Below are 72089 nucleotides of genomic sequence, written 5' to 3' on the forward strand. Positions count from 1 at the left end.
TAGAAGGACCTCTAGTTTTGCAAAATCTAGCATTGTTGGCGATTATCAACCTCTGATCAAGTTGAGGTCAGATCAACTCCGAGATTAAAGCAACAACATTCAAAGGCGGGTGGGAGAATACGATGGACCAGTTGAAGTTATCTACAAATCGGGAAGGCATCATATAGGATCCAATTGCTCCCATGGATGAAGACTAGCCCTATTGTCCACGTCAGTAACATGAAGTGTTACTCACTTGACAAGAAAGATATCAGGCACAAAGAGGCGACAAGACCTCCCGTAAAGAAGAAGAATTCCCAAGCGAAAAAAGTAGGAGAAACTCCGACAGAGAAGACGCCAAGAGTCAACAAACCAAGAAATGGTTTTCAACCGTTCCTTTCTGATTGGAAGAGACTCCTCAATACTAAGATCTGTTGGAAGCAGTCGAGAGACCTAAAGTCAGCCTCAACCTACATCACTGAGTTTGTGGAGAGTCGGTTGACAAAGACGTCAACCAATGGAGTGGGAGAGGATGTCACGATCATGCTTTTCCAAGGCGTGTTGTCTATGGCTGCATGTTGGATGTTCCGATCATGCTTGTCTAGGATGTGTTGTCTATAGTTACATGCCCATTCCAAACCCCTTTTACATGCTTTCATCTTAGATAGGTTTTTACTATTTCATATTTTGCCAATATGGGGGTGTATGACAGTTCACCAAAATGATGTCTACACCTGCCAGAGCTAAAATGCACCAAATGTACCATAGAGAGATATGACTAGTTCTCACTTATTTTTACCATAAGTTATATGTTATTTAAGCCATGTTGTTCCTTTATTTGCTTATAACCATATAACGTTGCTTTCTTGAATTTTTCAAATTGTTTTCAAATTGTTTTCAAATGTATTTCCTCGCTCATGTTTTCTAAAACATTTCTCGCAAATGTGATCTGAGTCTCGAGCATACTCCGATGTTGTCTGCAAAATCCAAATTTATCACAGTTGACTTATTTGCTAGGCTAAAAAAAGTATGCACAATCGTTGTCCCACTGTCACAAGAGTGCGATTGTGACACTGGGCGTACGTGATTTGATGTTTGTCACGACTCCATTTTTTAGGCTTCAAATTTCTAACCATGACCCAAAAGACAATGAACCAAAGAAACAAAATAAATATAAAAATAGGGTAAAATTAAAATCAAATTAATGCAAACAACCTTGAAATTAGAATACAAAATGAAATTCAATTACAAGAGGATGTTGTTTAGATTTATTACAAATGGAAAAATGGGTTTTGGATATAGTTACAAAATGAAATGTAAAAAATTCAGACTACAACGATGGATAGATTCTTCGGAACGAACCCCCTTGTGATCGCACAACTCTTGAATGCTCCCAACCTCGATCGGTAACCTATGAACACTTGAAAATAAAAAGGAGAAAGGGGTGAGTATAATAGTACTCGATGAAAAACCTATTTGTAGGCTCTCATCTCATCCAATTTCTAGTAGGTTTTTAGAGGTTTTTCTCGGTTCTCAAGGTAGCTCGGACCTAATCCTACAACTATTTGAGCTTTTTTTATAGGTCTCAAAGTTCCAAGAAAACCTTCATGAGTCACTTACCTATGTAGTCCCAAGTCCTTTCCAATCGATTTACAAAATCATCGCCTCTAACATCGATTTATGGAGTCCTAAGTCTCTTTCCAATATCGAATTACACAATTGCAACATTAACTTTGACCCATTTCTACACGAATAGAAACGTTTGCCTTAACCAGTGTAGTAAAAAATCCCTCTTCAAGACTAGTTTTTGGAATTGCGACATCAACCTTGATCCGTTACTACATCCAGAAGAGCTAGCTACCCATGTGGTCCTAAAGTCCCTCCATAGGACCAGTTTACAGAATCACATTGCCAGCCTTAATCTGTTCCCACAACACAATAGTAAATCAAATTATCTTAGAGGTTTCGGTTACACCATTTTTACTATTAATAAGTATGTTAGACCTTCTAAGTCATCCTTAGTGTAGAGGTCTACTAGGTTCTTGAGACATCTAGGCAGTTTAAGTCTCATTTCGCATTTTTAGGATTCTCGGGACCAACTCTTTTAGCTAATCTAATTCTTTAGGTACTCTCTAATGGCCTCTAGTCGTAACTCACGATCCTAGAGGGCTAGATTTCTTAGGAACGTACTATTCTCAAATCAATTTAAAAGCCACATAACTCTAGGGCTCTAAACTTAGTTAGGTTCACTCATGCTTTGGGACCAAAAAAAAAAAAAAAAAAAAACACAGTTAGAACCATAGTCGAAGCCGGCAAGAAAACGACCTCAATGGCCTCCACACGTGGTTTGTGGTGAAATATGCGCATCACCATGCACGAGTACGCCATGTGCCTAGGGAAGGATACTTGTCCTCACGGCTTGACACGTGGAGATTACATATTGGCAAAACCAGTTCGCTACTTTCTTTTTTTCGTACAGGTTGACTCATATGCCAGTATGATGCTGAAATGTGTCGCTCGTACTGCAAGACACGTTTGTCACTCTTCTGATTACCACGTGGCACCTACGTTTGAAAAATCCTCTCAAATTTCAAGATTTTATTAAAATTATTTTTATTCAATTTGGTTAATTATGGAGAGATATAATCACATTTAAAGTTTGTCCAAAACACAAAACCTACCATTCTCGACGATTGTCGTAACTCCAACTTTTAGTGTCCTTCAACTTCGGTTTCCTTTATAATACTTGTGTAAAATCCTGAACCTTGATTTTCTTTTTCTTTTTTTTTTTAATACATTTGGGTCCTATAGTCATTTTTTTGTCTGAATTTGTGGTTACGTCCGAATTTGAGTGAGATTTGTCTTTCGCCAACTGAACATCACTTGTGTAGAATCTAAACTTATTTGGTTACATACGCTACCTGCACGTGCATGTTTAATTATCTGTGACACAACCGATTTGTCTCTACACTAGTCCACGTTATTTGACTCGACCTTGCCTCTACTTTGGACCAAGGTCTCTCAATACAACGTCGCATCCGGTCATCTCATCTTGGTTCCTAATTAACATGGTCCATATGTTTTGACGGCTTCCCAAGTCACGGGGTGTCGTCGACCATCATTTCTCACTCGGTCATGCTATCAAGAACGGGCCCACATGTCATTCATAAAATTGAGACAACCCAAGCATTTATCCATCTAGGTTCTATCGAGACATTAGACCTTACTGTGTCAATGCCATTACATTTACGGACTTCGTATTAGATAGCGGGTGTATGATTCAATATCTGACACATGGGCTGGGGCGCAATATCGATACACCATACCTTCTCCTAAGGTACATTCTGAGGCATTTTTTCTATCTTCCTCGAGTAGACGTCATTTTGGCAAACGGTCATATGGTGTCATGGAGCGTCCATCCGTGCCCGATTGACACCAAATCTAGAAAGCATTCATATTTCATATGGACGGACTTGACTCCAAAACCGTATGCCTAAATTTCCTTTGAAACTCCAATTTTCGAGGATAAGGCCTTGAGCCCTACCTAGCCCCCTTTAGCAAGCCTATGTTCAGCACTCGTGGCCGTTATTTTCCTTATGCCTCGTCTTCTCTTCAATGCCCACTTTACGTGACGCGTTGGATGATGCACCGTCCTCCTCAGTCGTATCATGACACGTGATGGTCACAATCAACTCTCCTTCCTACTAAGATTATGACACCTTACCGGTAGCCAAAATTTCAATAAATTATAAAATGTCAAAATGAACCTAACTCAAATAATTGAGTTATACTAATCTATTTCTAGAGATTTGACGTTTGAAGATTCAAGTCTCCGTACTATTCGAAAACATGAAAGGTAAAAACATCTCAACCCCATGAGAATGTTTGAAAAATCATGAAGATTTTGTCAAACGGACAAAATTTGTTGGTAGTTAGTCGTTGGTAGTTTATTTTGGTTGAGCTGATTTCAGCTCTGAGAACTACCATGATTTCAATCACCTTTATTGCTCTCCACGACACAAATTTAACCACAGATTCTTGTCAGAAGGATTACTTTTGGGAATGATATTGTTCATGGTTCTTGTTTTACAATCCGTAAACACTGTAAATTTTCTCCATGGTTAATGTAGTTAAAAATATTCTTTTTTGGTTTGCATCCCATGGGGGCATGAGAATGGTTCTTGAAGGAAGTTAGGACATTTTAACTAATGATTTTTGGAATTAAAAGAGTTCTCTAACTTCCGTTTAGGCTTAGCTCTCTCTTGGAACGTAAGTTAAAGCTGTTGATGATACTTAGCCTTCCATTACAATTTACTATATGTATTATATTAGACCTTCGATCATAAGCTAATATCATTTTCGTAATCTATTTGATTCTGTAAATGATTATAAATAAAAAACTTTCACCACCATTTAGGAGTGCTGATTTTAACAAATATTCACCAGAACCCTAGAAGGAGTTGTCTCCCCGATTTGAATTCGATATCAAAACCCTGATTACTACATGCATTTAGGGAGGAATACTTTGAGATAGACAGAATATATCGTTAGTGTATAAAGAGAATCTTCTCATTCAGAAAATGTCATGTTACGGCGAGACCCATGTCGAGAATCCAAATCTCGATTCTTCATCTCGGTTTGGACGAAGCCCACTAAGAATACTTCCAAATCAAAGTGTTCGAAACAAAAAAGAAAACGATTACACGAAGGTAAAAGTAATTATTCACATAATTAATTTAAAAAAAAAAAGTTTAAAAAGTGTTGTGTTTTTTTAAAAAGTTTAAAACGTGTTGTGTTTGTTTGATAGCTTAGTTGAAAATGACTGAGCACAAACCCATACTCATGATGCCTCATCAAAAACATGCATAGGGTTGGAGTGTCTTAGAAACATGGACCATTTTCCATTCTAATTTCTTCCACATAATAACTCACTTTCTTCCTTGACGACAATAGCCTTTCTATATGTTTGCAGCCTTCACCAATGAAAAGCTATCACACAAACAAAAAATCAAACAACCAAAAGAAGAGCTAAAGAAGAGAAGAAAAGAAAAAGAGGTCCAATGGGAGGCATTGCTTGGACTGAAGAAGAAGATTACTTACTCAAGAAATGCATCGAGCAATATGGTGAAGGGAAATGGCATCGTGTTCCTCAATTGGCTGGTTAGTTTTTCTCTCTAATCCTCATGCTTTTATATTTATTTGTTCGAACTTCCTAAAACGACCATAACTTTTGCCCCCGTTGGTTCGAGTTATAAGCAATTTGTTTAGGGTTTAGGTTCCTATCGTGAGAGATCTTATGGAAATTCTTAGATCGATATGTTTAGTTCTCTAATACTCGTTTTTTGGCATTTGGGATATGGAGCCTGATGCCCATCTATGGTAGATATTTCGTGAAGATCTCGTAGAGATATATATGGTAGATATTTCGTAGAGATTTGGTAGATATATATTTCCACTTAAACCATATATATACCCATTAGGTAGTCACTGTATTCTCTCTTGTTGTACGAAGTAAGCCAATATTCTTCATTGGATTTTCTCTATCCTATTTTTTTGTTCTTTGTGTTCATCTTGATTGAGTGGGTACGTTGCGATCCTAACATTTTCCACTCTAAATCTAACAACGAATGTAGTACAAAACTAACATATTACCATTATAGGTGCCCATTGAGAAATTTACGAACACAAGTACAAAATGTGAAGGAGAATACATCATTTTATCATGTATTTGAAAGGCTATATGAGAAAATTTCAAAAACCCATCTCAGATATGAATCTCTCGAGTCAAAACTATAATCGAGTCCACCATCTGACAACTAAAGTGATCATAATTGGACAAACATGCAATCAAAATAATTGAGTTAGAAACCCTTCTCAAGTTGATGAACAATCGTATTCAAAAGTTCTGGAAAAGATATGGGTTTTGAGTTTCATAAATGGCATTGAATTAAGAAGCAAGGGAAGATAAAGAGATGGTCCTTCAAAAGACAAAAATGCAATGATGCACATGTGTGCCACATGGGTGTTGGCTTTGAATGCTGCACGTGGTGTGTGTATAAACTTGCATTGTTTATTTTAGGCATTTCATCGAACAGTTAGTGTGCTTGGGTTTGCCTGTTGTGACACTTTGGGAGGTGGTTTGAGCTCTATTTAGTTACCCCAGATGATAGTACCTAAGGGGAACGGTGTTGTTGTTTAAGTGTAGGTGGTGCCACTGTTTTCTGCTTACCCTTTTAAGGCAAGGGCTACGTAAATGAGTTACCACACTTCTAACTTGACCACGAGTTCTATTCTAAGGACCTTTGTTTCGAGGTTTTAGTCTATGAGTTATGAGTTCTAAATTCTTAGTCCGCCGGTTGCTAATCCTAATCTTATGCGGGTGTGATCCTCGTCTTAGGACAGATTTAAGGATAGTGGATCTTAATGGATTGTCCACTTCCACTCTACATTGTTCTAATTCTATATCTAAACCTTTAGTATATGAAAGATTGTAAATAACATGAACTTGTGAAATGTGTATACATGCAATTTTGGACCATGATTCAAAATCTAGATTCGGCCCAGAATGGCTCAGACATCCCCTAGATTCTCGCAACATAGACGAAGCCTACGTCTCACAAAATGAGCTTTTCCACCTAGGTTTAGGCCACAAGGCATGTCAATAGAGAGTAGTTCTTAGTTGTTTGGGTGTTGTAATAAGCTTAGAGCCTTGGTTCTCCATTTCTCAAAAAATAGCCTACTTGGCTTGGCTAAACACTAGAGCAAAGTCACGAGTCTCATATTCCGACTCTAAAGGTTTGTCATTACAAATTTGGCAAACAACCTAAGCATTAGATATTTATTTCTTACATAAAACAGTATCGTTAATATAGTAGAGGCTTTTTTTTTTGTCATTTTACCTCTTCGATGGTTTATGGCCTAAAAATGCTTCTTTAAATTACCTTCATATTTCATAATATTAGGCATTGCTTTAAAATTTCATGAGCAGTAGATGTCGCTTGGGGTCACTCTACATGGTTTTAGGTCATATTAGTGGTTTGTCGAGTAAAACGTCAAATCGAGTGCCTTATCATGTGATAATTCTTTCATTCTATCTTAATTCTATTCCAACTTAGGTTTCTAAGGCATTCCATAAAGATTCCCACGAACATAACTTAAGAAAGGATCAGAATAGCCACTTACTTGAGTGCTCGTGTTTGGGATTCAAATTTGCGACCTTAAAAACGGATAAGAAATTAAATCTCGAGATAGAGAAATATTCGATTTTAAAAAATGAATCATCTAATTGTTGACCGTTGACCCCTCCTTCCCCAACCCTACTTGTTGCCCTTTTATTTTCTTTGCATAATTCTATGGCCAATGGCATCTGAAACTCAGTTCTTAGAGCTCAATACAGTTTGCTTTAGCTCACGATTTTTTCGGCAAAGTTACTCTCTCTTATATACCATGAAGCTGCCGAATTAATTTATGGGTTGAGTGTGATGTTTTACATTGGTTGGGGAGGAGAACAAACCACCATTTATAATATAAGGGTGTGAAAACCTTCCCTTAGCAGACGCGTTGTAAAGTCTTGAGGGGAAGTCCGAAAAGAAAAGCAGGACAATATCTATTAACGATGGGTCTGGGTCGTTACATTGAGAGTCATCATATTCCTTAAAACTCAAGGTAGGTTACTCAAAACTGTCCAAAAATTTTCAATTTCTCCTTTCTTTAAATATGATTGGTTAAACCCACCCAATTTGAGTTTATTCACCATAATTTTAAAAAAATTCCTCTACTTTCATTAAAATTTAGAAAAATTACTTTTTAAAAAAAAAAAATTTAAGATTAGAAAATAGAGTGAAAATGATTATTAAATTTTAATGTAATTTAACTAAAAACAAGAAGATTAGGAGTCAATTTATGATTACTTCCATCGTGTAAATTCCACCATATACGAAATGTGAAAGACGCGGTGAGATGATAGAAGAAGTATGAATTGTGGAAAAGATTATGAGGTCTTTACACTGACGGTTTCAGTACATTGTCGCGGGAATTTAAGAATTTAAAGATCCTTGAGGAGAGGTTAATCGAGGAAATTTAAGGCTATCTATCGTTCTATAAAGAACGTAGGTTGGGAAAGAAGAAAGAAGGAAAGAGTATGGAACAAGCACTGCAAACCAACTCTTCCTTCAAACGGATGGCTTCTCAAGAGGAGGATACTATTGAGGAAGAGGTAAATGTGATGGTTGAAGGAAGAGGTGGTCGTAATAACCACTTTGAGCAATGAGGCTCGTGGTCGAGGCCACAGTCATGGACGTGGTTGACAAGGAAGGTATGAAAAATCACAAATTCAATGCTATGTTGGTAAGAAATTTAGTTATTACTACTGTAATTGTTGATATAATACATACAATGATAGAGGGGAGAAGGCTAATCTTGTTGATGATGAGAAGCCGAGTGATGGACCAATGTTGTTAACGTCATACAACGAAATTGAGCCGCCTCAATCAGTCATGTGGTTCCTAGACTCGGAGCCTCAAACCACATGAGTGTAATAAAGGAGTTCTTCACAAGGCTCGATGAAGGTCAACAAGCCAACATGACATTCAGTGATCTATCCATATGTCCAATAAAAGTGAAAAGTGACATCGAACTTCAAAATGGAAAGGAACTTTGTATTTCGAATGTCAATTATGTTCCTAATATAAAAAGCGATTTATTATGTATTGGGCAACTATTGGAAATAGGATATGGCATCAAGATGAGTGACTTGACTATCAGCTTATTGGATAAAAATAGCAGGTTGATTACTCACATGAAGAAGACGAAGAACAAGATGCTTTCGTTGAAACATTCAATTATGGAATCGAGATGAATGAAGGTAACGACTCTAGATCATAGCACTTTGTGGTATCTTCGCTATGAACCTGTCAACTTTGAGGAATTGGAAATGATGATAGGATTACCAAGTATTTAAACTCCCAACAACCTTTGTGATGTGGGAAAGTAACAAACCGAATCATTTACAAAGTATGCGAAGAGAGAATCCACACATCTAAAGTTGGTGCATTCTAACGTATGTGGACCCATCAAGCCCAAATCCGATTAGCAGTAATTAGTTCTTAATCTTCACTCATGATTTTAGTGGTAAGACTTGGGTGTACCTGCGGGAATTTTTTTTTTTCTCGAGATTTAAAGAATTTAAAAGTCTTGTTGAACAGCAACGTGGATGCCTGCTTAAATGTCTTCGAATTGATTGTGGATGTGAGTATATATCGCAGAAATTTGAGAATTTCTACACGGAGTTGGGCATGCAACATCAACTCATGATTCCGAAAGAGAAGTGCTCGGAGATGGAAGATAAAAGCCAAAGATGCATATTCTTGGCTATGGTGAGAACTACAAGGGGTACAAGTTGTAACGTTAAGAGATGTCAAGTTTAATGAATATCAGAGTTGGAACTCGGAGACAACTAGCAAAGAGATTTATATTCCTTTTGATGGTGAGGGAGAGAAGAGAGTACTATCGCCCATTACTCTTGATGATGACTTAGGCCATAATGAGCTTAGTAGTTCAGTATGCAAGACAAGGGATATCTAGGAGCTCTATGACTCCACTTAACCAGTTGGTCCAATTGATTAGAAGTATGAGATGAAGTTCAACAATTTTTGTCTCTTTGAAGGCTTTGGCCCCTGAACGTTTGAGGAGGCGAATAAGGAGCCAAAGTGAAGGAAAACTATGGAGGAGGAGATTCACTCCATAAAGAAAAATAACACGTAGGAGCTCAAATCATTTCCACAAGACTTTAAATCCATCTATGTTAAATGGGTATATAAGACGAAGACGAAGAGAGATGTAAAAGGTGTAGTAGAGTGCCATAAAAGCATGTGATAGACTATGAGGAGGTCTTTGTCCCAGTCGCAAGACTAGAAACTGTGAGATTGTTGATTTCATTTGCGACCCAACAAAAGTAGAAGACACATCAAATTGACGTTAAGTCTGCATTCTTGAATGGAAAACTTGAAGAAGAAGTTTATGTTGAACAAATGCCAAGCATTATTATTGAAGGGCAAGAATAGAAGGTGTACAAATTGAAGAAGGCTCTTGCAGGCTAAAGCAAGCCGGGCAGGGAATTCAAGAATTGATTCATATTTCATGTAAGAAGGATTTGTGAAATGCTCTTATGAGCCTTCCTTATATAGAAAGATGAACTCACATAGCCAAGTGTTTTTTTCGGTTTGTATGTCGATGACTTGATGTTTACAAGAAGCAGCAACGTTATGATTTAAGAATTCAAGCACTCAATGTAGAAGGAGTTCGAGACGAGACGACAAACTTAGGTCTGATGAAGTACTTTTTAGGAATTAAGATGCAACATGATGAAGATGAGATTTTTATTTCTCAGCCTAAGTATGCTAAGGAGATCTTAGAGGAATTTATTGTTGAAGACTGCCCGTCGATAGACACACATATTGGGTGTGGTCTTAAATTAAAAGTTTAATGGCTGCCTAAGGTACTTGGCTTGCACCTGACATTTTATTTGGAGTAGGACTCGTAAGCAGGTATATGAAAATACCAAGAACCTCACATTTAAAGGCAGAAAAGAGGATTCTCAATTACATAAAGGGGACGGCGGATCATGGATTGTTCTACTTGCAAAATTGCAACATAAAGTTGGTTGGTTTCAACGATAGTGATTGGGTCGAAAGACATGAATATCTAAAGAGTACAACTAGGATCGCATTTTATTTTGGCGACACTGCATGTACTTGATTATCGAACAAGCAATCTATAGTATCTCTGTCAACTTGTGAGGGTGAATATATAGCAGTATGTGCTCGTGTTTGTCATGTTGTATGGTTAAGGAGATTATTGGAGAAAATGAAGCTAAAACAAGAAGAAACAACTAAGATCTTTATCGATAACAAGTTGACAATAGTTCTAGCCAAGAACCCGATTCATCATGAGAGGTCGAAACATATTGACACTCGATTTCACTCCATAAGAGAATATGTGAAGACAAAAGAAGTGGAATTGCACCATGTAAGTTCGAGGGATCAAATTGCCGATATATTTACAAAATCATTAAAGTCAGATGTTTTTCCATCTGAAAAAGAAGTTTGATGTCCAAGTTCGTGGAGAAATAAGTTTAAGGAAGGAGATTATTAGATATTAAACTTGTTTTATGCATTTGTCAGTATGTCCGTCGTCAACCAGTCGATGGTCGATTCTTTCTAGCAATATTGTAACGACCTTACTTCTTCCTTTAGAAATAAGATCTTTATTGCACGTAGGTCATGGTGTATTTGTGCAAAAATAATTTTAAAATTTGTCATGAACTTAAATATTTATAAACTTGTAATTATATTAAATCAATAATCCCACTATTGGAATCGGGAAGTGCATTACATACAATATGTAACATGCTGGTGGGATCTAATTTTTTTTCTATGACTATTTCTTGTAGCATAATTTCTCTTATGGGTAGAGTTGAATGCATAGTACTTCTATAAAAACGGTTCACGCTCCTACAAAAGAATCCACTTGGCGGGCTCATAACATCCGTTGTAGGCTTTGACTATAGGCTAGCGCACGCTCACGGTGCCAAAACCCAACAAAAGAGAAAGGAACTTGAATAATATCGTGGTGTACGTGTCTGTACATAACATGCTAGACAAGTAAACTGTGATCCTATGATATATAACATGCATGAAGTCTTATATTAAAAATCATGGTTCAACGAGATGATGTACATCATACTTCCATGCTTATCAAAACGTAAATGACTTAAGAGACGTACCTACATATTCATAGTCTTTCATTCATATTTATCATACATGAAACAATATGAGGTATTACAAGGCATAAGCAGAATCATATCAACGTATCAGTCATAATCAAACATAAAACATAAACAATAATAACATAAACATATCAACGTATCGGTCATAATCAAACATAAAACATAAACAATAATAACATAAACAATAACATATATATATATATATATATTAAAGTTTAGGTTGAGTTGAATTATTAATTTGACTTGTATTGGACAAGTGAGAATTCTTTATATATTTTTAAAAAGAAGTCGACAACCCAATTCAACCCAACCTAAAAATGGAGGATTACCTTACGTTGGTTGTGAACTTTATTTGGGTTGTTCCCGTCATTATGAAGTTAATTTCTCCTAAAAATATTTTTTTTAAAAAAAAAATAGAGGTAGAAAGTGGATAGCATAACAAAGAAATTTATAGAAAGCAGTGTTCATATACTTAATTTCAAAAATTTAGAATTTAAAAATTAAATAGTTAATAAACGAGATCTAAGTTGTTTAATAGAATCATGTATGAAGTTAAAGTTTAAGTTGTTTTCGTGATTTGAAAAAGGTCTGAACAGATGTCGAAAGAGTTGCCGACTGAGATGGCTGAATTATCTTCGTCCAAATATCAAACGAGGAAGCTTTACATCCGAAGAAGTCGAAATCATTCTCAACCTCCACAATATCCTTGGCAACAGGCAAGCTCTTGTTTTATCTTTGTTTTTCAATTATCATCTCTTTTATCTTCTTTCCTTTTGTAAAAATTGGTTTAAAAATTTGGACAAATTAAGAATATTAAAGAAAAAAACTTTTTGAATTAATAATCTTGTCGAATTAATCTATTCTCTACATTTTATTTTCGTTCTCATCGATTTTATTAAACGTAAAATATTTATGAAGATATGAAAACCATAGTTAAATGGAATCAAGAATCCTCGTAAATCCTCGTGGTATGCAAACCCCTAGATCATAAGTGCTAAAACCTCTAAATCAAGACGATTTCATCCTAAACGATTGTAACTCTTAGGAATTCGATTTAACAACCGTATTCAAGAATCAAATCTTTATATTTAAATACCCAGAAACTCTAAAACGATAAGGAATCACCCAAAGGAAGAGTAAGATCGATATGCTTAGTTGATTAAATATCTCACGGAAAGAAAACTTGTTTGAGATTCAAATCACTCCACAAGTAAGATCGATTATGTAAAATTTGAATGATTTTAAACATGCAACCTAAACTACAAAGATTCCCTTTTTACTATCAGAATGATAAAATACATAGCATTATATAACCTCAAAATAAATCTCGTGATCTTGTATGATTCATTTCAAGAATTGTAACCTAAATGTAAATAAAATATCTTAAAACTTAAAAATACATCAATAAAAACAAATAAAGCCCCACTTAAAGTATCTTGAAGTTCAACTTCATCTTGAATTTAGCTTTATTAAAACTTAACTTAATTTTATCTTACGGTAATTTGAACAACGTTCTTTGCAACTTTCTTAAAGTTCATGTTATAAAATTGAAATGCCTAGATGGATAACACGGAGACAGGAGAATATTTTTTATTTTTGGTGTTTTAGGTGGTCGATCATAGCAGGGAAATTACCGGGAAGAACAGCAAACGACATCAAGAACTATTGGAATTGCCATTTGAGCAAGAAGGTGAATGGTCATCAAGGAGGTGATCAGAAGCCAAATTCCACAAAGTGGAAGCCTATTCAAGAAGAAAGCAGCAAATCAAAAGAAAAAGAATATGTTGAGGATCAAAGTGGAGAAAAGCAAGGAATATTGATACAAAATCAGAACCAAAACGTACCAATTGTTGAACAAAGTGGTAGCATCCGCATGGAGAATATCCAAATGGACTACCAATTTGATCAAGAACTGGTAGCAATGGCAGATGGAGATGGGTGCAACAAGAGGGAGCTTTGGGATGATTGGGTATCAGAAATGGATCTTTGGATTGATTCTTTGTGAGAAGGAACAACCAAAACTCATATTTGTAGCTAATAGCTCTTGCATGCACCAACTCAAGAATTTGGATATTAAAAGTCTTGCCTTTGTGGTATCATATGGTAGCATCCATCAACACTTGGATACTCTAATTTAGTAGAAGTATTATTGATCATCATTCCCAAAAATAAAACTTGTTTGTGGTTATTTCAAGTTCAAATTTCTTTTATGTATTTGTAATGGTGAGCTGATATTGTCTTCTTTCAACTTTTCTTCAAGATTTTTAAAACGCGTCTGTTAGTGATAGGTTTCCATATCTTTATAAAAAAAATATTTCGTTCTCCTCTCCAATTGATTGATGTGGGATCTTACCGTGTCTAAATATGAATTGCATTTAAGTATTTCTTTAAGAAATTAAGTTTCGAATCAAATTCTTTGAAAGTCATATTCTCTTCATATACCTTATAGCTTTGAATAAATCCTTTTCCTATAGTTTCGTGGAAGTAATGAGATTGATGCTCGTGAAGGAATCGAAGGTTGAATACGTCTCAAGAAAGCAAATGAATTCAAGTTGAGGTATATTTGATTTAGCCTGAAAATAACGATATTAATGTCCTAAATTCTTCTTCGATTCTAGATGAAAATATATAATTTTTTTTTTATCAAATGTTCGTAATAAGGAGATTTAGAAGTTCAATGAAGAAACCAACTCGACCACAAAAGTTCAAAACCAGACCATCGAAGGAGAAGACCATGCTCGTGCCCTATTGTCTAGAAGATAAAGAAGGATGATATCTGCGGTTAAAGTGAACCAACTCTCGACGACATAACTAAACTAAGTTTGTGCCCTGACACTATTTTGAGCCATTTTTTAAAACATTTTTAAGTTCGATTTTCGATTAGTTTTAATAGTTTTGAAGATTTCATAGTGTAGAAACTAGAATAACGATTTCAACGCTTTTCAATCACTTAAATTGAACTAAAAAAAAGTTATCTTCAAGAAAATATTAAATAGAAAAATACCTAAGGTAATGGCACGACAGGGCCTACGTAATATTGGGCTCGTTTGGCTTTAGTTTTGTCTCAGCTTCTTCTTTCTTTTTGGAACGGTCGTATGAATCCAATTTTACCTATAATGTATGTTTTAACTGTTGGAATATGGAGCTTGATATCTAGATCGATACATTTGGATGATATTTCGTAAAAATCTGAGATATATATGGCAGATATTTGGTAAAGATTTGATATAGATATATTTGTTAGATTATATTGGTTTAAATCTTTGGAAGTTATATTTAGTAAATTGAAACTATATATATACTCATTTTTTTTTGTTGTGGTACATAACTAAGTCATCACTAATAAATCATTTAGCAAATATTCCTCCTTGTATTTTTTCTCTCCTGTTCTTTGTGTAAACCTTGGGATCAGAGCTAACAACTGGTATCAGAGGGAGGCGAAATTCACCCCGATCTGTGAAAATGGAAATTTCAAAGATTGGAATTGAAAAGTTTGATGGATCCGATTAGTTTCTGGAAGATGCAAATTGAAGATTGTCTGTACCAAAAAGATCTTCAAGAACCCGATTGACCATGGAGCAGTGAAAGCTCAAGGATCGTCAGACCTTAGGGTTGATCCGATTGACGCTGTCTAGAAACGTGGCGTTCAACATCATCAAGGAGAAGACAACGTCAAATCTGTTGAAGGCGTTGTTGAATATGTATGAGAAACTGTCAGCTATGAACAAGGTGTATTTGATGCGGAGACTGTTTAATCTACAAATGTCTAAAGGTGGATCTGTTGTTGGTCATATAAATGAATTCAATATGATTGTAAGTCAACTGAGTTCAGTAGATATTAATTTCGAAGATGAAATTAAGGCATTGATTTTGATGTCATCTTTACCTGAGTCGTGGGATACTGTTGTTGCCGCGATCAGCAGTTCACGAGGATCTAATAAGCTGAAGTTCGATGAAATTCGAGATGTAGTTCTTAGCGAAAGTATTCGCAAACAGAAAATCGGAGATTGAGTAGGCAATGCTCTCAGTGTTGATCGAAGGGGAAGGAGTAAATCAAAGGACCCAAACAATGGGCGATCAAAATCAAGAAACTAAGAAAAATCTCCAAACAAACCAAATGTAAAGTGTTGGAATTGTGGAGAAAAAGATCACTTTCAAATAGATTGTAAACGATAAAAAAGGAAGCAGTATCACAATCAGAGAATGATGATGATTCTGTTAGGTTATGGAGCCTGCTTATTTATAGCTTGGTCAACGGTTATATCCGGTAAAGCTATATTTGTGTAAAGCTATATCCGGTAAAGCTATATATGGTAAATAATATATAGTAGATGGTTAAATCGGGTAAAGTTATATATAGTAAATAACTATATATAGTAGATGGTTAAATTTGGTAAAGCTATATATAGTAAACTGAACTATATATATATCCCGTTCCGATAGAGCTTTGAAAAAGTAACTTCCTATTCTCTGTAATTCTCTGTAATTCTCTCTTACTGTACATACTTGAAGAAGTCATCAATACAAATCCTTTTAGCCAGAGTTCTTCTTGCACTTTTCTCTATCCTGTTCTTTGTGTTCATCTAGATCGAGCGTGTGCGTTGTTGTGCGATCCTAACAACTGGTATCAGAGCTAGGCAAAATTCACCACGATCTGTGAAGATGGAAAGTTCAAAGATTGGAATTGAGAAGTTCGATGGATCCGATTTCGGTTCTAGAAGATGCAGATTGAAGATTATCTGTACCAGAAAGATCTTCACGAACCTCTGTTGGGGGTGAAGCCGGATACCATGACCACAAAATAGTGGAAGCTCAAGGATCGACAAGCCTTGGGACTAATCCGGTATGAAGGAGAAGACAACGTCAGATCTATTGAAGGTGCTATCAAATATGTATGAAAAACCGTCGGCTATGAACAAGGTGTATTTGATGCGAAGATTGTTCAATCTATAGATGTCTGAAGGTGGACCTGTTGCTGATCATATAAATGACTTCAATATGATCATAAGTCAACTGAGTTCGGTGGAAATTAATTTCGAAGATGAAATTAAAGCGTTAATTTTGATGTCATCCTTACCCGAGTCATGGGATACTGTTGTTGCCGCAATCAGCAGTTCCCGAGGATCTGATAAACTGAAGTTTGGTGAAATTCGAGATGTAGTTCTCAGCGAAAGTATTCGCAAACGGGAAACTGGAGATTCATCAGGCAATGCTCTCAGTGTTGATCGAAGGGGAAGAAGTAAACCGAAGGGCCCAAACAAAGGGCGATCAAAATCAAAGAACCGAGAAAAATCTCCAAATAGACCAAACGTAACGTGTTGGAATTGTGGAGAAAAATGTCACTTTCGGACAGGTTGTACAAGACCAAAGAGGAAGCAGAATCATAAATCTGGAGATGATGATGATTCTATAAATTCAGCAGAAGACATTGGGGATGCTCTAGTCCTCAGCGTGGACAATTCGATTGAATCCTGGATTTTGGATTCAGGTGCATCTTTTCGTTCGTCTCCAAATAAAGAGTTGTTTCGGAATTTCAAGTCTGGAAATTTCGAGAAGGTGTATCTTGCCGACAACAAAGATTTGGAGATTAAAAGAAAATGAGATGTCTACATAAAAACTCCGGCAGGAAATCAGTGGACATTAAAGGATGTCAGAAAAATTCCTAGTCTCAAGAAGAATCTGATCTCTATTGGTCAGTTGGACAGCACAGGTTATGCAACAAAGTTAGGGAAGGGTTCGTGGAAGATTATGAAGGGTGCTACGGTGGTAGCACGTGGCTCAAAATCTGGAACCTTATACACCATTGCAGGGTGTATGAACATAGCTGCTGTTGCTGAGAGTGCTTCAAATTCAAGTCTACGGCACAATAGACTTGAACATATGAGCGCGAAAGGAGTTTTAGAAGGTCTGAAATCTGTTGATGTGGGTCGTTGTGAGAACTACGTTATGAGCAAGCAAAAACGAGTTAGCTTCACAAGGACCGCCAGAGAATTGAAGAAAGTGCGGTTGGAAATGGAACCATATGTGGAGCAAGGTTCGACGAAGCAAGTGGGAGTTGAGCTTGAGTTGCAGAAAAACTCACTTAGTGATGTTGTAGCAGATACTCATGAAACTCCTGAGACTACTGGTGAGGAACCAGATGTGGAGCAAGGTTCCAAGACCACGAAGCAAGTGGGAGTTGAGCTTGAGTTGCAGGAAAACTCACTTAGTGATGTTGTAGCAGGTACTCATGAAACTCCTGAGACTACTGATGAGGAACCAGATGTGGAGCAAGGTTCCAAGACAACAAAGCAAGTGGGAGTTGAGGTTGAGTTGCGGAGAAAATCACCATGTGATCTTGTAGCAGATACTCAACAAACTTCTGAGGTTGTTGCGGAGGAATCAGCAGTGGAGCAAGTGACACCTGAACTAGTGTTGAGAAGATCATCCTGTACTATCAAAGTACTAGATATGTATGTACCTTCATTACACTATCTGTTGCTGATGAAAGGGAACCACAACCCTTTGATGAGGCCCTATAGTTGGAGGATACAACCAAGTAGGAGCAAGCCATGGATGATGGGACGTCTAGGCTTCAAAAATGCGTTGTACTGAGATTGAGTACGTGGCAATAGTTGAAGCTGGAAAAAAGACGATATGGATGACTGACTATCTGGAAGAATGGGCAAGAAGCAGGACGAAGGTATTCTTTACAGAAATAGTCAGAGTGTCATACAGTTGGCGAAGGAACCCGGTCTATTATTTAAAGAGACAACACAGAAGACGATACCATTTCACTTGCAGGTTAGTGAAAGATGGTGATGTGTTTGGAGAAGATAGAGGGTGCAAAGAATCCAGCAAACATGTTGACAAAATGTGTTGATGTTGGAATATTGAGGTTGTGCAAAGCCTCAATTGATATGGTGCCATGAAGACCATGAAGATGCTCATGGTCGTTTGAGAATGAAATTCTTGGTTGACTAGATCAGTCTCCAAGTGGGAGAATTGTTAGGTTATGGAGCCTGCTGCTTATTTATAGCTTGGTCAACGGTTATATCCGGTAAAGCTATATATAGTAAATAGCTATATATAGTAAACTGAACTATATATATATCCCGTCCGGTAGAGCTTTGAAAAAGTAACTTTCTATTCTCTGTAATTCTCTCTTACTGTACATACTTGAAGAAGTCATCAATACAAATCCTTTTAGCCAGAGTTTTCCTTGCACTTTTCTCTATCTTGTTCTTTGTGTTCATCTAGATCGAGTGTGTGCGTTGTTGTGCGATCCTAACAGATTCGGTAAATTCAGCAGAAGACATTGAGGATGCTCTAATCCTTAGTGTGGACAGTCCGATTGAATCCTTGATTTTGGATTCAGGTGCATCTTTTCATTCGTTTCCAAATAAAGAGCTATTTCAAAATTTCAAGTCTGGAAATTTCGAGAAGGTGTATCTTGTCGACAACAAAGATTTGAAGATTGAAGGAAAATGGGATGTCTGCATAAAAAACTCCAACGGGAAATCAGTGGACATTAAAAGATGTCAAATATATTCCTAGTCTCAAGAAGAACCTGATCTCTATTGGTCAGTTGGATAGCACAGGTTATGCAACAAAGTTTGGTAAGAGTTCGTGGAAGATTGTGAAGGGTGCTATGGTGGTAGCAAGTGGCACAAAATCTGGAACTTTATACACCGCTGGAGGGTGTATGAACAGAGCTGTTGTTGCTGAGAGTGCTTGAAATTCAAGTATATGGCACAATAGACTTGGACATATGAGCGTTAAAGGAATGAAGATGCCGGTTGTGGAAGGAGTTTTGGAAGGTCTGAAATCTGTTGATATGAGTACTTGTGAGAACTGCGTTATGAGCAAACAAAAGCGAGTTAGCTTCACAAATACTACCAGAGAATTGAAGAAAGATACCAGGACAACGAAGCAAGTGGGAGTTGAGGTTGAGTTGCAGAACAATTCACAGAGTGATGTTGTAGCGGATACTCAAGAAACTCCTAAGACTGTTGCTGAGAAACCAGAGGTGAAGCAAGTGGGAGTTGAGGTTGAGTTGCTGAAAGATTCACATAGTGATGTTGTAACGGATACTCAAGAAACTTCTGAGACTCTTGCTGAGGAACCAGAGGTGAAGCAAGTTGGAGTTGAGGTTGAGGTTGAGTTGCTAAAAGATTCACCTAGTGATGTTCTTGCCTAATTCTTGAGTATCATTCAGAGCCTTCTTGACACTATCGGTTGGTGACTGATGAAGGGGAACGAAAGCCCCTTGATGAGGACCTATAGTTGGAGGATACAACTAAGTGGAAGCAAGCCATGGATGATGGGATGTTTAGGCTTCAGAAATGTGTTGCTCTTTCATCTACTGAGGCTGAGTACGTGGCAATAGCTAAAGCTGGAAAGGAGATGATATGCATGACAGACTATCTAGAAGAATTAGACAAGAAGCAGCGCGAAAAGATTCTTCAGATAGATAGTTAGAGTGTCATGCAGTTGGCGAGGAACCTGGTTTATCATTGAAATTCAAAACACAGAAGGCGATAACATTTCACCCAGAGGTTTGTGGAAGATGGTGATGTGTTTGGAGAAGATAGAGGGGACTAGAGATCCATTTCACCCAGAGGTTTGTGGAAGATGGTAATGTGTTTAGAGAAGATAGAGGGGCAAGAGATCCAGCAAACATTTTGTGTTGATGTTGGAACATTGAAGTTGCGCAAAGCCTCAAGTGGTATGGTACCTATTGAGAATGAAATTCTTGGTTGACTGGATTAGTCTCAAGTGGAAGATTGTTGGGGTTGACTGGACCCGTCTCTAATTGGGAGATTGTTGGGGTTGATTGGATCAGTCTCAAAGTGTGAGATTGTTGGGATATGGAGTCTGATGCCTAGATATATTTGAAACATATTTAGTAAAGATACGGTAGATATTTGGTAAAGATTTGATAGAGATATATTTGTTCGGGATAGATTTAAATCTTGGAAGCTATATTTAGTAAATTGAAATCATATATATTAACAATGCTCTCAAAATGTACTTTTCTTCGTTCATATTCTATCTTGTTCTATGTACCTGAAGTCATCAATAATAAAACCTTTAGCCAATATTTTATATTGTATTTTCTCTCCTATTCTTTGTGTTCATCTTGATTGAGTGTGTTCGTTGTTGAGCAATCCTAAGATCCTAACATTAACCACGAAAATTTTCATTTATTTTTTTATATTTTTCTTTAAAACAAGAGCATAAACAATGGATATCATATAAATCATTTTAACAATATCTTTTTTTCTACTTTACTAATTAGATTTTAAAATATAGTGCAACCTACAAATTGTACTTCAAATTCAATCTAATAATCCTAAATAATAACAATGTCACGTGTAACTTTAATTTCACACCTACTTTAATTTAATTTCTCCTAATCCATCTTGATCAATGTATGCTATGTCAATAATTTTTGGCACTGTATTTAACAAAAGTTTGAAAATATAGAAAAAATTAATGTGATCTAAAATATTGGCCTACCCATACGAAAATTAATGTGATCTAAATATTAATGTCGTTTGACTTATTGCAACGAAGAGATTTTGATAACTAAGCCATAGAAGAATCACATGATGGTTGACCCGTGAGGAAAATCTTTTGGACCAACTTGAATAAGAGTACAGTAGGGTTTGGTTGGGTTGCAACCCTATTCTTGAGTTGGTTGGTTGACTCGACCAAGAAAATATCAACTCATGAATTGATCCCAATTTTTGGTTTTTCAAAAATTCAAACTAAAAAAAAAAAAAAAATAATAATAATAATAGTATGTGTAACGACCCATGTCCAAGAGTCGGATCAGGATTTATACATAATTCAAATTTAAAATCTGATGGCCCTAACATTCTCCTGTATCTTGTACGACATGGTCATGTTACCTATTTCTCACTTCTGAAGACTAAACACTATCCCGATAGATTTGTCATCACTCATCTGCATCCTAGGAAAATTCATGGGGATCATCCAACATAACCCAACATAGTATTGCTCCAAGTAAAACATACTTAACCTGGAGTGATAGAGCAACCGAAAAGGTATAAGTAGTAACTTTTATTTCCTTCATGCATTTCTTAGTCGTCCTATAATCAAGATCGGTCTCATTTAGATGTGGTCTTAGTTCATTCATGTACCCTTTTTTAGTCGGGTGTCACATGCCCACTAACTTCCACCTTGATTTTTTCCCAAACTACATCTTTTTGCAAGAGGTATTGAGAATCCTGGGCATGAGTCCGTACAAACGGTATTGGAATTCTAAGCTTATAGATTAGGTAAACTAGCCTATGATGTAGGCTCAAGGTGTTCCCATGACTTTGCAACGAATGTCTCGTCACCCTCAAGTATTTCTTACCAAAGATAATAAATGAAAAATATTGAATGTTGCCTATGATTAATCCTTATCTTTTTGTGCAATGTGATGCAATATTATGTGGGAATGATTTATATTTTAAGATTTACATGAATATCACCTGGATGTCTTGATGATTCACAACATGTTTATAGTTAACAAGGTTTATACAGTGGTCGTGAAGATATAGTTTCATGAAATGATGTTCGTAATCTACTAAACACTAGTATATGCATAAAAATGATTTTACCGAGAAAAGTTAAATGTTTCAATAGAAAAGAAAAGACGCGTGATTTGAGTTACCAAATGGAAAACTTATGAGCTACATGAAAGTTCGAAAACTATATACTCAAACATATTTGTAAATGCCACTTATACTCCTCATTTCCCAATCTTGCAAACTCCATTAAGGATATAATCTCGTGGACAACTATGATCACTTGTTTATTTTCATACTAGCAACTCGAGTCGGTAAGTGGCTCTACTTTTACTATGATTGAATGCATTGAATGATGTATGAACGACACATGCTATGTGACCTCTTCATGTATCATATTTTATAACTGATATGACATGAATTATGTGATGATGTATTATGATTTATGTCATATTTTAAGATTGTGAAATGTTTATATACTAATATTGTATTCATGAAAATGCTTATAAAAGAACGAATGTACCATCAACATATTACGTTGTATTCTTGTCCCTATCCCATCCCGCTTTTCTACCTCTAACATATATGTATATATATATATATACTTCTACTATAAATTATAATAATTTTTTTAAATGATACGTAATATTAATTTATTTATTTTTTAAAATGATGTGGATAGAAAATTATATTATATAAATAGAGAAGGAAGGAATACTAAAATATATATTTTAGTTAGAATATAATTATTCATATATTTTAAAATTTGATAGTTATTATTTTTTATTATTTATTCTCCCAGCATTATTAAAAAAAAAAAAAAAAAAAAAAAAAAAAAAAATTGAAATTGAGTGGTAAATAGGAAATTAAAATGTAGGAAAATAAATGGGATTATATGAAAGCATATTTTAGAGGTTTTAGCGTGATTCTCGGTAAAAGCGGAGTTCGTAGTTGACCGCATACACATACACACTTAATACACTATAAACCCACGCCTCGCCCTTTCTGCTTCGCCTTCTTCATCTTCATCTTCATCTTCATCTTCTTCCACTTCCTTTCTTTCTCCGCCATTCTTTCTTCCCATTTCTCTCCAAGCAATCCTCTCTCATCACCATTCTTTCTTCATCGTAATGGCTCTCCAGCTGAATCCCGCAGTGAAGTTCCCATCTCACACCCTCCCTTCCAGACACCACCGCCGTCGCAGATCTCCCACTCTTCTCATGGCCTCCACTCTCCACTCTCTCTCCAAGTCAGTATCAAACATTTCCCCCTATTCGTCTCTTTATCAATCTCTGTTGCTTACTGTCTCTCGCTCGATTTTGATCAATTCTGTTTTGCTATTGCCTACTGATTCGAGTTCGGTTTTTTCTTTCCTTTTCCATGAATTGTGGTCTGTGTTAATGTTTTATGTGTCTGAATGGTTAGGGATTCTAATCTGAAATGACTTATTTCTGTTGATATTGCGATCTTAGGAATCTCCGCCTGTCCCTGAATTGGGAAATCAAGTAACTTAGAGGGAAGATTTGGGGTTTTTCTGTTGCTTTAGGGAGTTTTTGTGCTTCTCAACTATCAACGTCATGGAATCCACTCTTTTTCTTGATGTGATGCAATTTTGGTTTGAATAAGAGGCATTTTTCATCGATTGTTCTCGACTCCTTGTAACTGTTTCTGTTCTAATAATTGCATGTGTGAATTTTCATTTCCGTTCATACTTGCTAAAAAAATTTGAGAAGGATCGATTCTTTCCCTTGATTTTTGTTTTTTTTTTTTTTTTTTTTTTTTTGTTTTTTTGGGTCAGGTCATCTTGATAGAAGAAGACATATTTGTTACATTTATACACATATGTATTATTGGTGGTCCAAGTTGTATTTATATAAACCTAATTATACTTTCAATTATGTTTGCATTTGTCAATATTTTCTCAAGACTTTTAAATTTTCAATTCCATTCTAAACTTTGTCCCTTCAAAAAAGAAAATTGAAAATTACATTTTGCTCATTCATAACGATGTGGAATTGTGGAGAGATGTGGTCTTCAATAATTTCCTTTAGAAGAATTTTGATTTATTGTTTGCTTAAATGTATGTTCTATTTGAAAATCACACAGACGCATATAATGGTGCTAGTGTAATATTTGGATTTCGAAAATTGCTCTTATTCTTGCCTTGTTGTTACCAAAATTAAATTAAGCTGTATTAGGCATTCTTGCAGGGTTTTTTTATTATTAATTCCTTCATTTTATCTAGTTTTTTGGAATGTTTTAAAAATTAGGCTTGTCCCTTAAATTTTCTAGCCATATTTTAGAAATAATTTCTAAAATTACTTTTTGAAGTTCTTAAAAATTGGCTAGTACTTTTTAAACCGTTTCTAAAATAAAGAAACTAAGAAATTAAGAGAATACAAATTGAGTACCGTTTGCATGAGCTTAATTATTCAGCGTATTCAGCGTGTGGCTTGCTTTACTTTTGAATATGTTCATACGTAAGCAAACATAAGCTTGTAGTCTTAAAATTTGGTATCTGAATCTTGGAGTTTTAAAACATTGATGTTGTTGTCAGTTTAGTTGATCTGCCAGTGCCCCTATACCCGTTTGCCACTTGTAGATAATAGAAGTAACCCCTCTCCCTCTCTTTCTCTATGCAACACACCACGGGTTTTCCTTATCTAAAGAAAAAATATGGAAAGCTGATTGTTATGGTGCATTTAGTGTACTATTCTCCATAGATAGAAATGGGTATTTGGGGCTCTTTTAGAACATTATGCAAAATAGTTGGATATATCACAACCATTTATGGATTCATTCTTTGTGACCTGGGTCGACCCCAAAGTCATAATGTCTCAAAACGAGGAGGTCATAGAGAAACTCAATTTTATTCCTTTCTTTTGAACTTCGTGAAGAATCCCATTCGAGATCTCCCTCGCTATGAACAAAAAAGTGGGGCTGCGCCCCTGTTGTGCACTCCCTCGTTCTACGTAGCCTTGTTGATTCTGAACTTCGTTTGTGGAGGAACCGGATTTTTTACGGGGCAGCTCTTTTTTATGTGCTGCTTTACCCTGAAAGGAAAATGAGCTTCGCTCCTCTAGGCTCCCGACGCTCCCCTGGTTCGCAAGAAGGAAAAAAGACTCATCGGACGAATCGCAGCAATTTCCCAATCCTAACGAAGTAGTACCTCCGGAATCCAATGAACAACAACGATTACTTAGGATCAGTTTGCGAATTTGTGACACCGTAGTCGAATCATTACCAATGGCGCACTATGCGCATAAGTGCAAAAAGACAGTGCAAGCTTTGTTATGCCGAAACCTAAATGTTAAGTCAGCAACACTTCCAAATGCGAGGGACTTTTCTATGATTCTATTATGTTTGTATCTATGGATTAAGGCATGTCCTATGGTTGCTCTCGACTAACTGTTGGCTTCTTCACACTACATTTCCATTCAATTTGGTATCTTAGCAGTCTGCAGTAGCTCATTCCGGATTAGCTTGTATTTTCTTGAGTGGAGTTGCTTGTAAAACTGCACTCAGAGAATCTCATAAGAGACCGAGTTAGGAGTCTCTCGTTGTTCTTGTAGAGAAAATTTCTGCATTATATAGAACTGCGACTGACTTAGCACCCTCGTTTATTTTATTTTACAGATCGACAGAGGGAACAAAAAAGCCATATTTCCCTCCCCGGGAAGTGCATGTCCAAGTGACTCATTCCATGCCACCTCAAAAGATGGAGATCTTTAAATCATTAGAAGATTGGGCAGAACAGAACATATTGGTTCACCTAAAGCCTGTGGAAAGTTGTTGGCAGCCTCAAGATTATCTCCCAGACCCGGAATCTGATGGTTTTTATGATCAAGTCAAGGAAATAAGGGAGAGATCGAAGGATATTCCTGATGACTATTTTGTGACGTTGGTTGGGGACATGATCACTGAAGAAGCACTTCCAACTTACCAGACAATGCTGAACACCCTTGATGGTGTTCGTGATGAGACCGGTGCAAGCCTCACCTCGTGGGCAATATGGACAAGGGCCTGGACTGCCGAAGAGAATAGACATGGTGACCTTCTGAATAAGTACCTTTACCTGTCCGGACGAGTCGATATGAAGCAAATTGAAAAGACCATCCAGTATCTCATTGGATCAGGAATGGTTAGTTTGCTTGTTCTCAAAAATAGTTTTGTTTTTGTTTTTGTTTCTAGGAACAATTCCTTTTCCCTTGAATAGTAAAGATTTTTGTGCGCTTGAAGTCACAATTCAAAGTACTGTGGTCATCCCTAAAAATTTACTAGGAAACATCTAGGACAAAACAAATTTTATTACGTCAACTGAACATGTTTTCATTGAAGGAGGCAACAATTTTCCAAAACATTCTCAAGTAGCACCCAAGTTCTTAGAAACTTGTGGTCCCTTAGAATTCTGAGTTTAAACAATCTGTAAGTATTTTTGGTTATAAAATTGTGTACTTGGATCTCTTTTGAAGTTTGTACAGTATCAGATTTGATCGAACATTGGATGCTGGGTCACTGTGAGTAGATGCAACTTGCTGCTTCTACATAATGACCTTCGCTGCCATCATGAATGCTAGAAATAGTTCATTGTCATATTTTTGTATACATTTTGTTTGAAACAGTTGATTTATCTGGATCATAGTTTAATTATAAGATGCTTTGCTGTTATTTGTCTTTGTGCCTTTTAGGATCCCAAGACAGAAAACAATCCATACCTTGGTTTCATCTACACCTCATTTCAAGAGAGGGCAACTTTCATCTCCCATGGGAACACTGCGAGGCTAGCCAAGGAGCATGGTGATTTTAAGCTGGCACAGGTATGTGGTATAATTGCATCTGATGAAAAACGCCACGAGACTGCATACACCAAGATCGTTGAGAAGCTTTTTGAGGTCGACCCTGATGGCACAGTTATGGCCTTAGCTGACATGATGAAGAAAAAAATCTCAATGCCAGCCCATTTGATGTATGATGGCCGAGACGACAACCTTTTTGAGCACTTCTCATCTGTTGCTCAGCGGCTTGGAATTTACACTGCTAAAGACTATGCTGACATTCTTGAGTTCCTCGTCAGCAGATGGAAAATAGAGGATTTGACAGGTCTTTCAGGCGAGGGACGCAAAGCACAAGACTTCGTGTGCGGGTTGCCTCCAAGAATTAGAAGGCTGGAAGAGAGGGCTCAAAGTAGAGTCAAGCAAGCACAAAGAGTTCCATTTAGCTGGATCTTCGGCCGAGAAATACAAGTGTAAGAGCAACAGAACTACATGGCTGGACTCGACTGAGGCCTTTCTGACAACATATGAGGTACAAGTCTGATGCGTTTTCGACTTAGATATCACTTTCTAATCGTAATTGCTGAAGAAAAGTATGGATTAGACTGTCTTGTTGCTGCTGCTGGTAGATGCAACAGCTATGTCACCATCCAGTTCCTTATTGCTTTAGAAGAAAAGGATCAGTATTGACTTGGTTTTAAATTTTGTGGTACACAAAATAGAATGCCTAGTACTCCTCATCTCTTGTAATAACCAAACCAACTTTAAATTATGGCGCAAAATCTTGAATGTTGCTTTGTCTTTTATCCACCACCAGCACTCGTTCCTACTTTGATGTTGTTTGTTTTGGTTTAGAGGTAATGGTTTTGTTTATCAGTTTACGTAGAAGTTTTGTTAAGATATGAAAGAAACAAATATTGAAAAATGGAAAGATAAAAACAGAAGTAGGGCTTTACAAGTTATAAATTTAGGATTGATTGCTCTTTAGTGAATGGTTGGGTTCATCAAACAGACTCATTCAAAGGTCGCTTTTCAAAGTATAGTTAAAGGGCTGAGGAGGCTATGGCTGGCATTGACTGGACTTTGGTGTCGTAATTTTGACATTCTTATGACAAACTTTATTGGAAATCTAGACCCCATTTTTATCTAGTTTTGTGGCTTCGTCGGACTTCAGGAGATTCTCCTTCGTCGACCGAACATAACTCATATGAAAACTAAGCTTGTTCGACTATACACATTGTTCGTGCATGCATGTTTGCTTGTTGCAACACTAGCCGACTTGCCTTTATTGTAGGTCAAGTCATACAACTCAACCTTGTCTCTACTTTAAGTTAAAGTTCGATGTTGCATTTTATCTCATCATTGTGATTTTGCAACATGGCCAACGATTCCTGAGCTATCCAAGCCCTGAGACATCGTCAATCTTTGCTACTTGCTCGGACATGCTTATTGAGAATCAACCCATGAGTCATCTTCATCATCAGAACACCTCGAATTTTTATCCATCTGAATAGTATCGAGACATTAACTATCCTTATCCAGGCCGAGTCATTTATGGATAGAGAGCGGCCCCATATACCTATCTGAGTGTGTTGCCTCCAATCTTTGCTTATGCCTCAGCTTGAATTTAACACACTTTTCTGTGTGTGTTGGATGATGCACCGTTCTCCTCGATCACATCATAACACCTGTCTGTCTTCCTCTGTGTGTGGCCAATGGACGTCACTTAAAGATCACCATCTTGTCGATCTCCACGTGGGGGTCATAACCTATTGTTTTCATAGTATGATTGTGACACTATGCCCCAGCTTCATGGCGCTATCTTGAAGTGGTGATTTATGTTCATATCACTATAATGCTAATGTAATTTTCTATTTGTAAATTCTTGTTGCTAGATGTTTTTCTACAATGATATAGACCCATTTGAGAATTATTTTCAACATAGATTATTAACCTAAATAGAGTGGTATGGCACTTAGAAGTCAAGGTTGCCATTGTTGTGGCATCTTGAGTGCCCATTGTATGTAATCTTCACAACATAATAAAACTAGGAAGGTCTCAAGAAATTAATAAATAAGTAGCCGTTAACCCCATTTTATTCCAATTGGAGTAACGTCCCTCAAAATTTAAACATAAAGAGACAAAAAAACATTTCAATTATGAGCCAAAAAAGAAAATGACCGTTGCCCCCAAAAGCTTTGAAAAGCCCTATAAACTTCCCCCTTCTTCTTCACCAACCTCATCTCACAGTCTTCAATCTCCAAAATTTTCTCCATTAATCGCACAAATCCGAAGCTTTCAATCACACTTCTCTCCACCAATGGGCCTTTCAACTTCTTCTTCAACCTCAATTTCTAGGGCTCACTACAACATCCACAATCTCTTCCTCCTCTGCAACTACGTCCTCCTCGGCGCCGCCACCAGCTGCATTTTCCTAACCCTATCCCTCCGCCTCCTCCCTTCCGTTTGCGGTTTCTTCATCATCTTCCTCCACGCATTCACCATCGCCGGCGCTATCTCCGGCTGCGCCATGGCCTCTGCCGCCACCGGCCGCTGGTACGGCGTCCACATGGTCTTCACCGTCCTCACCGCCATCTTCCAAGGCTCCCTCACGGTCCTGGTCTACACCAGAACAGCCAACTTCCTTGGCGAACTGAAATCGTACGTCCGGGAGGAAAGCGGAACTGTGATTCTGAAATTGAGCGGCGGATTGAGCGGCTTGATCTTCTGTCTGGAGTGGATCGTCCTGGTTCTTGCGTTTTGGTTGAAATACTATTTGTATGTTGAAGGAAATGGAAGTAGAGAGGATCTGAAGATTCCAAATGGGAAGGTTCAGCAGTTTGAAGATTCCAAATGGGCGCCGCCTTTCCCTGTTTAGGAATACTTCCTTGTATTCCGTTGCATGCTTTTCATTTCTTGTTCATTCAATTTCTGATTCATATTCATTCCTATGTGTTCTTTCCTAGTTCGCTCTATCATTTATGAGGGAGTAATCATATAATATACCATTCCTTACCTTTTTCAAACATTTTTCCAACTACTATGCTTAGTTTCGAAGTCTTAACATCACACAACAACACACACACTCGATCTAGATGAACAACACAAAGGATAGAAGAGAGAAAACGCAAAGAAAAATATTGGCTAAAGGTTTATATTGATGACTTCAAGTATGGATACGAGAATATAGAGAATGCAAAAAGAGTATATCTTTAAATTTTTGTCGCTCGACGGATATATATGTTGAGGATTATTGGGAGTGAGTCTCACCTTGGTTAATTTAGTGGAAGATCATGGGTTTATAAATGAGGAATACTATCTCTATTGGTATGAGGCATTTTGGGGAAGTCAAAGCAAAGCCATGAGAGCTTATACTTAAAGACAATATCATATCACTCTGAAGAGGACCTAAAAATAAAGTCGTGATTCCTAACAATAATATATATATACCCATTTGAGCTAAAAACATTTTTCTCTAGTTTCCATGAGCTTCTGCATCTTTTGCAAAGTTTTTATGTCCTTTCTCTTTTCAAACACTTCAGAGTTCAATCAGCAACAGGATTTACAGATATAAGGAAGGGGACAGACAATGGATCATAGAACACAAAAGCTGGTAAAAAGTGATCTTGGACGGCTGAACAGGTACCTTTTTCAATACTTTTTCTTCTTCTGGGGTAATATCCTCTTAATCTGCATATATGTAAGATCGTGCATACTGTTAAGTAAGATCGAACACCAGAATCAAAATGAACAAACTGAAATAATCACTGAGAATCTCAAACATAATCAAAATTTTGTTCTGAATCAGAGACAAACAACTATAGAGTGACCAACTATTAAAAGCATCTATGTATCAGAATTTTGAAATCTATGAGTCAAATTTAGAACCAATTCACCAACCTGCCGTCGGTTTAAACAAAATCTGATATTTGGTATATTGGGGAACAAATTTAGATACCCTGTGAGCAGGACTGAATAGCTGATACCTGTTAAATGAGACATTGTCATTGTCAAGGATCAAATATTAACAAGTACAAGAGAAGCATGTAAACTATAAAGATTCAAGACATCGTAATACGCAGACTTAAGAAACATGCATTCCTCAGCAACATCACATCAAGTTCAATAAAATAGTTCATATGAAAGAAAACTTGCATACTTCAGAAGAAATAGAATAAGGTTGAGTATAAATATGTTAAAACACATTCATCACTCCTTAAGTATTTCAGCCATTGGCTTCTGACGAATGCCCCAATGGCTTTTTCCTCTTGAACGAATTGAATGATCTATGGAGCGCCAAGAAGACAAATGCCGCCTGAAAGTAGAATATTTCTTAAATGTATGACCGTATAAAGAAAATGAATACATGCGGATATCAGCAAGAATCATCTCATCACTTGAGGAAAGTATGCAGTCCATTAACTGCGTGCAAGCCTCCAGCAATGGAACTGATGTAGTCAATTCAGTTGTTGATTGATTATTTTGGCGACGGACTTGATGAATTTCCTCTAAGGAAACGATTCATGAAGGAAGCTTGGTTCAGTAAAGAAATATGATGTTTATGTTCAGCTTCTTCCTTCTCTTTGCGACGTTGTTCTTTTTCAGCGTCAATCTCTTTTTTTTTTTGACGTTTTTCTTCCCTTTCTTTCACTTTTAACTCCCTTTCCTGATTTTAAATGAATTGTGCAGGAAAGTCACTTGAAAAGCCCAAGAGCAGAAAGACAATCAAATTTTGAATCACATAAGTTCTTCTTACCCTTTGCAACCTTTCCTTTTTTTGTTCCTTCTCTGTTCTCTGTTTCTCCTTTTCAGCCTCCCGCTGATTTCTCTTTATTTGTTTGACCATTAGCTTCTCTTCTCGTTCTACTTCCTTCTCAGTCCTAAAATAAGAAGTTAACATTAAACAAGCAATATATAGGAATAAGATGATAAAAGCTCATACATTTCAGTAGTAATCTTCTGCGACAACCCATCCATTAATAAACGGATATTGGCTTCATCAAACACTTTAACAAGTTCTTCTGATGCCTTAGTAAGCTCTCGAATGCCAGTCTGATCAGTCTCTAACCTACGAAGTGCTGACTGCATTGCTGAAATAAGACATACATCAGAGATTAACAACGGAGGAAAAATAGACTAAACACTCCAGAATCAAACCATTAAAATAAGCCCAGAAAAGAAAATGATTTTAGGAAGAATTCTACTTCTTTTCCAGGATTTTAGGATGAATTCGACTGATTGAACTATTTTACGGTCTCTTTTCTTATTCGTTGGTCTCTTTTCTTATTCGTTATTCTTTCAGAGGTAAATTCAGTTATCGTGTCTTTTGGTTCTTCTTTCTCCTTCAATACTGCAAAGTAAAGACTCAGAAAGAGAAAGATTAATGATAGTTTACGAACTTCACTCATTCATAACTTGATTGAACCTATTTATTCTTTCATTATAAACTCGGTCTCACTCCTATTTGACTCGACTGTAAAGGCTTAGCATATGGATTTCATTTAGTAGCTGCAAGCCTATACAAAGGCATAAGTATTCCTATACAAGGCATACAAGGGCATAATTATTCCTATACAAGGGATATGGATTTCATCAGAGATTAACAACGGAGGAAAAATAGACCAAAAACTCCAGAATCAAACCATTAAAATAACCAACCCCAGAAAAGAAAAAGATTTTAAAATCAAGGAGAAACGAAATTATAAGAAATAGTGTATTTATTTTATACAAGCAACAAGTTTATAGTGCATAGGCACTCCTTTCTTTTTTATAGATTGCACTCTTAAAACTTCTGTTCTTGATGATTTCTTGATTTTGTAAAACTATTTGGTGAGAGAAAGCCCTTGTCTGTTCTAATTCCAATACACATTTCCTTTTCAATAGCCATCTCCTTTCAACATTCCCTAAAACATCCTTTACATGAAACTGGGTAAAGATCCTTTACAAGTTACAGCACCCCAACACCATAAAGTAATCAAACTTAACACAGCTAAAAGAGTTCCAGGACTAATAGGCAGTGAAAAGAAACATTGCTTATGCTTGAAAACAGCAATTAAAGACACTAAATTAGGCATATTTCCCAGATCACATATTGACCCCAAAACCAAAAGAAGATAGAAAACAAAATAGAAGTGCCTACCCAAAAGTGCAGTGATCCTCTCGTGAATCTTTCTCCGACATGTACGACGATTGCTCAAGATTCCACGGATGTACTTTGGCATCAACGTTAGGTCAGGGATCTTTAAAATTAATGAGGAAGATCATCATGAAGCACAAAACTATCAGATATAAATAAATAGTGTTGGGAAGATGAGAGATGGGTATAATAAACGTACCTCCCAACACCATAGACACTCTTCAGAGATGTCTTCCATAACATCTTTATCGCCGTTGGGCAAGCCATAGTTGACCCTCCGACCAAAAGTACGAATAGAAACTTTCACGAAATCGCCATCGTGTATATTCTTCATCTTCTCGTAAATCTCATCAAGAAGCATCGACAAAGGTAGTTCACTCTCTTCCATAAGAGCGAAAACAATCGAAATGGAAGAGCTACATTGGTCTAAATCAATATCCACTTTCTGACTCTTAACTTCGTCGTAATACTTAAACAAGCTGTCCATCTCCTTCTGAAGAACCTCGATCCTCGCCTCTCTCTCTGCCTTTTCCAAACTGTCCATTTCCGTGCGGTTCCTCTCCCGCTTCTGGACCATCCGTGGCCGATTTTGGCCATCCGTACTCGAATTTTCCGAATTCTCATCCACGTCCATCACCACTACCGTAGTATTAGTATCCTATAATAATAAACTAGACTCCAAAAATTTGAAACCCTGAGGGTTGAGACAGAGCAAGAACAAAAGATTGAAATGTGAAAGAGGGAAAACAAAATTCGAAAAGTTCTTGGTCCAGAAATTTGAAGGATGAGTATACTTGGCAATTACCTTGAAGAAATTTGAAGGATGATGATCGAGTTCTTGGTCCAGAAATGCTGCAGGATCGATTGTTCTTGAGAAAACTGATTTTTCCCGCCAAACGAAATTGGCGTTGCTTGGCACGATGGGGTTCTATATGGCGGACCTCTACACCAAACCAAATTCTGTTTCCAATTTATACGTTATTTTTAAATTTAAAAGTAATTATTGGTGGTAAAGCCTCAAATTTATTTAATAAAAAATATACATAAATTTGAAATTACTCCCTACCAGATTGATCCTCATGATCAACTCCCTATCCGATCATAGCACGACTTGACAGATATCACAGGGATCCTAGACGTGGTCAACAACTAGGCCGATATGAGATTAGGGAGGATGAGAGGTCTCGATGCAATGGTCTGCATGAGAGCATGTTATCAGTGTGGACAAGAAGGCCATGTAGCCATGAATTACAAAGTATAATATTATGACGCATGTAAGGGTCACGGGGCATGCGTCATCATACATTATACCATTCTTGTAATTCCAACAGTAAGTTCGCTTACTTGTTTGACCTCGGCTAAGATCCCTAACTATTTTATAGTTGTTCCGAGATTGTCATTCGATGTTCAACTCAACCTATACATACTCATATCACATTTTTAGACATAATATTAAACTTAGTTTAGCTAAGCATAGTGATTACCCCCAATATTTATCTTAAGACTATACATAATTGAGTAAACAAGAGTCTTACTGACCTCAAATGTCCTCAATAAGGTCAAAACAGGTTCGAGAGGGTAAAAAACGTAGGAAACAGTTAAACAAGTTATTAGAGGGTATTTTTGAGATGTTTGCAAAAATTTAATGGAAATTTTTGAAAAATAAAAATATATTTTTTTTAGATAATAGAAAAAGTCACCGGTAATTTTGATAATCTAGACTAGATTTTATTTAATAAGGTTATAAGTTAATCAATCAAATTTTATTCATGAACTATATGTTTTTTTGGGACTGGATCAAACAAAGAGTTTAAAACATAATCTTATGTAATGAAATTCGGTCCTCCCACGTAAAGTAAACAAATGGGTATTGCCCTCTCATTGGCTCGAGAGGGACAAAGTTTATTGCTAGATTATAAATAAATTGTTCATTAAAAAAACAATGGTACTTTAGGTATAAGACGTAATTGTACTAGAAAAGCAATTGACTTTGCAACTTTAGGTCTATAATAGAGTAACTTATAGCTAATGAATGAAAATTGATTAACTAGAGAGTTTAATTAATTAACTTTGCATCATTAGAACTTATAATTTATAAGTTCGTGAGGTCTCATTGCTAAATAATAGTACCAAAGACGGAGTAACTCGTATAACTTTCTTCATATTGTTTACATCAAAAGTATGATTGTATGATTGCTTAACAGTTGATTTTTTTTGTTTAATTCTAAATGAATCAAAGTTGGACCAAATGCATTGTAGATTTAAAATGTTAACTACCCGATTAACGATAGATATATGTGCTTTGATTATTTGGATACTTAAAGTTAATAGGTGTTGAACTTGACTCTCGATTTAAGGGTATTGATTATGGAATGTTGCAAGCACAGTTTAATCAACTCTATTGAAATCATATAGAACTCAAAAGAGTAAAATATAGGTTAAAACGGGCAGTCATCGCTAAATACATTTCACCTAGTCGAGCAATTGTGAGATCTCACATCGGTTGAGAAGAAAAACGAAACATTAAGAGTGTGAAAACCTCTCCTTAGCAAACACGTTTTTAAAATCGTGAGGAAAAGTCCAAAAGGAAAAGCATAAATACGACAATATCTACTAGCAGTGAATTTGGATTTGATTGACACATTTTCTAGGTTGAAACACTTTTGGATCTACTTTATCTTGTAAGTGTTTACGTTTGTATTTACTTTTTTTTAAAAACTTATCAAGTATTATAGAAGATCGATAATATCGAACCTTTTCCTATCCGATAAGGCTCGACTAAAAACTAATGAAGGAGAGGACATGGGTTGAGCCAAAACATTCTCCTTATCAGAAACAACTAAAAAGGAAATGAACTCCTAATGAAACTACCATAACCATTTTTCCAAAAGAGCCTTGTTGCATGCTATCATATATTCCCAATTCCTAAACTCCCATGCTCTTTAGCTTGATGGTCTAATTCTCTTGGCCATCTAACATGGCCCCCCAAGAATGGTCTTCTACCATCACAACCCCACACGACTCTTATACCATTTTGTAAGGGGTTGTTGTTTATTTCCTCTCAAAAACCAAATGCAATGAAAAGGCATTGTCCTAAACTTGTGTATACTATACACATCTTCCCCTTTTCTTAATCAATATGAGAATTTGAAGTGTTGTGCAGCTAATAATGAATGTTCAGTATGCTACAAGAACTTACCAATGAGTATATATTCATAACATTCTTATGCCCTCATACTACTAAACTAAAGTTGTAAGAAACACTTCATATCTACGCAATTGGAATATATTCAAATGGCTAATGTTTTCTAAACATGATGACTTATTATTTTCAGAACAATTGAAATTGTCTCTATCTAAGATCTCAACATTGTGGATAGTAGATTATATACAATGATTTCAAGTACGCAATAATCTCTGCCATCATAACAGAACTTCCAAATGAACCTATAGTTTTCAATAATTCAGAGGACGAGAGATATGTTTATGGAGCAGACTATATAAAAAGAGACATACAGCAAAATCTTACAGAGGGTAGTCTTTGCTTTCGGCCTGTGTTCTGCAACATAATGGGCATATCATTGGACTTCAAGCAAGAATTATGTTCTTTTTAAATTGCTGTTCCCCATCATGTCAGAAAAGGCACATTTGTTAGTATCTGATCTTGCTTCTCGTGCAGAAAATACTTCAAGCCGACTAAAAGTTGAGAGTAAGAAGTGCGGCCAATGCTCAGTGGATGCCTCTGGTATGGTAAGCAACATAACCCAACAACAATGGTGTTACGAAGCAGTACATAGGACAGTGGAGAAATGGATTCATCTCATAAGCCTTCATTACAGCCCTGCAATTCTGTGATAAAAACACCAAGAATTGGTAAACAGTATTATAAGTCCAGAATCTAATGGCCTTAAAAGGTGGTAATGGAAACAAAAGTATAGGCTTAAAATGACTTGGAATATCTATCAATAACCTTTCTACAATTTTCATTTTATGGCGTTAATCAAAAGTAGTTTATTGCCTTGTATTCCTACCACACAGAAGAAAGCATCAAAGATGGTGATCCACCAAGAAAGCACATTGACTCGATCACACACCTTTTTTTGAGTACCTTTCTCCGATTTGCACAATAAGGAATTTGTCCAGGGCCGTTGGTTTCAAGCTCAGGGAACAAAGAGAAAGAAAACTCAGTCCTTGCTCTTGCTGCAGGTGAGGATGAGGACTTTTTCATTCTCAAGGTAGAAGCAAAAAGAATAACCAAAAGACATCACTGTTCGTTTCTTGACCATGAAAAATCTGGAATTTGGACCAAAGGATTTTCACCTGAGCTTTAAAATGAGGGTCTTTGATAAGTTGAAGGAGGTCATCCGTGGTTTTGTTAGGCCAACACCACAGAATATTGAACAAACTAAACAGCCTAACCCAACAACTAGGAGTGAACGAGCACAAGAAAAAGATATGCATCAATGATTCCCCATTGTTTTTACAAAAAAAAAAAAAAAAAAAAAAAAAAAAAAAAAAAAAAAAAGAAGAAGAAGAAAAGAAAAGAAAACACCAGTAAAGAGAAGGTGGAATTTCGAGAATTCTTTGGATTGTATGGCACGTATTCAACCTCTCAAAAGAGAAGATCCACAAGAAAACCTTGACCATTTTGGGGAATGTGGCTTGCTATATAATGTTCGATTTCTGGTTATCCAAAGCCGCCTGCTTCACAATAAGCCAAGGAGCGAAAGATTTGACCGAGAAAGAGCCATCGATTTTCCAGAAGCCATACCTTCAAAATTTCGCTACTATTCGATCTGAAGTTGTGTAGTTTGTTCAAGAGAGCAGCCCACTCACAACCTCCAAATTGGTGACATTCCTTAAATTTAGATTCTACACAAGCTAACAGTGGAATCTTTGTCAAACACAGTTCTAAACAGTCTACAGGACCCCACAAAAAGGGGTTACCCATCATTTATTTGTCCTTCAAAATCGGGTTCTATCTCCTCGACTGATTCTAATTTTGTACCATCTAATGTTATTAAGTCTTTTTATATGATACACCGAACCTTCATGGATAAAAAAAATGAAAGAATAAAAGACCATATAAAAAGGAAACCCACAAAAAATGGGAGCCAAACAATAAATTACAAAAAGGGGCTCTAATGGTACAAAAAGACTTGGTCACCAAAATCCGAAAAGAAACATAGAATTTAGCGAGGGACCAAACATCGTGTAGGAACTAATGTTATTAAGTCATATCATCCAACTAAAAGTGGGTCCACTAGCTAACGAACGGACTTGTATTCTAAGCACCCTCGTTATTATCCTTCTCTAGTATACTTGGATAACCATTGGCCTTAAATTCTCAAGCTTGTTATCAAGTTTCAACCTTCAATATCTGCTCAAATACTGACCTTTCGACTGCATGATAATTTTGAAGAGCGTCTTACTAACTTTCCGTCACTTCTCATTCATGACATTTCTCTGAGCTAGCCTCATCTCACTGTCAACCTCAGGTTCTTCAAAGTTTCCTCAACATTACTATAAAACTTTAATGATTTAAGCAATAACTTCACAGAAACTGCAGTAATCATAATTTCTGCCTTGAAACATGAGTGAACTAAACTAGATTGTTTGAATTTTACCTATCTCTTAAACCAATCTGTTGGTAGTAAAGTGGATAACTAATATAAACACTATTTTATAACAAGGAGCCATGCCAGAAAAATCCTATGTAATGGTGATATGCACCAAACAAGAACAAATACTTGAGAGAACTCACAATTTCCATTTTGTTTCACTTTTTTAGCTTGCAACTATTTTTAGATCCAGAGAGAATTTCGAAAGAGACATGCTAGAAATAAATATCCGACTCTTAAGCCATACCATGATTATATCGGATTAATTTTGGTGCAAGTAATTGACATTCAGAAAACTAGATAATAATTCTAATAGATAGCATCTCATAAAGCATTTATTTTTTATTTCAAGAAAAGCTAAAATTTTTGCAGAAGTATAATAACGATTAAGGAAAAGATTATTTGATAACGACTTACCAAAAAATGCTTCCAACACAATACTGCACAAATGATCAGAAGAACTTTCCGAATCCACCTCCATTTAAACCAAACACTAAGCCTCACATTGCTTGTCAAGTCAAATGATTCACGCCTCTTATTATTGTAGTCATAATCATCTTCTTTCTTTGCTAAAAGAGAGATGAAATGGTACCCATAGACTCCTCTTTCAACAGCAAAAGCAACCATGATGAAAATAGCAGGGTAAACCACAAACAGAAGATGGGAAAGAACCACAACCAGGATATCTGGAGAACCAATATATCTATGTTTGTTCGTTTCATTTGAAGTTTTGACTACCCATCCCATACAGGTCATGTATCCCCAGTCCTTTCCATCTGTGAAGACTTTCCCAATAAACCATGGAAATGCCATAAGGTAGATTAAGTAACCTACTATGCAGAGCCATAACATGGGAACCTTGCTAATCTCCTGTATAACCCATGCCATGCCATTTAGGAAGCTTTTATTCACCTTGAAATTGTTGTAAGTGTATTGCTTCTTTGGTAAAATAAGAATCACTTTTGGAAGAATAAGCATTGAGAGCATGATAAACAGAGCTGACCAGAGTACAGGGAAATATAGGGCTGCCCATTGAACTCCCATAACCCTGAACTCATTCCATGTCCAAGACACTTTTGCAGTGAGACCATTGACAGAAAATGGCCTCAATTCAGATAAAGTTGACCTTCCTGCAATGTCAGTTGCTTCTATTTGCAGATAATATCTATCAGGAGATGGGTCTTCAAAGGCTTTGTAATTCCATGGAGCGGTGTAAAGATCTCCTCTTGAGATGTTATCTACACGTGTTCTACTCATAGGTGCTTGTAGGATCAAACTGAGAGTTCCAGGATTAGAGTCATATATTCTAGCCTCCACAGATACAATAGGAGAAATAGAAAAAACAAGTGCTCTTATCATCTCATAAGCTGAAGTGGCCATCTCATGGCATTTATATTCATAAGCTAACGAAGATCTTGACATGAAGCGTGAATCTAATGGAAATGTAGGCAACAAAATAGTTTTATTACTTTCAGTCTTGAAGTCAATGTCAACATATGACACGTGACCACGATCAATGGCCAAAATTCGCATGGCCCTACTCTTTCTCCAGTCACCCATCTCCCACTCCCAGAATTCTTGAACTGGTGGAACTTTAACCGAACAGTTGGTAATATTTCCAGAAGATATTTGGTGCACATTAAACTGGAAAAACTTCTGTGACAAAAAACTAGAATTTGAATGATGATGCCTCTTCAAATTTTTGCCAAACCTTGTATGGAGATGCCCGCATAAGTAAGCTGATAAAGAATGTTTCAAAAATATATCTCTCAGACTCTTTCCTGAGAGGGAGGAAGCTGAGAATGAGAGAGGAAAATGCCCAAAAGAAACCTTAGTTACTGGATCAGTTGTCAATGAATCCCATTGAGAGAGTTCCAAATCTAAGTCAGTTAATAGCTGATCAGTTGGATGCCCAAAGACATTTGATGGGCCTCTCAAACCAACGGACATGGTGCTGTCAAATCCAACAAAAAGGTACTTATGTTGACCAGCCTGAATGATGAAACAAAATAATCTATTAATGAGCTGCTCTTTAGTCAAGTAGTCAAGTAGCCAATGGCAGGTATTTGCCCTTGCAAAATTTCACATGAACCTCTGCATAAATGTGTGTGTGTGTGTGTGTGTGTGTGTTATATACTAAAGACCCAACGCAATGGAAGAATAAATGGGAACAAATAAATAAATAAGAACCCAAGAAGAGCCATGTTGCATGAACGACTCCATATTGCATTTGTACCAAGTTAGGTTCATTAATTTCCAGTTCAAATGATGAGGATAATCAAATCCCGATTAACCCAAAAGAAAGAAAAAAAGTAAACCTTTTACTTCTCGAACGTGATTGTCCAAATTTCATGGACAGTTCAACTGCTCATCCCCAAAAAATTCAACTTAAAAGGACAACGAAAAAAGTAGCATATTTCTATACCAAAATATTCCATAAATAGACATGGTAGTTTGCTTGAAAAACATTAATTTGTTATTTTGGGATTTTTTTTTTTTTGGAAGAGAGATTACCACAGGATTATCTAACATGCCATAGTAAAATTTAAACATTCTTCTGAAATAGGTTTATAGGATACTAGGGGATGTTGGAAGGTCAAATATTTCATGTGCTTGGAAAAGAGAGTTCAATCATTCGATGGGGCTTTCCGATCTAAATAGTTTTTCCATAACTAAGACCTGAGAGGACGTATTCTCCTCAGGCTATAAAAGGAGGACGATATTAGAACCATGATATTACAAGTACATGTACTCACCACATACCTCATCAAAAGATAATAACTAACCTGAGCAGTGACACTAAACACATTTGCATTTCTGCCCAGCTGTCCACTGATGCTATAGTTTGAAAAGTAATCAAATGAACCACCAACGGATGGAACACCAAATTTATCATGATTTCCTCTAAGGTCAAAGAAGATGCTTTTGTCTAGTCCACTTCTTGTTATAACCTCTTCCATTACATTTTGATATTCCATCCATTCCTCCTCAATTTGTATCATGGTTAACAAGTCCTTGCTTTTTCCATCTGATAAATACAAGAACAGCCTCAAGGGTTATAATTTTTTCGTTTGGACATCGTTTATGACTTCTACACTAAGTATTAGAAAGATCAAGGTTCTAGACTTGGAAGGGTTGGCAATGTTAATAGCATAGCTAGAGTCCATATTCATTAGCCCTAATTTTTGCCACAAATAACAACAACAACAACAACAACAACAATTATAACAAAAGAATTGTAAGAAGCTCATGTATCCACATTAAGGGCTATAATTTTTTCAGATAAGTTTTAACTTTTTTTTATTACTTTTGAGCCCTTGTACAATTCACCACCTCTAATTGCCAAAAATGATTCAAATGAAAAGGCATTCTGCTGCAACTCACAGAACATTCAACGTATGTTGCTTTTGCTCTAGAGCAAAACAAGTTATCACAAGGACCCAGAACGCTTGTTATGTTTAGCCATCATCAAAAGACAGAAATCAACCAGAAGAAAGGGCAAGAAAATTTCCAATGAAAGCAATTGAAAATTATGATTTTCCACAATCTGATGTCCAGGCACCACGTATGGCCTCTAGAGGTATAATACTATGAATAATTTACAAAAATCAAACAAATAGCAGAACGTTTTAAGACAAAAACATCTGATTATATGCACATCATGCAGTTAAAAGAACAAGAATGAGCTAATTCGACATAAAATCAAAAAAAAGAGAGAGAGCGGAACCTGTAAGATCACCCGTGATAAGAACCAGAGAAGGATTGATCATGGCAAGAGCAGGCCCCACGAAATCCCTGAATTGGAGAGCTCTATACGGATGGTGAACACTGAAATGGAGATCAGAGAGCTGAACCACCCAAATTACAGATTCAGGTGCTCCCTTCGCCTCCACGATTTTCCTGTTGTTCCAATAATTGGGTTTCGAATGAGAGAATCCGCCCGTTTCTTCATCTCTTGCTTGGAGAGAGGGAACGGCGAAGCAAAGTAATATCAAAACAAAGATGTTCATACTTCCTCCTCTCTTCGGCATAATTTCGCTCCTTCAGTCTTCAAAACTCATAATTCCGGCAAGGAGATCTTATTTGGAGGCTTAGTAAAGCTAGGAGGGAAACTAGACTTCGACCCACCCACCCCTCTCTTTTTAAATATTATAAAACTAGACCATATTTTTTCTTCTTCCACCGTCTAAACTTTAAAAAATATCGAGACACTAAAATAATGTAGCTCGTAAGCCCGAGTCTATAAGATATTTTTTCCTCTTTCCAGTTTAGGTAGGGTTGGATGTTGGTACTTCCCCACACACGGCCCACGCATGCACACATGGAACTAGTAGGCGCGCTCGTATACGTACCCCTAGGTCTGGCTTTATCGAGCTAAACACGCTAATGTGTCGCTAGACACCATAGAGTAAAAGGCTCACATGATATCATGATGAACAAGAATATCGAAGGTACGCATCTGTACTAACATAACATAACGAGGAAATATCCTAATGCACATGACATTGATAAATGCATGAGGTCCCCATAGCTTAAAATCATAGCATTTAATAAGAATCATTTCGTTTTTCATTTCATTCATGTCATAGTACACATATGAATCATGTATGAATAGTACTTATCATGACTTACATTGTAAGGACCGGTTGACGCGATGGGTCTAAAAGACGAGTAAATTTTTTCCTTCTTGATAAAACCATTAAAATTCAAAGCATAATTTACATTATACCAAAATAGTGTGTGCACATTAGTAATTTAAAATACAACATAATAATTAAAAGACAGTATAAGGAACCGACGCAAACATTTTAAAACAAAAGAGTTGAGGATGACGGGTGAGGTTAGTCTATGGCACCTGCTCCAGAGTCCGCTCCCGACCTCGACCAGCTCCTTATCACCTGGAAAAAAATGGAGAATAAGAAATGAGTACAAGACTCAGTAAGTAGCCTACTTATAGGCTCTTAATCGTGTCCTTGATATGCTAGGGTACCACATTCTTTATTCTTGCTTGTTCTTGTTGTAAGTACTTAGGCCTCTCTAATTCTTGTTCTTGACTTTGGGTTCTTATCTTGATCTTTCTTGAGGACCTTGGTCCTTGAATCCTAAAACCTTGGTTTTTCTTTAAGGGCCTTAGTACTATGGTTTTTGGTTCTTGGTCCTTTGTTCCTAGTTCTGGTTGATCCTTGTTCTATTCCTTGATCTTTCTCTTGTTCTTGGTACTTTCTTGGTTCTTGTTCTGGTCTTATTCGTTCTCCAAGACACTCCCCCTAGGATTTACGGCACTAGACATGCACCTGACAATCCTGTGTCCAAGGCTTCATGCGTTCCAAGCGACACAACCTTAACCTACGTCCAAGGCTTCATGCGTTCCAAGGGACGTAGTCTTACTACATCTTAGGGCTTGCCATCCGATACGGTCTGCTTAATCCTATGCCCAAGGCTTCATGCGTTCCAAGCGGCATAGTCTGAAAACCTACATCCAAGGCTTCTTACATTCCAAGCTATGTAATCTTAATCCTGCATCAAGGGCTTGCCCTATAATACAGTCTGCTTAACCTATGCCCAAGGCTTCATGCGTTCCAAGCGGCATAGTCTGAAAACCTACATTCAAGGCTTCTTACGTTCCAAGCGATGTAGTCTTAATACTGCATCAAGGGCTTGCCCTATAATACAGTCTACTTACCTACGCTCAAGGCTTCATGCGTTTCAAGTAGCATAGTCTAAGTCATGAGCATGTTGTACCGTGGGAGGTCTTAGGAGGTTCTTGATTCGTGGCTAAGGTAACTTACTCTCTTCTTGCTCCTCCGTGACCTTAGACTACTCCCCTTAATAGACCATAAAGGTCACTTGCTCGGTGCATACTTAAACTGTTGGCTTTTTGGCCTTGATCTCACTTTAATTAATTTCAATCAATTAATTGATGTTTTGATGATAACAAACCTACTTTTTAATTATTAATTATTTTCAGTATTTTGAACTGTCCACAGTATAAGGTCGGGAATAACAATTTCAACGACTTTTCAATTACTCAAATCAGAGCTAAAACGAAGAAATTACAGTCGAGACAACATACCCGACGTGATGATGTGCAGCAAAATCAAAATGATGGACAAATCAAAATATATCAAAGTATGACATTTATGATTTTGGGAGAGTAACAAATGGTGGAGTTTTTCTTATTACTATATTTTTAAATAAAGTTATTTTTACAAAATATAAATTTGAATCTAACCGTTACTCACATCGATTTTTATTATTACAATATTATATTATTATATTATTATATTTTAAAATTTTGGTGGTTACTCACATAGTTTTTATTATTATTATATTATTATATTTATAATAAATTTTGAATTTCATTTGACCGTTACTCACATAACTTTTTATTATTATTATATTATATTACTATTATATTAAAATTTTGAAATAAATGAATTTAGAAAAATTTCTTATTTATTTACTTTTAATCTCCACCTTCCATTATTCCTAACACAATCCAATCGTCAATATTCAATCCTACATTTTGCCACTTTTCTCCTCTATATAAACTCATCTTCCCCACATTTTAAAACACACAACTTACATACATTCTCCAATCCTCATTTGTTCAAAGTCTCCATTGTTTGTTGCTCTCTCCAAGCTTACAAGTTTATTTCTTTTCATCTTATTCTTGAGAGGGATTATTTTTGTATTGTGAGGAAATAGTTGTGAGTATCCCAAATTGTAAATCTACTCTTTGAGAGAGTTGTGGTGTGTTATTATCAAACTCAAATACTTGTATCGGTTTGATCCTGCGCCGTGGAAAGGATTGAGTTTGCTCTTGAACTCGTAAAAAGAGCGGTGTAGCGGTTTGGCTCAGATCCGTGGAAAGAGTCGAGAAAGTTCTTTATTCAAATTCCCAAGAGGCGCTTGGGGAGTGGAGTAGGTCGAGTTTGACCGAACCACTATAAAACCACGGTGTCATTTTCTCTGACTCTTTTCTATTTAATTTCAAAATTATTATTGTGATTTATTGCATGTTCTACTTGATTATTGTTTTGACCTGGATTACTTTGTTATAGTAATTATCATCTTTTACTTATTTGTAAAAAGTTTCATCATTAGAAAAATTAATCACGTTTAAACACTTTTATCGTTAAAACCCTATTCACCCCCTCTCTAGGGTTGCCATACCGATCCAACAATTGGTATCAGAGCAGGTTGCTCCCATAGATTTTTTATCTAAACTTTATTGTTCGAGCTTATGGCAAACCTACGTGTTAAAAATGGTTTTAGTGAAGGGCAATCAACTTCTAGGCCACCTTATTTTGATGGAACAAATTATACATGTTGGAAAGCTAGAATGAAAATTTATTTGCAATCAGTTGATTATCAATTGTGGTTAAATGTTAGTAATGGTCCTTACATTCCAATAAAAATTGTTAATAATATTGAGGTGCCTAAATTAGAAAATGAATTTGATGAGCATGATATGAAAAAATGTTCTTTAAATGCTAGTGCTATCAATTGTCTGTATTGTGCCTTAAGTAATGATGAATTTAATAGAGTATGTATGTGTTCTTCGGCATATGAAATTTGGAAAACTCTTGAAGTAACTCATGAGGGAACCAATCAAGTTAAAGAAACAAAAATTAGCATGTTAGTTCATAATTATGAACTATTTAAAATGGAGGAAAATGAACCTATTGGTGATATGTTTACTAGATTTACTAATATTTTAAATGCTTTGAAAAATCTTGGAAAAGTATATTCTACTTCCGAAAATGTAAGAAAAATTCTTAGGTCTCTACCTAAAAGTTGGGAGGCAAAAGTGACGGCGATTCAAGAAGCAAAGGATCTCACAAAGCTTCCTTTGGATGAACTCGTTGGTTCTCTCATGACACATGAGATTACCATGAACGGCCACATGGAAGAAGAATCCAAAAAGAAGAAAAGTATAGCCCTAAAGTCCATCAAAGTTGACTCTGAAGATGAGGACGTCCTTGATGAAGATGATGTCGCCTACTTCACACGTAAGTATAAAAATTTTATTAAAAGGAAGAAACAATTCAAGAAACATTTCACAAATCAAAAAGAGTCAAAAGGTGAAAAGAGCAAAAACGATGAGGTAATATGTTATGAATGTAAAAAGCCGGGTCATATAAGAACGGATTGTCCTCTCCTCAAATCATCTAAGAAATCCAAGAAGAAAGCAATGAAGGCTACTTGGGATGATAGTGATGAAAGTGCAAGTGGAAGTGATGAAGAAGTAGCAAATTTTTGCTTCATGGCTCATAGTGACAAAGATGATGAACAAGAAGATGAACAAGAAGATGAGGTTTGTTTGAAAGCCTCCAAGAAAAATAAGTGGTACTTGGATAGTGGTTGCTCAAGACACATGACGGGTAATCCATCCAAGTTTGTGAATTTTTCCAAGAAGGATGGTGGCTTAGTAACTTTTGGTGATAACAAGAAGGGTAAAATAATTGGTAAGGGTACTATAGGTAATGACTCTTGTACTCTCATTGAAAATGTATTATTAGTTGATGGTTTAAAGCATGACTTACTTAGCATTAGTCAATTATGTGATAAAGGTTTTAGAGTTGTATTTGATAAGAATAATTGCATAATTGAAAATGCTAGTGATAGAAAAGTTTTGTTTGTAGGAAATAGAGATGATAACGTGTATACTATTGATTTGAATGATTGTCCTACAAATGATAAATGTCTTTCGGTTTTGCTTGATAACTCTTGGCTATGGCATAGAAGACTAGGACATGCTAGTATGTACTTGATTTCAAATATTTCAAAAATTCATTAGTTAGAGGTTTTCCTCAACTTAAATTTGAAAAAGATAAAATTTGTGACGCTTGTCAAATGGGTAAGCAAACTAAGTCTTCTTTCAAATCTAAAAATATGATTTCTACTGTTAGACCTCTTCAACTACTCCATATGGACTTATTTGGCCCTTCTAAAATAGCTACTTATGGAGGAAATTATTATGCTTTTGTTATAGTGGATGATTTTTCAAGATTTACTTGGGTTTTGATGATAAAACATAAGAATGATGTTTTGAAAAGATTTGCTAGTTTTGTAAAAAGAGTTCAAAATGAAAAAGGATTTTTAATTACTAAAATTAGGAGTGACTATGGAGGAGAATTTGATAGTGTTGCCTTTGAAAAATTTTGTGAAGATAATGGTCTTTCTCATGACTTCTCTTCTCCGAGGACTCCTCAACAAAACGGTGTGGTTGAAAGAAAAAATCGTACTTTACAAGAATTTGCTAGATCAATGTTAAATGAGTATGATTTACCTAAATATTTTTGGGCGGAAGCCGTTAATACCGCTTGTTATATTTTAAATAGAGTTTTAATTAGACCTTCATTAAATAAAACTCCTTATGAACTTTGGCATAACAAAATTCCGAATGTTGGGTATTTCAAAGTTTTTGGTTGTAAATGTTTTATTTTGAACAACAAAGAAAAGCTTGGAAAGTTTGATTCAAAAACGGATATTGGTATTTTTCTTGGCTATTCATCTACTAGTAAAGCTTATAGAATTTTCAATAAGAGAACTCTAGTTATTGAAGAATCTATGCATGTGGTATTTGATGAATCTTGCAATAATATTTCTAATGAGTCTATTTGTAGTGATGATTTAGAAAGAAATTTTGGAGATTTACTCGTTAGTGACAACGGCAAAGAAATGGTTACGAGTAAAGAAGAGGTGAGCTTAAAGGAAGAAGGTTCTTCATCAATGCCAAAAGAATGGAGGTATGCCTTGTCTCATCCCAAAGACTTGATTCTTGGTGATCTCGAACAAGGTGTGAAAACTCGCTCTTCTATTAATTTATTTAATAATCTTGCTTTTGTTTCTCAAATTGAACCAAAAAGTCTTAAGGATGCCGAAAATGATGAGTTTTGGATTTTAGCCATGCAAGAAGAGCTAAATCAATTTGAAAGGAACAAAGTTTGGGAATTATTGCCGAGGCCATCTAATACTTCTATTATTGGAACCAAATGGGTTTTTAGAAATAAAATGGATGAAAATGGGAATATCATTAGAAATAAAGCTAGGCTTGTAGCTCAAGGTTATTGTCAAGAGGAAGGCATAGATTATGAAGAAACTTTTGCACCCGTTGCTAGATTAGAAGCTATTAGAATGTTACTTGCTTTTGCTTCTTACAAAAATTTTGTATTATATCAAATGGATGTGAAAAGTGCATTTTTGAATGGTTATATTATGGAGGAAGTTTATGTAGAACAACCTCCCGTATTTGAAAATGTAGAATTTCCTCATCATGTCTATAAGTTGAAAAAGGCTCTTTATGGCTTAAAACAAGCTCCAAGAGCTTGGTATGATAGACTTAGTAATTTTCTTATCGAGAATGATTTTAAAATGGGCAAACTCGACACTACACTCTTTATTAAGATTAAAGAAAATGATATGCTATTAGTGCAAATATATGTGGATGATATCATATTTGGTTCTACTAATCCTTCTTTATGTGAAGAATTTGCTAAATGTATGCATAATGAGTTTGAGATGAGTATGATGGGAGAACTTAGTTTCTTTCTTGGACTTCAAATCAAACAACTCAAGGATGGTATCTTCATCAATCAAGAGAAATACACTAAAGATTTGCTCAAAAGATTCAAGTTCAATGGAGGTAAGATTGCAAGAACTCCCATGAGCACATCCACTAAGCTTGACAAGGATGAAAAAGGTAAAAGTGTGGATATTAAAACTTATCGAGGTATGATTGGATCTTTACTTTACTTGACCGCTAGTAGACCCGATATTATGTTTAGTGTGTGTCTTTGTGCTAGATTTCAATCTTCTCCTAAGGAATCTCATTTACATGCGGTTAAGAGAATATTTAAATATTTGCTTGGAACTATTGATTTAGGATTGTGGTATCCTAGAAATGTTGAATTTAAATTGGTAGGATATTCTGATGCGGATTTTGCCGGAAGCTTACTTGATTGTAAAAGTACCAGTGGAACTTGTCAATTTCTTGGTAGTTCCTTAGTATCTTGGTTTAGTAAAAAGCAAAATTCGGTTGCCTTATCTACTACCGAAGCGGAATATATTGCGGTTGCTAGTTGTTGTGCTCAAATTCTTTGGATGAAACAAACTCTTTGTGATTTTGGATTAAAATTTCATAGTGTGCCTATATTTTGTGATAATACAAGTGCTATTAATTTAACTAAAAATCCTATTCATCATTCTAGAACTAAACATATTGACATTAGACATCATTTTATTAGAGAGCATGTGCAAAATGGACATATTATTCTTGATTTTGTAAACTCTAATAATCAACTAGCCGATATTTTTACCAAGCCATTAAATGAAGAAAATTTTTGCAAAAATAGGCTTGAGCTTGGTATTATTCGTTGTGATATATCTTGAATTTTATAAATTTTTAATGCATGTTTTTAGGGGGAGCCATTACGTCTTTCTTAAATGTATTCTCTTTCAATTGTTGTTTTTGATGATTACAAAGGGGGAGAAAATTAAGAAAAATATGTTCTAAGTTTGTTGTTTTATTATTTATGAATCATTTACTTGTTTGATGTTTCATAATTTCTTGAGGTTGAGGCATTAATATAGGGGGAGAATATGCTTGAGTAAAATTTATGATAATATATTAGCATGTATTAGTATTATTACATGGATGGTGTATTACCTTGGTTTTTATGAATTTTTCTTGAAATGGTTTGTCATCATAAAAAAGGGGAGATTGTTGGCTTTTTGGCCTTGATCTCACTTTAATTAATTTCAATCAATTAATTGATGTTTTGATGATAACAAACCTACTTTTTAATTATTAATTATTTTCAGTATTTTGAACTGTCCACAGTATAAGGTCGGGAATAACAATTTCAACGACTTTTCAATTACTCAAATCAGAGCTAAAACGAAGAAATTACAGTCGAGACAACATACCCGACGTGATGATGTGGCAGCAAAATCAAAATGATGGACAAATCAAAATATATCAAAGTATGACATTTATGATTTTGGGAGAGTAACAAATGGTGGAGTTTTTCTTATTACTATATTTTTAAATAAAGTTATTTTTACAAAATATAAATTTGAATCTAACCGTTACTCACATCGATTTTTATTATTACAATATTATATTATTATATTATTATATTTTAAAATTTTGGTGGTTACTCACATAGTTTTTATTATTATTATATTATTATATTTATAATAAATTTTGAATTTCATTTGACCGTTACTCACATAACTTTTTATTATTATTATATTATATTACTATTATATTAAAATTTTGAAATAAATGAATTTAGAAAAATTTCTTATTTATTTACTTTTAATCTCCACCTTCCATTATTCCTAACACAATCCAATGGTCAATATTCAATCCTACATTTTGCCACTTTTCTCCTCTATATAAACTCATCTTCCCCACATTTTAAAACACACAACTTACATACATTCTCCAATCCTCATTTGTTCAAAGTCTCCATTGTTTGTTGCTCTCTCCAAGCTTAAAAGTTTATTTCTTTTCATCTTATTCTTGAGAGGGATTATTTTTGTATTGTGAGGAAATAGTTGTGAGTATCCCAAATTGTAAATCTACTCTTTGAGAGAGTTGTGGTGTGTTATTATCAAACTCAAATACTTGTATCGGTTTGATCCTGCGCCGTGGAAAGGATTGAGTTTGCTCTTGAACTCGTAAAAAGAGCGGTGTAGCGGTTTGGCTCAGATCCGTGGAAAGAGTCGAGAAAGTTCTTTATTCAAATTCCCAAGAGGCGCTTGGGGAGTGGAGTAGGTCGAGTTTGACCGAACCACTATAAAACCACGGTGTCATTTTCTCTGACTCTTTTCTATTTAATTTCAAAATTATTATTGTGATTTATTGCATGTTCTACTTGATTATTGTTTTGACCTGGATTACTTTGTTATAGTAATTATCATCTTTTACTTATTTGTAAAAAGTTTCATCATTAGAAAAATTAATCACGTTTAAACACTTTTATCGTTAAAACCCTATTCACCCCCCCTCTAGGGTTGCCATACCGATCCAACATAAACATGGCATCCTGCAAGTTTGCAGGGCATCTCTTCTAGATGAGGGAAACTTGGGGCCTGTAAAGGAAACATGGTGCAGGGCATCCCAGCTAGAAGAGGAATTCTTGGGCACCACTTGGTGGGAGGTCATGGGTCACTTTGGACATGACTAAAGTATTACCTAGCATTCTTGAGTTCCTTGTGTTTGGGGACCTTGGTCCCTCGTCCTTGAGTGGTACCTAGCATTCTTCTTACTTGGGTAGATGTAAAGCTTGTGTGTTGTTGTTCTTGGTTCTTAATCTTGTAAGTTTCTAAGGTCCTTAATTTCTTGAGGCATAAGTTGTAACTTGTATTTGTAACCATATGAACCCATCTTAGTGTAAGTTGTTCTAGAAGGTCATAGATTCCTAGGGAGTTCTTTAGAGGGTTCTAGAACAGTCTAAAGTCTTGTTGTCTTTCCTTTAGGTGTTTCTTGGATCCTAACTTGGTTTAGGTTCCAAACTTACTCCAATCAACTTGAAACCTCAAACTTATCTTCATGTCCTTCATAATCGACCTTATAAGAAGTAGCAAATCATTCGGAGCACGTATAGACCTTGCAATCTCTGAAGTAGTCCTAGGGGCATTTTGGTCATTTTACACCTAATTCTTAGTTTTGCTACTTAACGTGTTCCAATGGCTTTCAAACTTCACCAAATCATCAAAGATCATAAAATAAGATCTACTGTAATACCCGAAGAAAGAGAAATAGAAATAGAAAAAGAAAAAAAATAGGAAAAGTCGAGAGAGGGGCAAATAGGTAATTTTGCCCCTCCAACCATCTAAGGGGTCCAAATGAAACCCCATCCAGAGTCTTGCAAAAGAAAAATAGTGAGAGAAAGGGGTAGAGAGAACCTAGAGAGAGGAGAAAAAATAGTGAGAGAAAGGGGTAGAGAGAACCTAGAGAGAGGAGAAAGGATTAACCGCCGGAAGACTCACCGAAAATTACCGTCGGAGTCTATTCCGGTGAAGATCATGATGCAAGGAGGTGAAGATCATGATGCAGGGAGACTTTCTTGGAAGGGAAAAGAGAATGTGGGTGGCCGGAGTCCCATTTTTCATCAAGAAATCGGAAAACCCGCAAGGTAAGGATCTTGAACGTTTTCTCAGATCTACGGTTTTTCTTTGTGAATCAAGATCTGAAACCTTGATATATTCATCTAGGAACAACTCTACGCGTGATCTGTGAAGAAGTTTGGCCGAGACCTCAACCCGAAGGTAGAGATCCGAGAGTCGTCCTAGAACAGTGGGCGAACTTCCAACGTTCTTAACTCATCCGGTAGTCAAGCAAAAATTACAAAAAAAATACTAGGACGTAGCCCGTAACACGATCTAAAACTTTTCCGAAGGAATCATGTTGATCTGATCTACGGATCGCAAGATATGAAAATTGGAAAAGAGAATTGTGTTTCGGTTTTCAGAGGCAGAGAAGAAAGAAGAAAGAAAGAAAGAAAGAAAAAAAAAAAACCGTAGACAGATCGAGCGGCGGAGGGCGGCGACAGGCACCGGACACGCATCGACCATCCACTGGAGCAACGCAGCTCCAGCGAGGCGTCGACACGTGTCGCCTGCAAGCCGGGCCGAACCGCAACGCGAGCCGAGCCGACCGGACCGGCCAACCCACGACTACGCGGAAGCGGGCGCGCGTGCAGCCTGCGACTGGAGCCTTCCCGCGCGCGTGACCACGCACTCCCAGCGCGCGTGGGACGGCCAATTTGGCCCGGTTGCTTTCTGTTTGCCTGATTTTTGTCCCGGTTCCAGTTTTAATACTGTTTTTACGTGAATAGGAACCTAATTTAAAGAAATCAATATTTTTGGACACCTCACGGGCAAAGAAACACTAGCAAAAAGAGCACGCGTCAACCAGGTAAGCCACCACCCGGTATTTAGGAAGAAGTACTTGTAGGATTCGCTTGGATTGCATGCATGCTAGTAGTTTTACTTCAGATTAACTCTCCATGTAAATTATTTGTCGTCAGAGTAGTTGATATGATTGTATTGGGTGATTTACATGAGTGTTGCAGTATGCTTTATGCTTCCGCTGATGTATGCATGCATTTAATTGATGTTGAAATTGTGTATTCCGTGTTCCGGGTGCTTGATGGACGAATTCGCCACATTGAGCTCGAACTTCGTGCTCTGGGTGCTTGATGGAGGTCATCGCCCCGTTGAGCCGGTATGCCTAGTTTGCATAAATTATATAGTACGATGTTAGAAGACGATTGCATGCACACTCTGTTAATTGCTAGGGCCCATTTCTATGATAAGCTTAGAAAATTATTGTTAGGAGCGATATGTCGCTCCAGCCAGATTTAATTTTCCCCTAGGAACTTAGCAGTTTACCACAGCAAGAGGGTACCTTGGAGTGTTCATAGATTGCTAGCGTGAGAACGGTATCTATAGGTTCGTGGGAGGACCAAGGGTCCCTGACCAGTCCTTACTACTCTTAGCCATTTCGCATGGGAAATGTGTCCCCACGTCGTACAACCCATTAGCTGCATGGGAACGGGTTGGGTCGCGCCCCCCATAGGGGGACTATATGGGTGTAGGGGTATTCAGCACACCCCTAGGCTAGATACCATGTAGTCCCAGATAGCCATGTAGAGGTAGCACCTTATAGAGAGATACCGACCATATTAGCTAGGCGTAAGGAACCTCTAGGCCTTTAATGAAAGGACGACGAACCGGTGAAACCCAAGAGGCAAGCCCCAAGGGACTAAGATTAGAACCAGATGTCCTAGAATCGAAGGGAATTCTGTTAAACTAAGATGCGAAGAGAGCCTACAAGTAGGTGGCTTACTTTGTATAATTTTTATACTCATTCCTTTCTACTTTTTTTTTTTTTTTGTCAGGTGCCGGTCAAGGTGGAGGAGCGTTCGAGAGCTATGCGGTCACAGAGGGGGTCGTTCCGGAGCGTCAATCCTTTTTCGGTCTTTTGGAGTCTTTTGCGAATTCCTTTTATATTTGTATTTTATTTCTTTTTTGCAAACTTAAATCCTCTTTTGAAATATTTTAATTTTATTTGATTTTCATCTTTTTTAGTTCACTCTTCTTTTTATTTTCTTTTCTTTTTGTTTGTTTTCGATTTCATCTTTTTAGTCACGATTCGATTTTTCAAACTCTCGAAAATCGGGTCGTGACATCTACTTCAGGGTTTTGTAGCATTTGGAGGTCATCTAGGTCAGGAACCGTAGGTAGATATCCTCAGGTAGCTACTTACCTCGTTGTCGACATTCGGGACCTTCGTTCTTGAGCTTCTGGTACCCGAATTACCTCAACTTTCCTTTCACAGACTCCCTATTTTGTCTACTTTCTGGAACCATAAAGGTTTTCATGAGAACCAGTCTGGAAGGAGGTTAAAATTGAGAAAAACTGAGGAAAGGTCGAGTTTTGGGTTGACATGGCCGGTTCGACTGAACCGGCCACGTCATCGATGTGCGCGACCGTTCGCGCCGCCGTCTGAAACTCGCCCTCCCCAGCTCCTATCACGCCGTTTCTTCCCTTGATTCCTTCATGAAACTTAAAGAGGGTGTTACAAGGAAGAGCTAGGGATTAATTTCGTACCTTCTCATCGATCGTAGCCTAAGATATTTGCTTCCAACGTTCGTCCAAAATATGATTTCTCGCCGGAGTGAAAACAAAAGATTTCTTATTGAGTAGCCGATTATAGGGGTTTTCGAGGTTCGATTTCTTCACGAAACCTCTTTCTTATTGTTCCCTCAAGCTAAAGGAATTGGTTTGGAGGAACGACTTTGAGTGTGGCACCTTAATTTTGAGAAATCACTCTCGGTCTGCAGGTTACCCGACACCTCCAATTTTCGATCTCTTGGTTATCTTGTTCTACGACGTTTTAGCTCTTGATTCCTTCATCAAAGTTACTCATATTCTTTCAATGAAGCTAAAGGAATCCTTAATTTGAAGGAAAAAGAGGTCGTAGGTAGGAATTCAACACTTACCCCCAATTTGAACCTGAAACGAATTTTCTTCAATTGGGAACTGTTAAGAATAGTTACCGTTCATTATAAGGCAAGTATCTAGATATTTGCCTTACATTACGGCTTACCATATTTGCATTTTTATTAAAGGCAAATATATTGTATTCCTTTATTATTCTTTCATTTTATTGTTATTTCCATATTATTTGTAATTTACCATATTCTGTATTCTATAAATGATTATAAATAAGAGAACTCTCACCCCCATTTAGGTGTGGTGGATTCAGCAAACATTTACATGGTATCAGAGCCCTTTCGGTTTAACAACCCTGATTCTTTCTTCTCTATGGCTTCCGAATCTTCTTATCATCTTCTTCCTTTCAATACTCTAATCCATATGATCACCATCAAACTTTCTTCCTCCAATTACCTTCTTTGGAAAAGCCAACTTCTCCCTCTCCTTGAGAGTCAAGACATGCTGGGTTATGTTGATGGAACTATGGTTCCACCACCTCGCTTTGAACCAGAAACCTCCTCAACACTCAACCCCAAATATTTGGCATGGAGAGCAGCCGATCAACGACTTCTCTGTCTCCTGCTCTCCTCTCTCACTGAGGAAGCCATTGCTGTTGTCGTTGGTCTCTCTACTACACGTGATGTTTGGCTTGCGTTGGAAACTACGTTCAACCATCAGTTGAAAGCTTGTGAACTGAGACTCAAGACTGACTTGCAGTTGACGAAACGTGGCACCCAACCTGTTGCTGAGTATGCCCATGCCTTCAAAAAAAATTGTGACCAACTTCATGTCATTGGCAAACCCGTCGAGGACATTGATAAAGTGCACTGGTTCCTTCGTGGACTTGGCACCGAATTTTCAGCTTTTTCTACTACTCAGATGGTTCTCACCCCTATCCCTTGTTTTGCAGATTTAGTCTCTAAAGCTGAAAGTTCCAGCGTTCCCTTGAGTCCTCTGACTCACTCCTATAGCATTCACAGCCACTAATCGTGGTCGCACCCATGGGAGCCACCCTACTTCCTTTAGTAACTAGCGAGGTCGTTCTTATTTTCACAAAAACAACTCTTCTAATCGAGGACGAACCCACTCAGGTCAGGGTCGTCGACCACCTCACTGCCAAATATGCCGCAAAGAGGGCCATTATGCTGACCGCTGCAACCAACGGTATGTTCGACCTGATTCTTCTCATGCTCACCTTGCTGAAGCCTTTAACACGTCATGTTCTATTGTTGGACCCGATGCTGTTGATTGGTTTCTGGACACTGGGGCTTCGGCCCATATGATTGCCGACCCATCTATTCTAGATCAGTCTAAAAATTACACGGGTAAGGACTCTGTGAGTAGGAAATAGTGCATCCCTACCCATTACCCACACTGGTACTCTTTCTCCTGTACCAAATATTCACTTATTAGATGTCTTGGTTGTCCCTCACATCACTAAAAATCTTCTTTCCATAAGTAAATTAACATCTGATTTTCCTCTCTCCGTTACATTTATTAATAATCTTATTACTATCCAGAATCGTCAAACAGGAAGGGTGGTGGCAACCGGTAAAAGAGATGGAGGGCTATATGTGCTGGAGCGCGGCAATTCTGCTTTTATTTCATCCCTTAGAAACAAATCCTTACGTGCTTCATATGATTTATGGCATGCTCGTCTGGGTCATGTGAATCATTCTGTTATTTCTTTTTTAAATAGAAAAGGTCATCTTTCTCTTACGTCTTTATTGCCTTCTCCATCATTATGTAATACTTGCCAGCTTGCGAAAAGTCATCGATTGCCTTATTCCCGCAATGAACGTGGGTCGTCTCATGTGTTAGATCTTATTCATTGTGATCTTTGGGGTCCTTCTCCCATCAAATCAAATTCGGGTTTTTTTTTATTATGTTATTTTTATTGATGAGTATTCTCGATTCACTTGGCTTTACCCTTTAAAATTTAAATCTGATTTTTTTGATATTTTTCCTCAATTTCAAAAATTTGTGGAAAATCAATATTCTTCTCGTATCAAGATATTTCAAAGCAATGGTGGTACCGAATTACTAGTACTTGTTTCAAAACTCATTTACGTAATTCTGGCATCCACCATCAACTCTCTTGTCCATATACACCTGCTCAAAATGGTCGTGCTGAGAGAAAACATCGTCATGTGATTGAGACTGGCTTGGCCCTTCTCTTTGACTCTCATCTTTCTCCTTGTTTTTGGGTTGACGCCTTCAGCACTGCAGCTTATATTATCAACCGGTTGCCTACTCCACTTCTTGGAGGTAAGTCACCCTTTGAACTCCTTTATGGCTACACTCCACATTATGACAATTTTCATCCATTTGGTTGTCGTGTTTATCCTTATTTGCGTGATTATATGTCTAACAAGCTTTCTCCCCGCAGCATTCCTTGTATTTTTTTGGGTTATAGTCCTGCTCATAAAGGGTTCCGCTGTCTTGATCCCGCCACCACTAAGCTATATATCACCCGCCATGTCAATTTGATAAAACTCACTTTCCTGCTATCCCTAGCTCCCAGGCCCAACCTCTTTCCCCTATTCTTATTTCAAATTTCTTGGAACCACATCTTTATCATATTGATTCATCCCCCCCTACCACTTCATTACCGCACATTCCTTGATCCAGTTCATCCCCGTGTGATATTTGTTATGACCTTGTGGATGAGTCTGTGCAAGTTGATACTTCTCTTGCAGGTTCCACTTTGCCACCCTCGACTTCTAATTCGACCTCTATTGAACCTACTGTTGATTCCTCTTCTTTGGGCACTCATCCTATGATCACATGAGCCAAAGCTGGTATATTCAAAACTCGTCATCCAGCAAATCTTGGTATTTTGGGCTCATTTGGACTTCTTTATGCTCTTCTTGCATCCACTGAGCCAAAAGGATTCAAATCTGCGGCTAAGAATCCTGCTTGGGTGGCTGCCATGGATGAAGAAATTCGAGCGTTACAACAAAATGATACTTGGACTTTGGTTCCTCGCTCTGCCAACACCAACATCGTGGGCTCTAAATGGGTGTTTCGTATTAAATATTTGCCTGATGGATCCGTCGAGCGTTTCAAGGCTCGTCTTGTTGCCAAAGGTTATACTCAGGTTCCTGGTCTTGACTACACTGACACTTTTAGTCCGGTTGTCAAAGCTACCACTGTCCGTGTTGTGCTTTCCATTGCAGTCACAAATAAATGGCCTCTTCGACAACTTGATGTCAAGAATGCTTTTCTCAATGGAACTCTTATTGAACGTGTTCATATAGAACAACCTCCTGGGTATATTTATCCTCGATTTTCCGCTCATGTTTGTCTATTAAAAAAAGCCCTCTATGGCTTAAAACAAGCTCCTCGTGCCTGGTTTCAGCGTTTTAGCTCATTTCTTCTCACACTTGGGTTTTCTTGCAGTCGCGCTGACACGTCCCTTTTTGTCTTTCATCAACAATCTAACCTTATCTATTTGCTTCTTTATGTTGATGACATTATTGTTACCGGCCACAACTCATCTCTTATTGACAGCTTTACTCGCAAGCTTCATTCTGAGTTTGCTACCAAAGATTTGGGTTCTCTTAGTTACTTTCTTGGTCTTGAAGCTTCACCCACTCCTGATGGTCTCTTTATTAGTCAGTTAAAATATGCTCGAGATATTCTTATTCATGCTCAGTTGCTCGATAGCAAACCAGTCCACACTCCCATGGTTGTTTCTCAACACTTGACTTCTGATGGTTCTCCTTTCTCTAATCCTACTCTCTATAGATCTCTTGTTGGCGCCCTTCAGTACTTGACTATTACGCGTCCAGATATTGCCTATGCTGTCAATTATGTGAGTCAATTCTTGCATGCCCCTACTGCAGATCATTTTCTTGCTGTCAAACGTATTCTTCGCTATGTCAAAGGAACACTCCACTTTGGTCTTACCTTTCGTCCATCCACTGTTCCTAGTACGCTAGTCGCTTATTCGGATGCTGACTGGGCTGGTTGTCCCGATACTCGTCGTTCTACATCCGATTATTCTATTTATCTTGGTAACAATCTGGTTTCTTGGAGTGCCAAAAAGCAACCTACTGTCTCACGCTCCAACTGTGAATCTGAGTATCGTGCTCTTGCCACAACTGCTGCTGAACTTCTTTGGGTTACGCATCTTTTGCATGACCTCAAGATCCCTATTTCACATCAGCCCTTACTCTTATGTGATAACAAAAGTGCTATTTTTTTGAGCTCTAACCCCGTTTCTCACAAGCGGGCCAAACATGTTGAACTAGATTATCATTTCCTTCGAGAACTTGTTATCGCTGGCAAACTTCGCACACAATATGTACCCTCTCATCTCCAAGTTGCTGACATCTTCACAAAAAGTATTTCTCGACCTCTCTTTGAATTTTTCAGATCAAGCTTCACGTTCGTTCAAATCTGACGCTCAGCTTGCGCGCGCGGGGGGGGGGGGGGGGTGTTAAGGATAGTTACCGTTCACTATAAGGCAAATATCTAGATATTTGCCTTACATTACGGCTTACCATATTTGCCCTTTTATTAAAAGCAAATATATTGTATTCCTTTATTATTCTTTCCTTTTATTGTTATTTCCCTGTTATTTGTAATTTACCATATTCTGTATTTTGTAAATGATTATAAATAAGATAACTCTCACCATCATTTAGGTGTGGTGGATTCAGCTAACATTTACAGGAACATTCCTGAGGTTATTTCTCTTCGTGATCTTCTATGGGAACATTCCTTGGAGGTGTAGAAACCTATTGGAGTCGTCCTTGCTCGAAGAATACTTGTATATCCTCAAATTGGAATTTTGAGTTTTCCTTGAAGCTCTCTAATGGCGGATGGGATTGGGGAAATGGTTTCTAGGCACTTTCATTACTCTATTCCTTCATAGAACTGGTGGGTAATCTTGTTTAGAAGCTATAGGAACAAGTTTGAAAGGAAATGGTGGAGAATTGCTCTCGAATTTGGAAGAAACTCGAGAGTAGGAGACCCAAAATCTAAACACTTATTGCCAACTACTAGGAGCTCGACCTTTCTCGATTCTTGTTCCAAATGATTGCCCCAACTTTAGAATTTATAGGGAAAACTTAAACCGACATTGGGAGCTCCAGAATCATCGTGCATTTTCGGTTGGATTTTATGGAAAATTCGTCGAAAATATCTACTCCGATCAGAGCCTCACCGACTTTAGTTTTGAATCCTAGTCGTTGGATGTGATGATCCGTGAGTGTTCTAGAATATATCTAAGTTTGAAGGAGAACCAACGGCTGAGAGTCGAGATTCGAACGATTTTGTGCAGAAGGTACTATGAAGGTTCTGATTCTTGAGCAGAATGGCAACTCTGTAATTATCCTTAACTTCAAGGGTATGTTGGTAATTTGCCACTTTTCGAATATTTTATTATTATTTTCTCGAAAAGTTCATAATTTTCCTAAAAATTCTTCCTCCCTTGTTGGTAATTTTTTCCCTTCTTGAGCATCTTGAAATTCCTTCTGAATTAAAAATCTAGAAAGATCCTTTAATTGAAAAAATTACCTTTTCGTCCTTTTCGCTTACGCTTTCATTCCCAATTCTTCTCCAGATGTTTAAGTCCTTAAGATTACTTCTTACGGTTTAGAAATGACTTACTAAGGCCCCTTTCCTTACTTAATCCAAAGAATTTCTTTCCTTGTATCTTTGGGTCTTGCATAGGTGGCTTTCCTTCATTTTTTGGGTGTTACATACATCACACACATTCATAACATGGCATTATAGGTCATAACATAACATACTTAAAATAGCATAACATTCCTAATTCAGTGCATGTAGGGGCCACAGGCATACGTCATCATACAATCCTTCTAACCAACAAAGGTAGAGTCACTTACTTGTTTAGTCTTAGATTCGGTAACTATTCTATAGGTGCTCTTAGAACATATTATTAAATTTAGTTTAGCTAAACATATTGATTACTCCTAGTTTTAGCTAAAAAAATATTAAATTTGAGCAAATAGGAGTCTTATGACTTAAAATGCCCTCAATAAGGTCAAAAACAACTTTAGAAGGGTCGAAAATGTTGGAAATGGTAACAAAATTGGGGTTTCGATTTTAAACACTTTTTTACTATTTTATACACTTCTTTTCTTCGACATTCTATTCTAAATCATCAGGGTTGATCATTCCCCAAGAGAATTTCAAAAAATTTAATTCGAAACTTTTGAAGCACGTGCTAAAAATACTGAGTAACGGTTGATGTTTTTTCGAAATTTTCTTGATGAATGATCAACCTTGATGATATAGAATAGAATGTCGAAAATTAGGGTTTCGATTTTAAACACTTTTTTTACTATTTTATACACTCTTTTTTTTTCGACATTCCATTCTAAATCATCAACCTTGATCATTCCCCAGGAAAATTACGAAAAACATCGACCGTTACTTAGTTTTTTTAGCACGTGCTCGAAACGTTCCAGATTAGGGTTTCGATTTTAAGCACTTTTTTACTCTTTTATACACTTCTCTTCTTCGACATTCTGTTCTAAATCATCATGCTTGATCATTTCTATGGAATATTTCGAAAAACATCGATCATTAGTTTTTTTAGCATGTGGTTCAAACGTCCTGGATTAAGGTTTCGATTTTAAGCACTTTTTTTTTTTTTTTTACTGTTTTATACCCTGCTTTTCTTCGACATTCTATTCTAAATCATCAATCATGATCATTCCCCACGAAAATTTCGAAGAACGTTACTCATTTTTTCTAGCAAGTGCTTCAAACGTCCCAGATTAGGATTTCGACCTTAAGCACTTTTTTACTGTATCATCCACTCCTTTTCTTTGACATTTTATTCTAAATCATCGAGCTTTTTCATTCATTCTACCTTTTTTATATCCAATACCAATTGAATAATATAAAATGGACTTGATTTCATGACAACAAGCATAGAATACAACTAGAGCAATAATTATGAACATCACACATCGATACATAATTCTTTGCACTCTTAAGGGTCTCTATTAAATCGTCCAACTCCAAACCTAAAGCATGGAATCATAGAAGAAGAACCAACATTTTGACTAGAGAGAGTAGGGGCCTCTCATTGTCGAGGCTTCTCGAGTCGATCTTCATCCTCATCGACTCATCAAAGCTTTTCTACTAATAAGCTAACATTTTCAACATATCAGTGATCAATGGAGGCTGAATCAGAACCAAAGTACTTCTCCCTTTCTCCTCCGAGGAAAATTTTGTACTACTCCCTTTCTGACCCAACAAAATTTTGATATGTTTACAAATAATTCCTCCCCTTTTTCAATCATATTTCAACTCTTTCTAGAATTATTTTATATATACCTCTATATATACCTTATTTGCATTGTAAAATCCTGTATTTCTATGGATACCATTTCTATTCCAAAATTGACTCCGAACTCTTTGTGACCTCTAGGGAAACAAGTAAATCTAAATGATTGTTGATTCTATTTTCATTCATTTTTGATGTATTGCAATGGATTTCTTCTTATAAGGATAGCCTTTTCCTTGATATCTTTGATTAATTTGGTACTTATTCTTATGAACTAATGAAATACTTATAATTTTATTTTCCTTTATTACTCTTGTTCTCCGAATATGATCTTTCTAGAATTGTGTTTTTTAAGTTAATTCCAATGATAATTTATTTTGAATTAAATTATAAATAGAGACTTCCTCCCTAAGATTTTGAAATTTTAATGGAGTATTCCACCGATCTATAATGTGATGTCATTATGTGTAGCGATCATGATCTTCTCCTCCTTCACAAGCAATGTAAGTCTCTGTTGCACTTAATCAATCCTCTCCCAACTCTTGAGACAAGTAATCTTGAGTAATTTTTCTGACATAATTATTCAATTAAGTTTTAAACAATGATGTCATTATGTGGAGCGACTTTATTATAGTAGAAAAATAGAATCGTTAAGTATTGTTTCTCCTAAATATAAAAAATACAATTATTGAAAACAAGCCCAACATCGTGGCATGTTGTAAACCAAATTTTGAAAGCTAAAATAAAAATGATAGGAAGAATGACTTGAAACATTTGTCGGCGCTAAAAGATTATTCAATCAGTTGACGGAGTGGTCTCAGGTGGCGCTGGTTTAGCACAGATGGGAGGGTTTTGCTTTCCAGAAACGGTCGGTTTCACATTTGCACACTCAGACACAATTGGCCCTTCTTTACCACTATAAGTGAGGTCAATATCAGCAATTTCCACATCCTCACATGGATGACTTTTACTGCAAACAAGTTTGACTGCAACGGGAGTAGAAGATGTGCCCCTGATATTCTTGAAACTAACTTTGCTAATCTTAATCGTTGATGGAACCTGGATGTTCAAAACAAACATTAATTAATACTTGTTCAAAAGATAATAAGTTGGAAACCGACGATTTTAATACATACCTTTCGGTTGCATTGATTCCATGGACAATATTCTTGATCTATGATGATAGGGTTAGCAACATTATCCATTTCAATATCTTCAAAATGCATGTCAGAGGCTGGGTATGAGACGGCAGAATCTGGCCATGATTTGATCCTGACACCATTTGTAGTACCGATTAATTTGCATTTCTTCACTGTAACTCCTACCACTTCTTTTTCAGTTTTATACTTGCCCAAGCTGCCTATGCTAATGCCATGTCCCGGTCCGCAAGTAACATCACTAATGGTTATTTTTCTGTTAGTGTATCCTACAGATATACAATCATCTCCCGTTGCGATTGCGGTATTGAGAATGTAAACGTCTTCTGAATCACCCATGTGAATTCCATCGGTGTTGGGACTATGCTCTGGTGCAGTAATTTTCAGGTGATCGAAGGTAAGATTCTTGCCGGCCAAAACATTGATATGAAAATTCTTGCTATCCAATGAAGTTATGTCCTTCACTATCGAATTTGTGATGAAATTGAACTTCAAATTCTGCTCATTTTAAACAAACAAAGAAAAAACACTCCCGTGTTAAAACATATAATGCTAACCCAAATTATGGGTTCTTTTTATAATTAAAGTAGTACGAGCATTTACCATGGGAAGCTTTTTGCATTCTTTCTTCAGGTGGCAATCATTCTTTTCCCAACCAGCTTTTCCTTGGCCATCGAAAACTCCAGTACCAGCCAATGTCAAATGATCGACGTATTCCATAACAAGCAACCCATCTCCTTCCGTGTCGGTAGGAGAAGCTTGTAATGTTCCTTCAACTAGAAGCTCAATAGGACTTTTACATGGACCTTTGAGCCTGGATTCTCCTAATTGATAAGTTCCTTTTGGAACTAATACTTTACTTGGAGTAGCCGACGCACATGCTTCCTTCCATGCATCTGCTAAAGCCTGTGAATTCAACCATTTCATTTGAGAGAAATATTTTGTCCAAAATGAAATTTTGGTTTATCAACTAAAACAAAGGTTTATCAACTTAAACAAATGTACACGTACTTGAGTAACATCAGCATTAGGTTTGGCACCAAATTTTGTAATATCAAAAACACCGCTAGTAGCATCAGCGGTAGCATTAGACACCAACAATAGCAGTAGTGGTATTAATGCCATAAACTTTGATATCAATCCCATCCTTTCTAGTTCACTTGTCTCTTCTACTTTTGCCTTATTTTCTTTTGGTTCAACTTTCCAAACTTGTTAGAATTAAGAATTGATTTGAATGCATTCACCAACTCAAACTCTCTTTATATACAAACACAAAAATAACCAATTCAAACTACCTAAATTTGTTAAAAAATAAGTATGTGGTTTAAAGGCAAGCCCTATAATTAGTGTTTTACCTTAAATGATGGAGGATTGGTCTCGTAGGAGCGTAATTCCTTTATTAAATTTCTATACTAAATAAATGTACATACCACAATTTTCAACAAATGAACAAAAAAAAAAAAAAAAATTATACCAAAGACTTCATCAAAAAATTCTTTAAAAAAAAAATATTAGTTTTCAAACTATTACTCCATACTTTTCTTACTTTTATTCCTATCTCACAAGTTTTCCTCTTTTTATGCGGAAAAATATATTGATGAGAATAAATATTTTTGATTTTATTGTTATTAGCATGTATCAAAAATATATTCAAACAATGTGATGGAAAAAAATTTCTTTAGCCATTTTTCAGCAATATTGGTCCGTCGAGGCCCGTCCATGCCCAAATTGCTTAGTCGGGCTTGTCCATTTCCAATCGTAATGGACAAACCCTTGATCCAATTTTCTCTCAATTCTTCACATGTCTTGTTACGTGATCGATACATTCTATTGGCACTTGCCGTATGTTTTTCATAATCAGCTCTAGAGAATTTGTAATCTATTTTTTAGAATCCGCTCTAGAATCACATTCATTCACTATCAATTATCATTTGGGACATATAAATGTATAGAATTTTATCTATGGTTCTCTCAATTATTCCGGATGAATGGAGTTGTAGGGTTGCTTGTGATGCGTTATGCGGAGTACACTTGGTTTGATCAAGCTCCCCTTAAGCTGTGTTTTTTTGGATCTTTATGCGGTCTCTTGCAGAAAATAGGTCTCCATCTTCGATTTGTGCCACCATGTAGTGTTTGGGCAGGGTTCCCTCTACCTCCTTACGCTGTTCTTGTTCCTTTTTTCAATGAATTCCCTTAAAGTTTCTTTTCTAACGGAAACAAGAAAAGAAGCAAAATTGAGCCCAATGGTGTTATCTTTAAAGATATTATTTTCCTTTCTGGGATGATAACCCACCGTAAATTATGAAGTCAGTGGATATCATGTAAGGGGTATGGAATGAAATGATGAAAAAAAAATTAGAATTTCAGGATATTTCGCGGTTGAACGACGCATCAGTGCATAGGCTTCACGCGCACATGGAGGTGCGAGTAACCAAGAGTGGGACATGTGGGTCAACGAGTGTAGTACGCATGTGGGTGGTGGAGGCTTATTTCAAGTTTCCGCTCGTTATGTTCAACTCATTTTGACCTGTTTTATCAATATTAGCTTATACTAACTTTGAAAATCATTAGATATAGGTCAAATTAAGAGAATTTGTGACGAAATTACCATATTATGAACCATTATGAAAGCAAAGGAATTGACGATTCATGTAAGTAGTATATCGAAGCTCCTAAACAAGCATGTTACCATGGGATTAAGAGATAAAGGCATTGAATGTATGTAAATGGCATGAGTTAAATAATAATAATAATAATAAAATGTGAGCATAGTAGAGAATCGTGATTAGTAAGTATGATGTATGACTCTAGTTTATGCTTATGAACTATTTACGACGTGGAGATGTGAATGAGTATTCTTAGTCTACTAATCCCTGCAAAACCCGTGACCAATGCGATGTGTGCCAAGTTGGGAACAATGAATATTTCTGACCAGAGAGTTTAGCAGACAAACCATATTTGACCGAGAGTGAGCCTTGCATACGAGCCTAAAATTTGTAGTAAACATAAATAGAGCCAATAAATAAAACTTAAGGTTGCTAGAACACCTTAATATCAATAGAGAGGTCCTAGTAGATGAGACTAGGAGCCAAGGTAATGGTTGGATGGAGGACCCGACCAAAAACCTAAAAATAACCCATTGTGAATAAAACTTAAAATATTTCGAAAAAATAATAAAATTTGTTAATGATAAGTTTGCAAGTTAGGAGTAAATTAATTACTCATCAAAATTATCTTTAATTTTTCTTTCTAGATAAATGTGAAGTAATGTGATCGAGATGACTGTGTAGTCGAGTTGGAGACTTAGGGATCCTACCTAGACCCGTAATTTGTGTCAATAGTAAGAACAGTGAATCAAACTTTCGAGTAAGGCGGATATTGTATTAAATTTATATTTCACATATCATATAATTTTTAAAAATTTAACTTTGTTCGAGTTTTATTAAACACAAATGGAAAGTTCAAATATTTATAAGCTAGATCTATTAAACCTTTTTTTTTTCTTTAGAATCTAAAAATTAACTAGACAAACAAAATTTTGAGATAATTTCGGAGCATAATTAGTTGGTTTCTTCGTATGTATAGATCCACATTACTCCATACAAAGCTGAATTACTACCTTACAAAGAGTAGCCAATTTTATAGAATTAATACCATTTTTGTATGCAGTTTTTTTTTTTTTTTTATTCAACATAGATATTAGACGTGTATGGTTAAACTACTATATGGATCCCTTTCGACATTTGATCATTTTAATATCTCTACGTTCTAAATGTTCGTTGTTTTTTGTTCTTGTATTTTTAAATTTGGTTCATTTTGGTCTATATACTTTTTAAATACGACTACTTGAATTTCTGTTTGCAAAATTTTGACCTACATTTTATACATAATAGAATCCATTTAATACATATAGACTATATTTAAAGGAGTGTGAGATAGAAAATGAAAATGAACAGATTAAGATGATCCCCTCGGACCAAAATTGACCTATTGAAAATGAATAAACATAAGTAATTTAAATCTATTAGAAATAAAATAATCTAAGTTACCATTCTCAGTTAAAATAACTTTTAGACATTTGTAACAAGTTTATTATGGTAGGCGTTGCATTAGAGCATTTCATATGTTACTATTCCCATGTTCCAACGTTATCAAAGTGTTATTAAATTCATGTCTAATCATATTAATCTAACACGTTAAGAATATATTTTTCGTAGAGTTAGCAAAACTTTGTCAGTAATAATTGTTGACGAACTAGTTGATCCAAATAGATATTTGTTGGTGGGAGGTGGTGCAGATGAAGATGAGAAAGGATAGTTTTATCAATATATCAGCGAGTTAAATCTATAGTGTATCTCCAAGAAAACAGGAATGACTAATAAACATTATAGATCAACTAGTTCCAACGTGCATAAGCTTAGTGTTTAATCCGAAGAAATGTCATGAGAATTTATGTCTTAAAATCCCATAATTAATAAGTTAATTTTAATTTTTTTATTTACCGTTTAACATTATCCATTATATGAAAAATTGAAAGTTGGTCGGCACACCGAAAGATCATGTTTAAGTAGTAATATAAATTATTTATAAAATATGGATAAAGTTGGGTACTTATTCTGACATCAGTGTTGATATGAGTTACTTTGTAATTGTTACAAATTATTTGATCAAAGCCTTTCGAGTGAAAATATGAGTAGAGATATCTTGAAGAATGAGTTTGTGTAGGACTGAGCCAAAATAATTTATCCTTTTTTTTTTATATAAATTTTTTACTTGAGAAGATTAATATTTTACCGTATGATTATATGCAACTCGATCTTAATTAGAAGTGAGTTACGAACTCCTACGGTTTATCATTTGATTTGTAAGGTGAGAACAACTTTCATAACCAATTCAATATGTCTTCCATTTTAGAGATTAAACAAACCGAGAGTTGAGAACATGTCTTATGAGATGTAATTCACTTATTTTCATATAAAGTAGGTAGATGAGTAGTTTTCTAAGTGATGACATGAGAACTTGAATAAAGGTCCCTACCCTCTTATCTTGGTTGGATCATGAACAATTGTTCTTTCAAGAATTTTTGGTGCTTAGTTACGTTACAGGGGCAAAACAAACTTTTGACCTAACCATAATTACAATCCGCTCTTAAAGGATCTATTAATAATTTCATCTAGGACACAACTTGTCGTGCAGCGTAGAGGAGTGCAACTCTAGATTTATTGTACGATTGAGCATGCTAGGGTAACGTCACTAATTAACCTAAAAAAATTAGGGGCATTACCGATAATCTTTTGTTTTAGACTGTTGAAAATAGTAAAATATCAAGATTATTCTTAAAGTAAATTAGTTTGTGATAGAATTAAAAACATGGCTTAAAATTACTTTCATTCATTAATATAATAATTAATAATAACGAACTTAAAATAAAAGTGGACTATAACGAAACTCTATGGATGGTTTTAGATAGTTTAGGGTATTTTAGTTGATGGAAAGGAAATATCTCTGCTTAGAAGTTTGAGTTGACTTAGTCAGACCATACATTAAATAGACTCGGAGTTGGATTAGTTTTTTTAATTATTTTAAAAACCTCATAATTAACTTTAATAAATCAATTTAACCAACATAAATGAAATGGTAGTTGGAGGAACTAAGGTTTATGAGGTTAATCTAATTTGTCCAAGTAATAGTGTAATGCCCCTAATTTTCTTACCTAGATCACGGACGTCATTACTGTTGGATTTTATGTTCTAAAACTCATAGTTTATAAACAAAGATATATTCTATTTTCAATAAAGTTATTATTGATGTTTATTCAGTAAAAATTGTTATTGAATAAAGTGAACTTTACGATCATTAATCTAAATCAAATAAACTAAGAACACTCTGGCTATAGTATGATTACTTGAACTATATGTAGAGACATAAGAGTGGATCAAGTTCAAGTATATAGTCAAAATGATCTATAGTATAAGGATAAGGCTGAGTACCTTATTCTGGGGACACTATGGATGCGGCCCACTTTTGTATATGATATAAACAATTTGATCACTAAATTTTGCATGTGGAGACATGTGAGTGGGGGCGTCCTATGCAATGAGTATTGCATAAGATCGGACCATGAAGAAAACCACTCTCACTTTATAAAGTCGTTTACTGTTGAGACTGATTTTCTTTTCATTCGATAACCTAGGTAACTCGGTTTTAATCCTGAGCTAACCATGAACTCCTGTTTATTCGGAATTATCCTTAGATTTGCATGGGTGAGAGTGGCTCTAGTTCGCCGACTCAACAGGCCTCCCATTTCAGGGGTAAGACTGGGTGAATGGCTGGGGACGTGGGGTGCAAGACGGAATTCACTCCTACCCACTTTTAGGGATAGAAGAAAGGTAGTTCCCTTAAGCACTGACTCCAGGTCTTGAACAAGGGGCCCCACCCTCTCATTGGCCTGAGAGGGATTCGGTTTACTAGTTGGACCACAAACCAATTGTTCATTAGAGGATCAGTGAGACATAAGGAACAAGAAGTAACTTCAGGGGTAAAACGGTAAATTGACCCAGCTCTAGTTACGAACAACCTGTGAAGGATCGACTTACTAATCATGGTTATATTAGATGGACAGAAATATATCTATAGTGAGGGGAGTGCAACTACTAGGCTATAGTGGAGTGTCCTAGTAGTTAACGAATGTTGGTTAACCAGGTTAATGAGTTTAATCGGTTAATCTTGGATCGTTGGAGCCCATGATCTATAGGTCCATTAGGTCCCTCTGCTAGCTCATATCGGACTAAACCATAGAACAGTGTGACGAGTGAGTTCGAAGTGTTCGAATTCAAATTAGGGAATATGCGTTACATATATACGATATATTTAACCGCAATTTTGTTTTGTTTACGAATTAAACGAAAAGAGAGAATCTGAGATATTTAAATAAGATTTAAATATCTTAATCAATTATGTGTCGGAATTGATTGGGATTGGCATTTGAATTAATATTAAATATTAATTAAATAGTTTAATTAATCATTTAATGTTACTTTAATTTGAAATTCATTATTCAAATTAATTGTTGAATTAAAATGAAGAATGTCAAAATGTTGACTTTCATCTAATGGAAAAATCCATGTTAGTGTATTTTTGAGGTGTCAAAATTTGGTTTAACCAAACTTGCATGTTTGCCAAATAAACCCCACAAGTTTGAGTGGAATTTTGAGTGTCAAAATTTGGTTAACTCAAACATGCATGCTTGCCACATAATCCCAAACATTTGAGTCGAATTTGAAGTGTCAAAATTTGGTGATCTCAAGTTTGCATGAACATGCAAACTTGACTCTTTAAATAGAGTGATCATGATACTTGGAAGGGATTCTTCATCTTGATGAAAAACCTTGAGAAAAACCTCTCACAAACACTCTCTTTCACATATACAAAATCCCTCCCAAGTTTAGCCACTCACCGGATTTCACAATTCCGTTCTAAGGCCGGAGGATAGTGGAGAAGACACTAGTGGTGGTTCGAAACCGGTTCGTGAGGCAAAAGGAGTTTGAACTACAAAAGGTTAGTATTTAAACTCATTAAGTTTTAATACTTATGAACATGCTAGTTATTTACAATAATTGATGTTCTAAAAGTGCCTAAGATCCAAATTGCTTCCGCATGTGTTATATTAACACCATCAATTGGTATCAGAGCAAGTTTTAGGCACTTTATTTACATTAATTTGATCATGGTGGGTACCATTTCATGCATGAAATTTGTGGTTGCTAAAGTGGATGGTTTTGGTTTTGGCATTTTTTTTATGCTTCCATTTGATACAATTATTGTAATAAG

At 36.3% G+C, this 72089-nt stretch overlaps 5 protein-coding genes and 1 pseudogene across 6 annotated transcripts; 3 read left to right on the forward strand and 3 right to left on the reverse strand.

Moving 5' to 3' along the window:
* The first annotated feature begins 4885 nt into the window (after positions 1-4885).
* LOC111784438 (transcription factor MYB1-like) lies at positions 4886-14009 on the forward strand. Its single transcript, XM_023665146.2, has 3 exons — positions 4886-5139; positions 12351-12480; positions 13373-14009. Exons 1-3 carry the CDS (start codon positions 5040-5042, stop codon positions 13767-13769), a joined length of 627 nt encoding a protein of 208 aa, XP_023520914.2. The 5' UTR covers positions 4886-5039; the 3' UTR covers positions 13770-14009.
* Positions 14010-23304: 9295 nt separating this feature from the next.
* On the forward strand, positions 23305-27866 carry LOC111784436 (stearoyl-[acyl-carrier-protein] 9-desaturase, chloroplastic). The gene is made up of 3 exons (XM_087128520.1): positions 23305-23533; positions 25921-26425; positions 26973-27866. Exons 1-3 carry the CDS (start codon positions 23415-23417, stop codon positions 27531-27533), a joined length of 1185 nt encoding a protein of 394 aa, XP_086984646.1. The 5' UTR covers positions 23305-23414; the 3' UTR covers positions 27534-27866.
* A 1416-nt stretch (positions 27867-29282) lies between these two features.
* Positions 29283-30021, forward strand: LOC111784439 (uncharacterized). Its single transcript, XM_023665147.2, has one exon. The coding sequence runs from the start codon at positions 29377-29379 to the stop codon at positions 29932-29934; it is 558 nt and encodes a 185-aa protein (XP_023520915.2). The 5' UTR covers positions 29283-29376; the 3' UTR covers positions 29935-30021.
* A 163-nt stretch (positions 30022-30184) lies between these two features.
* LOC111784435 (chromatin assembly factor 1 subunit FAS1-like) lies at positions 30185-34137 on the reverse strand (annotated as a pseudogene). The gene is made up of 7 exons (XR_015422842.1): positions 33998-34137; positions 33392-33886; positions 33196-33295; positions 31999-32146; positions 31813-31936; positions 30957-31722; positions 30185-30746 (listed from the first exon to the last, which is right to left on the reverse strand). The product of XR_015422842.1 is annotated as a chromatin assembly factor 1 subunit FAS1-like (transcript).
* A 2325-nt stretch (positions 34138-36462) lies between these two features.
* On the reverse strand, positions 36463-42954 carry LOC111784434 (Calcineurin-like metallo-phosphoesterase superfamily protein). The gene is made up of 4 exons (XM_023665144.2): positions 42541-42954; positions 41600-41841; positions 39231-40805; positions 36463-37041 (listed from the first exon to the last, which is right to left on the reverse strand). The coding sequence occupies exons 1-4, from the start codon at positions 42842-42844 to the stop codon at positions 36922-36924; spliced, it is 2241 nt and encodes a 746-aa protein (XP_023520912.2). The 5' UTR covers positions 42845-42954; the 3' UTR covers positions 36463-36921.
* A 20782-nt stretch (positions 42955-63736) lies between these two features.
* Positions 63737-65434, reverse strand: LOC111805977 (exopolygalacturonase). Its single transcript, XM_023691289.2, has 4 exons — positions 65271-65434; positions 64863-65165; positions 64239-64757; positions 63737-64161 (listed from the first exon to the last, which is right to left on the reverse strand). The coding sequence occupies exons 1-4, from the start codon at positions 65403-65405 to the stop codon at positions 63898-63900; spliced, it is 1221 nt and encodes a 406-aa protein (XP_023547057.2). The 5' UTR covers positions 65406-65434; the 3' UTR covers positions 63737-63897.
* Between the last annotated feature and the right edge of the window lie 6655 nt (positions 65435-72089).

The sequence above is a fragment of the Cucurbita pepo genome, chromosome 11 (genome assembly GCF_057944985.1).
Source record: "Cucurbita pepo subsp. pepo isolate OVF chromosome 11, ASM5794498v1, whole genome shotgun sequence".
In the NCBI taxonomy this organism is placed as follows: Eukaryota; Viridiplantae; Streptophyta; class Magnoliopsida; order Cucurbitales; family Cucurbitaceae; genus Cucurbita; species Cucurbita pepo.

What these genes read in the sequence shown, in the direction of transcription:
- LOC111805977 (XM_023691289.2), bottom strand. Translation starts at nt 65,405, where the DNA reads ATGGGATTGATATCAAAGTTTATGGCATTAATACCACTACTGCTATTG. An exon ending in AATGCAAAAAGCTTCCCATG is followed by an intron (nt 64,758 to 64,862) that starts GTAAATGCTCGT and finishes TAAAATGAGCAG; the next exon opens with AATTTGAAGTTCAATTTCAT. An exon ending in GGAATCAATGCAACCGAAAG is followed by an intron (nt 64,162 to 64,238) that starts GTATGTATTAAA and finishes TTGAACATCCAG; the next exon opens with GTTCCATCAACGATTAAGAT.
- LOC111784439 (XM_023665147.2), top strand. Translation starts at nt 29,377, where the DNA reads ATGGGCCTTTCAACTTCTTCTTCAACCTCAATTTCTAGGGCTCACTAC.
- LOC111784434 (XM_023665144.2), bottom strand. Translation starts at nt 42,844, where the DNA reads ATGCCGAAGAGAGGAGGAAGTATGAACATCTTTGTTTTGATATTACTT. An exon ending in TATCACGGGTGATCTTACAG is followed by an intron (nt 41,842 to 42,540) that starts GTTCCGCTCTCT and finishes TGTATTTATCAG; the next exon opens with ATGGAAAAAGCAAGGACTTG. An exon ending in TGTTTAGTGTCACTGCTCAG is followed by an intron (nt 40,806 to 41,599) that starts GTTAGTTATTAT and finishes TTCATCATTCAG; the next exon opens with GCTGGTCAACATAAGTACCT.
- LOC111784438 (XM_023665146.2), top strand. Translation starts at nt 5,040, where the DNA reads ATGGGAGGCATTGCTTGGACTGAAGAAGAAGATTACTTACTCAAGAAA. An exon ending in TCGTGTTCCTCAATTGGCTG is followed by an intron (nt 5,140 to 12,350) that starts GTTAGTTTTTCT and finishes GATTTGAAAAAG; the next exon opens with GTCTGAACAGATGTCGAAAG. An exon ending in CACAATATCCTTGGCAACAG is followed by an intron (nt 12,481 to 13,372) that starts GCAAGCTCTTGT and finishes TTGGTGTTTTAG; the next exon opens with GTGGTCGATCATAGCAGGGA.
- LOC111784436 (XM_087128520.1), top strand. Translation starts at nt 23,415, where the DNA reads ATGGCTCTCCAGCTGAATCCCGCAGTGAAGTTCCCATCTCACACCCTC. An exon ending in ACTCTCCACTCTCTCTCCAA is followed by an intron (nt 23,534 to 25,920) that starts GTCAGTATCAAA and finishes TTTATTTTACAG; the next exon opens with ATCGACAGAGGGAACAAAAA. An exon ending in ATCTCATTGGATCAGGAATG is followed by an intron (nt 26,426 to 26,972) that starts GTTAGTTTGCTT and finishes TGTGCCTTTTAG; the next exon opens with GATCCCAAGACAGAAAACAA.